Source organism: Paramisgurnus dabryanus, chromosome 3 (assembly GCF_030506205.2).
Source record: "Paramisgurnus dabryanus chromosome 3, PD_genome_1.1, whole genome shotgun sequence".
Lineage (NCBI taxonomy): Eukaryota > Metazoa > Chordata > Actinopteri > Cypriniformes > Cobitidae > Paramisgurnus > Paramisgurnus dabryanus.
In genome coordinates this window covers 29,710,239-29,782,327 of record NC_133339.1, presented here as the reverse complement: position 1 = coordinate 29,782,327, position 72,089 = coordinate 29,710,239, and the positions used below count along the sequence as shown (strand labels likewise).

At 37.9% G+C, this 72,089-nt stretch overlaps 2 protein-coding genes, 1 long non-coding RNA gene and 2 gene segments (V, D, J or C); 4 read left to right on the top strand and 1 right to left on the bottom strand.

Moving 5' to 3' along the window:
- The first annotated feature begins 20,095 nt into the window (after positions 1-20,095).
- Positions 20,096-25,297, top strand: LOC135766993 (uncharacterized). Of its 8 annotated transcripts, XR_010541864.2 has the most exons (9): positions 20,096-20,876; positions 20,966-21,114; positions 21,325-21,515; positions 22,055-22,131; positions 22,208-22,323; positions 22,448-22,535; positions 22,641-22,755; positions 24,695-24,733; positions 24,828-25,297. It is a non-coding gene; the product is annotated as an uncharacterized lncRNA (long non-coding RNA). The 8 variants fall into 8 exon arrangements; XR_010541865.2 differs by lacking the exon at positions 22,208-22,323 and having other exon boundaries at positions 21,325-21,511; XR_010541861.2 differs by having other exon boundaries at positions 21,325-21,511; positions 22,055-22,323.
- Positions 25,298-30,088: 4,791 nt separating this feature from the next.
- Positions 30,089-32,987, top strand: LOC135766867 (ATP-dependent DNA helicase RecQ-like). The gene is made up of 3 exons (XM_065276367.2): positions 30,089-30,754; positions 31,356-31,435; positions 31,732-32,987. The coding sequence occupies exons 1-3, from the start codon at positions 30,276-30,278 to the stop codon at positions 32,937-32,939; spliced, it is 1,767 nt and encodes a 588-aa protein (XP_065132439.1). The 5' UTR covers positions 30,089-30,275; the 3' UTR covers positions 32,940-32,987.
- A 160-nt stretch (positions 32,988-33,147) lies between these two features.
- Positions 33,148-38,486, bottom strand: LOC135766853 (uncharacterized). 2 transcript variants are annotated; one of them, XM_073813993.1, is made up of 9 exons: positions 37,847-38,486; positions 36,683-37,367; positions 36,072-36,580; positions 35,911-35,987; positions 35,643-35,820; positions 35,115-35,191; positions 34,862-34,981; positions 34,499-34,623; positions 33,148-34,394 (listed from the first exon to the last, which is right to left on the bottom strand). In XM_073813993.1, exons 1-7 carry the CDS (start codon positions 38,006-38,008, stop codon positions 34,927-34,929), a joined length of 1,743 nt encoding a protein of 580 aa, XP_073670094.1. In that variant the 5' UTR covers positions 38,009-38,486; the 3' UTR covers positions 33,148-34,394; positions 34,499-34,623; positions 34,862-34,926. The 2 variants fall into 2 exon arrangements, with proteins under 2 accessions (XP_073670094.1, XP_065132424.1); XM_065276352.2 differs by having other exon boundaries at positions 34,499-34,981.
- A 2,281-nt stretch (positions 38,487-40,767) lies between these two features.
- Positions 40,768-41,226, top strand: LOC141281964 (immunoglobulin heavy variable 1-24-like). The segment is given in 2 exon segments: positions 40,768-40,822; positions 40,907-41,226. Coding segments are annotated over 2 exon segments (375 nt in total).
- Positions 41,227-44,355: 3,129 nt separating this feature from the next.
- LOC141281963 (immunoglobulin heavy variable 3-66-like) lies at positions 44,356-47,408 on the top strand. The segment is given in 2 exon segments: positions 44,356-44,482; positions 47,101-47,408. Coding segments are annotated over 2 exon segments (435 nt in total).
- The last annotated feature ends 24,681 nt before the right edge of the window (positions 47,409-72,089 follow it).

Genomic DNA, 72,089 nt, shown 5'->3' with positions numbered 1-72,089 from the left:
CAGGGTTAATGTGATTTATGTCTTTAATTTCACAGGTATCAGTGGGGATGAGATCAGATTAGATCAGTCACCTGCTGTAATAAAGAGACCGCAGGAAAAAGTGAAGATCTCCTGTAAAATATCTGGCTTTACAATGACAAGCTTCTTCATGCACTGGATTAGACAGAAACCAGGGAAAGCTCTGGAGTGGATTGGGGAGGTTAACTCTGGCAGTGGTAGTGCTGTATATGCAGACTCAATGAAAGATCACTTCACTTTGAGTGAGGACGTGTCTGCAAGCACACAGTATATTGAAGCCAAGAGTCTGAGAGAAGAGGACACTGCTGTTTATTACTGTGCTAGAAGACACACAGTGACTAAATGTGATGAAGCAGCTCTAAAATAACTATGAACAGTGGGGAGAAGACCACTTACTGTAGTTAAACTACAAATAACATTATTTACATTATGATTAAAGAATATTAGTATTATTATTATTATAGATTTTGCTGTTGTTCATTTAGCCCATCATCCCTATCACATCTGCTCATCATGGTGGGAGCTACTGTTATAAGACCTCCTAAAATAACATATTTTAAAACATGTACAAAACACACTTTTACGGACAGATATCATGGGTCTTCACACATGTCCATGTCACGACTGGAATTAACAAAAGACAGAACCCAAACGCAGACACGACTTAAGTAATAAATAAACTAAAAGTTTATTTAAAGCATAAACACAAAAACCCACGTGGGGGTAAAACAGGTAAATAAACACGGATGATAACACGGAACAAATCACTGGAACTAAATAAACACAGAATCATAAGTCAGAACACGGATGACATGAAAACCTGACTGTGGACAACTGTAGACAATGAACGTGCACACGACAGACAACCAAAGGGCATTATAAAGACACGACATCAATGGGGAACAGGTGAACATAATTAATTACGTAAGACACGAGTACATAAGGGAATAGGGTGAAAGTGACAAGACACTGGGAACACGTGTCACACACACATGATGTGAAAACACACGTGTTCCCACATAAACACAATGCTGCCCTGACCTTGCCCTCAGAACCTAGACCTGAATCTATACTAAGGTCTGGCAAGATCACGACAGCAACAAGACACCGGGAACATGTGGAAGCCACACACACAATGTGATTCCACATGTCCCCCCACAGAACATAATACTGTCACGGTCCTGTCAGATGCACACAGACCTAGCACAGATGTCTGACAAGACCGTGACAGTCCATTGTAAACTTAACCACATCAACAACTTTAAATCTTTCATAACGAATTCATTTTTTCCACTTTTTAAAATAACAAAAAACACATTTGATCTTTGGGTATTTAGGGGAAAACTAAATATGTTTATTTAGTTTTAGTTTTGTTTATTTATTAAGACACTAATAAATATCTTAATAATCAAAACCTCTGTATGTAGTATAAGAGAAGAGTACAAATTAAACTATAAAAAATAATAATTAAACAAAAACAGCAAATACTAGATAGCAGAATTATAATCTCTTCTATTATTTAAGTTGATCTTTAAGTATAAAACACAATGTATGCCTGCAAACCTCTATGCAAATGTTTTTGTAGGGAGGGTCAGTGTCACTCCCAATTCTAAGAGACTGTGTTATAAACTGAACCCTGAGTCAGTATTTATGTCTAGATGTAACATCTGATTGTATTTCTGTATTGCTTGTTATTCCGATTGAGGTGATAATGAAAATGCTACAATTTGGAGTTCTGCTGATGATTATTTCACGTGAGAAAATGATTTAATTCCTGGATTATTATTTCGCAATCATTGTTTTCTAAATTATTGCATATTAATTTTCTCTGTTTTTCAGATGTTAGCGGTCAGTCATTGACATCCTCTGATTCAGTGGTGAAGAAACCTGGAGAATCAGTCACTCTGTCCTGTACTGTGTCTGGGTTCTCTATGAGCAGCCACTACATGCACTGGATCCGTCAGAAACCACAGAAAAGACTGGAATGGATTGGATATATAGACACTGGCACAAGTGCATATTATGCTCAATCTCTACAGGGTCAGTTCTCCATCACCAAAGACAACAGTAAAAACATGCTGCTTTTAGAAATTAAAAAACTGAAGACTGAGGACACCGCTGTTTATTATTGTGCAAGAGATGCACAGTTAGTCAAAAAACTGCAGCGCTACACAAAAACTGTTCATGCATGAAATCACTGAAGGCCTGACAGCTGTTGAACAGAAAAATATTCAAATATTCAATAAACTCTTCTTTGTTGTTAAAACCATCATGATGAATAGTTAAACATGGGGATATTCAAAATCTTGTAAAATGTGTATCAATTGCCATGATCATAACAAAAATCATAATAATCATAAGAACTAAAAATACATTGGCGTTAATAATAATGCCATTTGCTTTTTCTGTTTAATATAGATTGTTGTTTTCAAAGACAAATGAATTAGTAACACTTTACAAGGTTACATTAGTTATCATACTGTTGTGTGTAAACAGCTCTTAAACAAAAGACTAAATTTAATAACAAAAAACACAAAGGGTGCAAACAAAGTGAAACAAATAATAATCTAAATTATAAACATAACATAACATAACATGAGAGGGCAGGGCAGGGTAATGCAGGGCAGGCACAACAGTATCTAAAGATACACAACAATCCAGCACAAGACACCAAACACAAGGACATTAAATAGGAGATGAACTAAACAAGGTAATAAGGGCAGGCAGGTAATAAGGCAAACTATTAATTGGATAATTGTGTCATGATAGGCTTGTTTGAAATGCAGCTTGCCTTGCTAAATCTCGGTGTGTTGACTGAAAACGTCAGCAATGGAAGAGATAGCGTTCGCATATTTTATCGCAGATTAAATAGATGCAACTGAAATACCAACAAATGCATTTACATTAAGATGTTTATAAGGATAATCAACAATGGTGAACTGTTCATTACTGGAAAAGACTACTTAGTAAATGTTAGATTGTAATCTAAGACTTCAAAACCACGACTAAAAACTGGGAGTACACGATCCAGGCAACCTGTAACCCGTGTATTTCCAACCTTCTACCTGTAAAAGCGCACTGGAACGGCAGTCAATCCCGTGACTTCCCACCCGTGAACTTGTACTAGATTGATGCACTACCATTTCAGAGTTGTGAGTTGTAGCAACCCATTCTCACCAAAAAGCGTACAAATGACACGCAGTGTGATTATCGTGCAATAGATACGCCAAATTCCGATTTTGCGTGCATATGATACGCCAGTCCTTCCCATTCACTTATATGGCGAATCGTTTCGTGACGTTTTATTTATTGTTTTCTCATTTGTTTTCTGTTTTTTTTACCATTTTCGCTTGGGTTTAGGGTTAGAACAACTTTTTGTTATATAAAAATGACATCCTAACCCAAACCCCAACTCTAACCCCAACTCCAAGCGACCATGGCTTAAATATAGATAAAAACTTACACTGTAAAAACATTCTGTAGAAATTACAGTATTACTGGGTATTACTGGCAACTAGCTGCCAGTAACTTACTGTAGATTTTACATTTATGTTATTTACCGGCAACAGTTTGTTTAAAGTTAAATGAACATAAAACATTTTCAGTCTTTTTCTTCTACAGTAAGTTACTGGCAACCAGCTGCATAATTACAGCTAATTTTTTTACAGTGTAGAGAAACCTGTATATTAAATAACCTGCTTAAACAAATGTGAAATCTAACCCTAAACCCAAGCGAAAATGGTTTAAAAAACAGAAAACAAATGAGAAAACAATAAATAAAACGTCACGAAACGATTCGCCATATAAGTGAATGGGAAGGACTGGCGTATCATATGCACGCAAAATCGGAATTTGGCGTATGTATTGCACGATAATCACACTGCGTGTCATTTGTACGCATCTTGGTGAGAACGGGTTGGTTGTAGTGATTTACGGGTTGCCTGGAACGCAGCATAAGCCAAGTGTGTGCATTGTCTGTTGTCGGTGATTGTTAACTTTATGTTTGGTGTAATGCTCTGTCTGTGTCTACCTGTTCCTGTTTAAATTTACCATTATATTAAATACTGCACTTGGATGCTCTGCCTTTGTAATGTTGTTGCTTAAGCAAGCAGACAGAGGATTTCTTTATTTTATTTACTGTGTGTTATTAATAATTAATGTGTATATATGTATGTGTTGCAAAAACTGTTTAAGCAAAAAACATCAAAAGCTTTCAGAAATTCTAAAAATGTAGAAATTTTCATGCCACTTTGCACATGCAAATCCCACTTCCTCCTCTCTCATCCAATCAGCATTAGTTATCAACAGATTTATTAAGCCTTTCTCTGTGTTTAACCTGACCTTTTAGTTTAGCTTGTGAGAAATCATGTTCTCCACATATTTTACACTGTTGATGCTGGCAGCTTTACCCTGTAAGAGTTTAACTGTAATATAAATATTATTAGCTGTTAGGACAGTCACTGCAGAAATCTAATATATCATTTATTCAGTCATATTTTTCTGATGAAGGATGCATAAACAACTCTATTTTCTTTTTCAGATATTGTGTTTGGAATCGAGCTCATCCAGCCAGACTCAGTGGTTGTTCAGCCTGATGGATCATTGACTCTTACCTGTAAAGTATCTGGGTATTCTCTAACAGATAACTATGCAACAGGTTGGATTCGGCAGCCTAAAGGAAAACCCCTGGAGTGGATTATTCACATCTGGGGTGGTGGTGCAACTTATCAGAAAGATTCTTTAAAAAGCAAGTTTAGTATATCAAAGGATTCCTCCAGCAGTACAGTTAGACTGAATGGAAAGAGCCTGCAGGTGGACGACACAGCTGTGTATTACTGTGTCAGGTGCACAATGTTACAAACACACAGACCTCAGTACAAAAACATATAAATGTTTTAACCATGTTTGTTAAAATTGAAATCCCTGTAGTAACACTAAAGACTCTTTTAGAAGCACACAGTTTAAAGCTAGAACAAAACCTTAATAAAGACACTGTACACAACACATCATGTAAACATCAACAATATTTAACTTCACCAATTCAAAGCCTGCAGATGGCAGTATGAACACACTTTTATTCTTTACAATAAACTTGTGAAACACTATAAGTATCCGCCAACATATTGGGCTCTATCTTGCACCCAGCGCAATTGACTTTGTCAGTGACGCATGTATCATTCGTATTTTGCGCCGGCGCACAGCGGGGTTTTTCCCTCCACAGATGCACGTCAGCAAACTAGGGAATGAACTTGCGCTCCCTGGGCGGTTCAGCGCAAAAAGGAGGCGTGTTGCGGCGCAAACCATCTCTTATGCTATTTTGCAGTTTCAAAAAACAATTGCGCTAGTAACCAAAAAAAACTAGTCTAAAGTCAGTGGCGTGTTGCGCGTGGTTCATTATGCTATTTTAAGGGCGCATGCTTGACCATAATGTATAGCGTGCACAACGCGCATACACTTTGCTTATCTAATCTACACAGATGCAACAGTTATTTTTGCAAATCATAAATTGTTACACTTAAAAATATTAATACACGAGATAAGGGGAATCATAGTGGTGAGCATTGTGGTGATAGTTTTTATTTATTCTCATGCAAATAACGATTAAAATATTTTCATAACTTTGTTGTGTGGCTGTATTACGTTTATTTTATGTAAATAATAGTTAAAATGTTTTCATAAGAAACCTTAATGTATATGAACTTGATTTGTAAGAGTACTTTGGGGTTGGACCTTGCTTGCGTTTCTTGGGTCCGATTTCAAAGCCCCCAAACCCTTTCAGCGGTGAGGGTGGACGCAGCGATGTCCTCTGCTGGCGTCAAGTCCTGAGGCAGATCCACCTCCCGCTACACGGCGTGCCCGATTTATGCTGGCAAGCGTGGGATTCCCCCGTACAAGGACGTCGGTCTCCTCGGCTGTGAACCGCTCCTGGCGTGCGCCTGGTAAATCCGTCATAATAATAGCAACCCGCCATGGAACTTGCGCCCTTGCGTTTAAAGGGAATGTTGGATAGCGTTCTGATTGGTTTATTTGACGTTACGCCCAAACCACACCTATGAATAATGAACCTACTTCAGACCAACCCCTTATTGATTTGCGCCCGGCGCAAGAGTTTTTTCTCACGCCGGGAAAATAGCAACAGCGCCCAAGATCCGCCCACAAACTCACTTGCGCGTTGCGCTTCGCACTTGCGTTTCAGATCGTTAAAATAGGGCCCATCGTTTTACATGTCTACTAAAATAAAGCCGTTATTAATTATCCTAATGCATGGTTCTTTGATCTTTACCTCAGTTTAAAACGTTATACATTTCGCAAAGGAGGATTTTCAGAACAGCAACTGAGCAACCACCCAACAACCTCCCGGTCCGCTATTTTTTTTTAAAGCTGTTCACCGGTCCGCAGTGTATAAAAGGTTGGGGACCTCTGCTCCAAAGGCTAGACCATCTCATTTCACTTCTCTTCGTTGACTTTGGAAGCTGCAGCCTTCAAAGACCGAGTGCTCGCCGTCAAAGGGTCACTTCCTTACAAGGTCGCAGCCTTCGAATTGGGACACAGCTAATATCTTGTTCCCTATCTCAGAGAACCATGGTTACGGTCTTAACCAAGAAGTTCCATTTCAAGGGAACTCAACGCTGTGTCATAGAAATTATATTTTGAAGAACAAGATAACCACTTTGCCATACGTAATCGTGTCTGTCTAAGTGTGAAGGTATCCAACCACAAATTAAGACATAGGAACCTGTGATCCAGGTAAAAAGGGAAGGTCTAAACTATACCTAAACTATACCACATAAGAGTAAGACCAACCCACAGCATCACAACCATCTGGGATGACAGGTGTGGAATGTAATATTGTCATCATCCAGCAGAATTCTATTGATCTGCAACCAGGATAGTCTTTTGGTCTCACATGTAAGGTGTCTGCATATTCTGTTACTGATGACAGTTATGCCAGAGGCGTCATGCACGTGCCATCTCGGATTTTTGAGCCAAGTGGATTTTGCATGCAACCTCAAAATCAGCGAAGCATCTTTTTATCAGTTAGTTTGTTTTAAAGGCAAAATATGACAAGTTCTTCACTTCACTCTGACATACTTTAAATCATTTGCTGTGAAATATCTGTTCTGTTATCAAAATAAATGTTATTTTACCACCATAAAAAAATATTAATATGACCTGTTTTTGTGATAACTTGGATAACCTCCAGCAGTACCGGTAACTCCTCCTCTTCACATGGTCAGTTGCATTACTCAGAGAGATTATGGTACACATACAAAGAATGCTGCATATGCAAATGCACTTGCTTTAAGTGCTACATAAAGCTCAGGTCACCGTTTCATTTTGAGCAATGAACTAATATTTCATGTCATCAGATAAGTCTATTTTTTAATAATGGGGTCAACAAACATTTGGCATTTCATCTTTATAGTGATTGTAACTCAACAAGGTAATTTTAGCATTTGTGTCTTGTTAAGAACATTGAAAAGAAGATCAGGGTTAATGTGATTTATGTCTTTAATTTCACAGGTATCAGTGGTGATGAGATCAGATTAGATCAGTCACCTGCTGTAATAAAGAGACCGCAGGAAACAGTGAAGATCTCCTGTAAAATATCTGGCTTTACAATGACAAGCTATTACATGCACTGGATAAGACAGAAACCAGGGAAAGCTCTGGAGTGGATTGGGAGAGTTAACTCTGGGAGTTTTTTATATGCAGACTCAATGAAAGATCACTTCACTTTGAGTGAGGATGTGTCTGCAAGTACACAATATCTTGAAGTCAAGAGTCTGAGAGAGGAGGACACTGCTGTTTATTACTGTGCCAGAGAGACACAGTGACTAAATGTTATGAATCAGCTCTACAATAAATGTAGGCAAACTATAAATAGCATTATTCACATTATGATTAAAGAATAATAGTAGTCATTGTGAAAACAGGATTGTCATGATTATAATTTTAATTTCTAAAACATCTTGCATCTGAAATCCACGCAACATAACAGCATAATCTACTGTAAAGAGTGAGCAGATTTACTTACCGGTTTTGTTTCAGTGTAATAACTCATTTAACTACAAGTAATAATGATTAACAACATTTACAACCTATAGGGTTAGTATTGGGGTTTGGTTCAATGTTAGTTGCATGTAATTATGCTTAATTAACTGTTATTAGGCCAACTATAGTACTTACATGTAACGTGTAACAAAGACACCATAAGATTATATGTTACAGATTAAAACACAGACGTTAGACACATGTCATTTGTGCCGTAAAGCACACACCACACCACCACCCACAAATTTTGCTGTTGTTCATTTAGCTCATCCACCCAACATCCACCCATGGGATTCTCCATCCCATACGATTGGTTTGGTTGTTTGTCCACTTCACCAAATACGACCAATATATGCATTTACTAAATTAGCGCCTCTACCGGCAGCAGGTGAAACTTAACATATTAGGGTATAAAATGATATTTTGGGGTATGATTTTGTTGTGTTATCACGAAATTACGTACCTATAGGCACGTATGGACCAACGTGACAATGTCACGTTTTGCCGCGTTTGAGCGTGAGCATGTCACGCTTTTCTGTTTGTGTCACTGTCACGTATTGGTTACTCAACTTTTTTGTCCTATTTTCAAACCATTGTCGCTTCGGTTTAGGGTTAGATTTGTTGCTTGCGTTATATGTCACTTTAAGTATTGGTTTTATAAAAAAAAGATACAAGACTTATTCTTTTATATTTTCTAAACTTTAACCAATTGTCGCCTGACGTTGGGGTTAGAGTTGGGTTTGGGTAGGGATGTCATTTTATGTAAATCTAAGCCTAAACCGAAGCGACAATGGTAAGAAATTAGAACAAAAAAGTTGAATAACCAATACGTGACAGTGACACAAACAGAAAAGCATAACATGCTCATGCTCAAACGTGGCAAAACGTGACATTGGTCCATACGTGCCTATAGGTACGTAATTTTGTGATATTGGGTTGCGTGATGACATGTACAGGGATAACATTTTCAATTTAAACCACCAGGATTAATTGTATTTTATTACACATTACACTATTCAGGCATTTAGGGCAAATAAAGTACCCATTTATTTGTTATATGATATAAACACAGCATACAAAACAGTCAAATCTTTTTAAAAATGCACTTAAAATAAATCAAGCATACCGAGGTCAAACGATCTATTTATTTGAAGAAAAGATGCAAAAGTAATGACAATCCACTGTAAATATCAGATCCGGACGTACACTGATTCAAAAACTGCTGATGCGGTGCTACGTCATCTATGATTGTGAAAAGGCATTGGCTTGCGTGTATCTCGTGACCAATTGCATCATTACATCAGCTAAGAATGTGAAGCGCTATTGGCTCTTGTGACCGACTACGTCATGCTGATTTTTGTTTGAATAAGATCTGACAGGGATTCTTTATATAAAGTAATCGTATGGCTTCATTTCGCAAGGTCTGCAACACAAATGGTTTGTAATACTTTTATATTGTTTTATGCAATAAATACCTGACTGTACTTTTACTTGCGTGTTGTGTTTAATATGGTTAAGAAGTGGTTGGGTTTAGGGTAAGGGTGAGGGTGGGGTTAGATGCTCCAAGATATCTTTAAAACCATAAATGTTTAGAAAACCGTTTCTACATTTAAAAATTCATAAAATTAAATGTGTCTAATCTGATGTATAAGGCAATAAACGTAAAATGTAAGAACAGGTTGTATTTATAAGCTACTGCCGCTAGAGGACACTAATGCCTTAATACGTCACTTTACATCGTAATAAGGTGCTTGCTCAAACGACTAATGAGGTCGTTATTTTTTGGAGGACAGTCTCCATCCACTATATCACATTTGCTCATTATGATGGGAGCAACTGCTATTAGACTTCCTAAAATAACATTGTTTAAAACAACAGTGTACAAAACACACTTTCATGGGCAGATCTCTGTCTTCACACAGGTCCATTGTAAACTCAAACACATAAACAACTTTAAATCTGTCATCTTGGGTTCATTTTTTCCACTGTTTAAAATCACATTTAATCTTTACCGAGCCCCTAAGGTGACATTGGAGTAAAAAACATCTAAAGTTTTGTTTCATGTGCTCATGTGAAACTTTAATGTGCTCACGCGAAACCTTCATGTGCAGAATTTCGCGTGCTCATGTGAAACTTTAGTGCGCGCACGTGAAAGTGAAAGTTTTATTTAATTATTTAAATTAAACTTTATTAAATTTTTGCTCATTGTCCCCTTAGGGGCTCCTTAAATCTTGGGGTATTAAGGGGAAACAATTTTTTTCTTCTAATAAACATCTTAATAATCCGTAGTTTTGTACAGTATAAGAGAAGAGTTCAAACTGAACTAATAATAATTAAACAAACACAGTAAATTCTAGATAGCAGAATTATACTATCTTCTAATCTTGAAGTTGATATTTAAGTATAAAACACAATGCATGCCTGCAAACCTCTATAGATGCAAATGTTTTTGAAGGGAGGGTCAGTGTCAATACAACTCCTAAGAGACTGTGTTATAAACTGAACTGAAGTCAGTGTTTATGTCTAGATGTAACATCTTATTGTATTACTGTATAGCTTGTTGTTCCGTTTTGGGGTGATAATGAAAATGCTACAGTTTGGAGTTCTGCTGATGATTATTTCACGTGAGGAAATGATTTAATTCCTGGATTATTATTTCCCTTTTTTTCTAAATTATCAAACATTATTTCTCTGTTTTTCAGATGTTAGCGGTCAGTCACTGACATCCTCTGATTCAGTGGTGAAGAAACCTGGAGAATCAGTCACTCTGTCCTGTACTGTGTCTGGATTCTCTATGAGCAGCAACTGGATGCACTGGGTCCGTCAGAAACCACAGAAAGGACTGGAATGGATTGGATTTATAGATTTTGGCACAACTGCATATTATGCTCAATCTCTACAGGGTCAGTTCTCCATCACCAAAGATAACAGTAAAAACATGCTGCTTTTAGAAATAAAAAGACTGAAGACTGAGGACACTGCTGTTTATTATTGTGCAAGAGACGCACAGTTAGTCAAAAAACTACAGCGCTAAACAAAAACTGTTCATGCATGAAATCACTGAAGGCCTGACAGCTGTTGAACAGAAAAAATTCAAATATTCAACAAATTCTCCTTTGTTGTTAAAACCATCATTATAAACATATTAGGGATGTTTGAAATCTTGTAAAATATGTATGAATTGCCATGATACTGCATTGCAACCTCAGTTTAATTAACAAGAACTATTAAAAAATCATAACAATCATAAGAACTAAAAATACATTGAGGTTAATAATAATGCCATTTGCTTTCCTGTTTAATATAGATTGTTGTTTTAAATGACAAATGAATAAGTAACACTTTACAAGGTTACATTACTTATGTTGTGTTTATGGAAAACAGAACCCAGTTGCAGACAGCTCTTAAACAAAAGACTTAATTTAATAACAAAAACACCAAGGGTGCAAACAAAGTGAAACAAATAATGGTAGCACTTTATTTTACAGTACGTGTATTTACCTTGTACATATATGGTAAATAAGTTGTACTTACCCGCAAATGTGTGGAACTTACTTTTAGGTATCTACATGGTAATTCATTGGTATCATTACTGTACTTACTAGTGGTACATACTTGGTAGTTATTATGTAACTCTAGATAAGTACTGGGTAATAACAGATACATACATAGTGTATGTATACTGTAACTAACCAGAAACACTACTGTACTTACAAATTGTATATACATGATACGTGTGTGGTACCTGTAGGCCAGTGTAAGCTAATGACCGGCACATATGGTGTATGTATACTGTAACTAACAAGAAACACTACTGTACTTACAAATAAGTGTGTGGTAAGTTATACTTATACCATACTTATACCATACGTATATTATAACTAAGAACAAACATTACTGATATGCCATTTTGGTACTCAGTATATTTGTCCTTTTAACCAGCATTAAATAACCGTATGCATTAACTACTGGTTACATTCAGTAGTATGTCCATGGTTACTTCATGGAAACAGGACTGTAAAATAAAGTGTTGCTTTTTACACAGTTATTACATAGGACCTACCACCTAAGATATAGCATCATATACATGTCACTGTGAGGCAAACCCAACCATTGACTATAATACGCATTAACTACTGGGTACTTTCACTAGTACATCCATGGTACCTGCATGAATACAGGACTGTAAAATAAAGTGTTGCTTTTTACACAGTTATTACATAGGACCTACCACCTAAGATATAGCATCATATACATGTCACTGTGAGGCAAACCCAACTATTGACTATAATACGCATTAACTACTGGGTACATTCACTAGTACATCCATGGTACCTGCATGGATACAGAACTGTAAAATAAAGTGTTGCTTTTTACACAGTTATTACATAGGACCTACCACCTAAGATATAGCATCATATACATGTCACTGTGAGGCAAACCCAACTATTGACTATAATACGCATTAACTACTGGGTACTTTCACTAGTACATCCATGGTACCTGCATGGATACAGGACTGTAAAATAAAGTGTTGCTTTTTACACAGTTATTACATAGGACCTACCACCTAAGATATAGCATCATATACATGTCACTGTGAGGCAAACCCAACTATTGACTATAATACGCATTAACTACTGGGTACTTTCACTAGTACATCCATGGTACCTGCATGGATACAGGACTGTAAAATAAAGTGTTGCTTTTTACACAGTTATTACATAGGACCTACCACCTAAGATATAGCATCATATACATGTCACTGTGAGGCAAACCCAACTATTGACTATAATACGCATTAACTACTGGGTACATTCAGTAGTACATCCATGGTACCTGCATGGATACAGGACTGTAAAATAAAGTGTTGCTTTTTACACAGTTATTACATAGGACCTACCACCTAAGATATAGCATCATATACATGTCACTGTGAGGCAAACCCAACTATTGACTATAATACGCATTAACTACTGGGTACTTTCACTAGTACATCCATGGTACCTGCATGGATACAGGACTGTAAAATAAAGTGTTGCTTTTTACACAGTTATTACATAGGACCTACCACCTAAGATATAGCATCATATACATGTCACTGTGAGGCAAACCCAACTATTGACTATAATACGCATTAACTACTGGGTACATTCAGTAGTACATCCATGGTACCTGCATGGATACAGGACTGTAAAATAAAGTGTTGCTTTTTACACAGTTATTACATAGGACCTACCACCTAAGATATAGCATCATATACATGTCACTGTGAGGCAAACCCAACTATTGACTATAATACGCATTAACTACTGGGTACATTCACTAGTACATCCATGGTACCTGCATGGATACAGGACTGTAAAATAAAGTGTTGCTTTTTACACAGTTATTACATAGGACCTACCACCTAAGATATAGCATCATATACATGTCACTGTGAGGCAAACCCAACTATTGACTATAATACGCATTAACTACTGGGTACATTCACTAGTACATCCATGGTACCTGCATGGATACAGGACTGTAAAATAAAGTGTTGCTTTTTACACAGTTATTACATAGGACCTACCACCTAAGATATAGCATCATATACATGTCACTGTGAGGCAAACCCAACTATTGACTATAATACGCATTAACTACTGGGTACATTCACTAGTACATCCATGGTACCTGCATGGATACAGGACTGTAAAATAAAGTGTTGCTTTTTACACAGTTATTACATAGGACCTACCACCTAAGATATAGCATCATATACATGTCACTGTGAGGCAAACCCAACTATTGACTATAATACGCATTAACTACTGGGTACATTCACTAGTACATCCATGGTACCTGCATGGATACAGAACTGTAAAATAAAGTGTTGCTTTTTACACAGTTATTACATAGGACCTACCACCTAAGATATAGCATCATATACATGTCACTGTGAGGCAAACCCAACTATTGACTATAATACGCATTAACTACTGGGTACTTTCACTAGTACATCCATGGTACCTGCATGGATACAGGACTGTAAAATAAAGTGTTGCTTTTTACACAGTTATTACATAAGACCTACCACCTAAGATATAGCATCATATACATGTCACTGTGAGGCAAACCCAACTATTGACTATAATACGCATTAACTACTGGGTACATTCACTAGTACATCCATGGTACCTGCATGGATACAGAACTGTAAAATAAAGTGTTGCTTTTTACACAGTTATTACATAGGACCTACCACCTAAGATATAGCATCATATACATGTCACTGTGAGGCAAACCCAACTATTGACTATAATACGCATTAACTACTGGGTACTTTCACTAGTACATCCATGGTACCTGCATGGATACAGGACTGTAAAATAAAGTGTTGCTTTTTACACAGTTATTACATAGGACCTACCACCTAAGATATAGCATCATATACATGTCACTGTGAGGCAAACCCAACTATTGACTATAATACGCATTAACTACTGGGTACATTCAGTAGTACATCCATGGTACCTGCATGGATACAGGACTGTAAAATAAAGTGTTGCTTTTTACACAGTTATTACATAGGACCTACCACCTAAGATATAGCATCATATACATGTCACTGTGAGGCAAACCCAACTATTGACTATAATACGCATTAACTACTGGGTACATTCACTAGTACATCCATGGTACCTGCATGGATACAGGACTGTAAAATAAAGTGTTGCTTTTTACACAGTTATTACATAGGACCTACCACCTAAGATATAGCATCATATACATGTCACTGTGAGGCAAACCCAACTATTGACTATAATACGCATTAACTACTGGGTACATTCACTAGTACATCCATGGTACCTGCATGGATACAGGACTGTAAAATAAAGTGTTGCTTTTTACACAGTTATTACATAGGACCTACCACCTAAGATATAGCATCATATACATGTCACTGTGAGGCAAACCCAACTATTGACTATAATACGCATTAACTACTGGGTACATTCACTAGTACATCCATGGTACCTGCATGGATACAGGACTGTAAAATAAAGTGTTGCTTTTTACACAGTTATTACATAGGACCTACCACCTAAGATATAGCATCATATACATGTCACTGTGAGGCAAACCCAACTATTGACTATAATACGCATTAACTACTGGGTACTTTCACTAGTACATCCATGGTACCTGCATGGATACAGGACTGTAAAATAAAGTGTTGCTTTTTACACAGTTATTACATAAGACCTACCACCTAAGATATAGCATCATATACATGTCACTGTGAGGCAAACCCAACTATTGACTATAATACGCATTAACTACTGGGTACATTCACTAGTACATCCATGGTACCTGCATGGATACAGAACTGTAAAATAAAGTGTTGCTTTTTACACAGTTATTACATAGGACCTACCACCTAAGATATAGCATCATATACATGTCACTGTGAGGCAAACCCAACTATTGACTATAATACGCATTAACTACTGGGTACTTTCACTAGTACATCCATGGTACCTGCATGGATACAGGACTGTAAAATAAAGTGTTGCTTTTTACACAGTTATTACATAGGACCTACCACCTAAGATATAGCATCATATACATGTCACTGTGAGGCAAACCCAACTATTGACTATAATACGCATTAACTACTGGGTACATTCACTAGTACATCCATGGTACCTGCATGGATACAGGACTGTAAAATAAAGTGTTGCTTTTTACACAGTTATTACATAGGACCTACCACCTAAGATATAGCATCATATACATGTCACTGTGAGGCAAACCCAACTATTGACTATAATACGCATTAACTACTGGGTACATTCACTAGTACATCCATGGTACCTGCATGGATACAGGACTGTAAAATAAAGTGTTGCTTTTTACACAGTTATTACATAGGACCTACCACCTAAGATATAGCATCATATACATGTCACTGTGAGGCAAACCCAACTATTGACTATAATACGCATTAACTACTGGGTACATTCACTAGTACATCCATGGTACCTGCATGGATACAGGACTGTAAAATAAAGTGTTGCTTTTTACACAGTTATTACATAGGACCTACCACCTAAGATATAGCATCATATACATGTCACTGTGAGGCAAACCCAACTATTGACTATAATACGCATTAACTACTGGGTACTTTCACTAGTACATCCATGGTACCTGCATGGATACAGGACTGTAAAATAAAGTGTTGCTTTTTACACAGTTATTACATAAGACCTACCACCTAAGATATAGCATCATATACATGTCACTGTGAGGCAAACCCAACTATTGACTATAATACGCATTAACTACTGGGTACATTCACTAGTACATCCATGGTACCTGCATGGATACAGAACTGTAAAATAAAGTGTTGCTTTTTACACAGTTATTACATAGGACCTACCACCTAAGATATAGCATCATATACATGTCACTGTGAGGCAAACCCAACTATTGACTATAATACGCATTAACTACTGGGTACTTTCACTAGTACATCCATGGTACCTGCATGGATACAGGACTGTAAAATAAAGTGTTGCTTTTTACACAGTTATTACATAGGACCTACCACCTAAGATATAGCATCATATACATGTCACTGTGAGGCAAACCCAACTATTGACTATAATACGCATTAACTACTGGGTACATTCACTAGTACATCCATGGTACCTGCATGGATACAGGACTGTAAAATAAAGTGTTGCTTTTTACACAGTTATTACATAGGACCTACCACCTAAGATATAGCATCATATACATGTCACTGTGAGGCAAACCCAACTATTGACTATAATACGCATTAACTACTGGGTACTTTCACTAGTACATCCATGGTACCTGCATGGATACAGGACTGTAAAATAAAGTGTTGCTTTTTACACAGTTATTACATAGGACCTACCACCTAAGATATAGCATCATATACATGTCACTGTGAGGCAAACCCAACTATTGACTATAATACGCATTAACTACTGGGTACATTCACTAGTACATCCATGGTACCTGCATGGAAACAGGACTGTAAAATAAAGTGTTGCTTTTTACACAGTTATTACATAGGACCTACCACCTAAGATATAGCATCATATACATGTCACTGTGAGGCAAACCCAACTATTGACTATAATACGCATTAACTACTGGGTACTTTCACTAGTACATCCATGGTACCTGCATGGATACAGGACTGTAAAATAAAGTGTTGCTTTTTACACAGTTATTACATAGGACCTACCACCTAAGATATAGCATCATATACATGTCACTGTGAGGCAAACCCAACTATTGACTATAATACGCATTAACTACTGGGTACTTTCACTAGTACATCCATGGTACCTGCATGGATACAGGACTGTAAAATAAAGTGTTGCTTTTTACACAGTTATTACATAGGACCTACCACCTAAGATATAGCATCATATACATGTCACTGTGAGGCAAACCCAACTATTGACTATAATACGCATTAACTACTGGGTACTTTCACAAGTACATCCATGGTACCTGCATGGAAACAGGACTGTAAAATAAAGTGTTGCTTTTTAAACAGTTATTACATAGGACCTACCACCTAAGATATAGCATCATATACATGTCACTGTGAGGCAAACCCAACCATTGACTATAATACGCATTAACTACTGGGTACTTTCACTAGTACATCCATGGTACCTGCATGGATACAGAACTGTAAAATAAAGTGTTGCTTTTTAAACAGTTATTACATAGGACCTACCACCTAAGATATAGCATCATATACATGTCACTGTGAGGCAAACCCAACCATTGACTATAATACGCATTAACTACTGGGTACATTCACTAGTACATCCATGGTACCTGCATGGATACAGGACTGTAAAATAAAGTGTTGCTTTTTAAACAGTTATTACATAGGACCTACCACCTAAGATATAGCATCATATACATGTCACTGTGAGGCAAACCCAACTATTGACTATCATATGCATTAACTACTGGGTACATTCACTAGTACACACTTATTGTGTATATACAAAAGTACAGTAGTGTTTGATATTAGTTATCATATATGTACACTATAAATACCTGTCATTTACCCTAACTTGCCTGTAAATACTAAATACTTATATTGTACATTTATTTGTAAGTACAGTAATGTTCCTGTTAGTTACAGTTTACCTACACTATAAGTATGTATCTGTTATTACCCAGTACTTATCTAGATTTACATAATAACTACCAAGTATGTACCACTGGTAAGTACAGTAATGATACCAATTAATCACCATGTATATACATAAAAGTAAGTACCACACATTTGTCGGTAAGTACAACTTATTTACCATATATGTTCAAGGTAAGTACACGTACTGTAAAATAAAGTGCTACCCAAATGATAATGTAAATTATAAACATGTATTCTAGAAAACAAAATGTATTCTAAGTCTAGTGGTAATACAAATTAGTTTCTGTGTGAAATATAACCAGCTCACAGTACAAATAATTCAACACCAATACAAAAGTTTAAAGGAATTCATTAAAAATATAAATGTCATAAGTCAAGAACAAGTTGAATAAATATAAAAACTACTACAGGAAGGGGAGTTTTTAGAATTAAGAAGTCATCAGCTGACATCCCCGGGCTAATAAGCGTTAAGCTGTGTCGTCAGTAAGTCTTTTCCCATCGTGCTTTTCGTCAACACAGTCGGTGGAGAGCAACTGGGCCGACTGCAGAATCCGACGAGCCCGCCTCGCCATCGCGAGAGTTTTTTGGCACACCTCAGCGTGACATTAGAGCAAGTCGCACGTAACTCGGACACTTTTCTAACCGGCATGCATCTCACAGTGACAGGGCCGTGCACAGACATTTTGAGGGGCAGTGGCCCAAACCAAAAAGGGGCACTGGGGAGGGCACAATTTATATGGTTTTAACAAAATGATGTGTTATAGATTAGTATCAGAAAAAGAGAAGTGATTATAATGGAAAATATATTTAATAACAAGAATTAAAGTGTGACAAAACTGCTTAATATTCTATATGATTTACGTGCTGAAGCTTTGAATCCATGATTACAATTTTGAAGAGCTTTTGCAGCCTTCCTTAGCAGCATAGGTGTCATTTACACTGGGGACGCTGGGGACATGTCCCCACCACTTTTGAAATTGCTGATTTTGTCCCCACCACTTTTGAAAGCATTTGTTTAAAATGTTCTGAAAAATCAAACAATACCTGTGCGACTTACACTGCAAAAATGACTTTCTTACTTAGTATTTTTGTCTTGTTTTCAAACAAAAATAAATATACAATTTAAGGGATTTTTATTAAAACAAGCAAAAATATCTGCCAATGGGGTAAGAAAAAAATCTAAAAATAAGATTTCTTTTTTCTTAAACACTTAATTTAAGCAAAAATGTCTCACCCCATTGGCAGAAATTCTTAGTATTTTTGTGTTGTTTTCAGTAAAAATATCAAAAAATTCTTCAATTAACATGATTTTTCTTGATGAGAAAAAAATCAAGTTTTTAGACCAAAAATATCAAATTTAAGTGATTTTGTGCATAAAACAAGCAAAAAAATCTGCATGGGGTAAGCATTTTTTTCTTGAAATTTTCTCGAATTTAGTGTTTAAGAAAAATATTCAAGATTTTTTTGCTTTCCCCATTGGTAGATTTTTTTGCCTGTTTTATGCACAAAATCACTTACATTTGGTATTTTTGGTCTAAAAACTAGACTTATTTGTCATTCTGCTCATCAAGAAAAAGCATCTTAATTTAAGAATTTTTTGATATTTTTACTGAAAACAACACAAAAATACTAAGAACATTTTTTCTTGAAAGTAATTTTTTGCAGGTCCAGGGTCACATATGTTGCGTTGTGTGCTTATAGTGTGTTTTCTTTTACATATATAATGAATTTCATTGTAATCATTGACTTAACGTGCTGCTGTATGGTGCTTTGGCACGGTTCGGTTGAGCTGGTGTTGTAGGGACTGTTACATACACTGTAAATAATTTTCGTTGTTTTCACAGTTTTTTACTGTTTTTCTCGACAGTTTCTTACTGTATAAGTTGTTTACAGTTTGTTACTATAGATTTGTTGTTTCCACAGTATTTTAATGTATTTTCAACAGTTTTTTACTGCATAAGCTTTGTACAGTAGGCTACTGTAGTTTTCCAATGCATTATGGGAAATATTACTCTGAATACAGTATTACCAACCAACTGCAAAACACAATGACAAACGTCTATTTATATCTTAAATGCTTAATTTTTTTGTGAGATATTTGGTTTAATGTCTGTTTTCACATCAGATGCTCGGTGTGTTCCTTTAACATAAATCAGGTGCCTTTTCTGAGGCTTTAATGAAATCACCAGCCAATTCAATAGACATACCATCAGTTCTTAATATTGTTGCCTCTGTGTCACAAAATGTATTTTTAAGATTAGTTTAGGCGATAATATATATATGTATAATCTTCAAATAGCAGTCGATTAGTTAAAAAAGCGCTAATTTTAGAATTTGATTAAACAAATGCGGAGGGTTCAGGCGCGAGTCGGTCACGTGATGTGCTCCTCAGTTCTGTCAGTAGGGGGAGTGGGAGAACGCGTGTGTGTCGTCGTATCTGTTCTGCTCATCTAGCGCGTATTTCTTTATTAATATCTGCTGGGTGAATATTAATACGTATATGCTAACATTAATTTTGTGACCACAAAATGACAGCGAGCTATTATACGAGATATTGTGTCGTCGTGTTTGTCTTCACTCACTTCATCATTATCTGGTAAGTGCTATATGCAATATCTGGTATGAGACTTTATTGGCACTAAAGTGTTCTTTCGGCTAAATTTTACTTAATTTCTGTCATAACAGCAAACAACTTCTGCAACTACACAATGATTGTCTGCCTGTGTGCAAAATAAAGCACGTTCACTGTGTAAAACCCCGCGCAGGGCATTTTCAAATTAACGGTCAGGGCGAGTCTGAGCTTATCGTGTTGTGTTGACAGAGACTTTGCTGAGGTAAGTAAGAGAAAGAAATTAATGTGTTAAATAAATAACGTTATAAACTTGAATTATGTTGTGCCAGAATACGTTGTTTAATGAATATCTGTGGAATAGGTTTAAAATAATACATTAATGACTGAACGTGAACTTGACTGAACATTATGGCAGCTAGAAGTATTGAAAAGACGTATAATAGATTTAACAATGTTTTATCTTCTTTATTAGTGTATGTAAATCTGGGCTACAGTCCACGACAAATTTTCTACGGTAGATTTACGCCTGCATGCTGGTCCTTTCGTCTATCGCGGGGATATCATCACTTCAGCGGACATCGCACTGAAGAGATCCTGTGCTTGCGTGGCGGTGTGTTTGTGTGCTCACTTGGATTGAGACCAGCAGTGCTTTTTTAAAAGTGGGTGAGTACTAACTTATTATTGTGTAGTTTCATAAAAGCCTTACTCTTTTCAGTCACATAACTTTTGTTCATCTGCTAATAATAGGACTATCCATACACAAAGATGTATTGTGGATTTAAGTAATATCTGCGAATATTTATGTGAAAATGTATTAGTGTTCTGCTGACATGAGATCTGAAATTGTGTTCTAGGACCTGATATGGATTAATCCAATGATCAACGTTTTCCTTTGTATCCCTGTTTTGTATACGCTGCCATTACATGATGGTCATATGTCCCGGATGATCGGGAGAAGTCACGTGGTTCAATTATTATTTTTTTTTTACGTGGTTCAATTTTTTTTCAATTTTTTTTTACCATGCATTTAGCATCAGGCAAAGCCTGCAATCAATCTATTAAGACAGAAACAATATCTTACTTATTATTATGTTGTTATGACAATATCATGTGATCATCTGAGTTAGAACAAAATCTATTCATTTTCAGGTATTACTGTGCAAGTTCCCTGAATCATTCTGTTGAAATGTTATGTGTTTAAGATTCTTTATGACATCAAGATGTGGTTTGGGAAGGACCTTCATCTAAATCTGAAGACAGGACATACTGGCTCAAAAAGGTACAATATTTTTTATACCCAATTTGAAATGTTGAACAATTACTTTACTTTACTTTACTGTACTGGACTGGTCAAGCGTTTGGTCAGGAACTGCCTATACACTTGAAAAATGCACAGAACTGGAACAGCACATCAGTTGGGAGCACATTAACAAGGATGAAATTTATCCAATAATTATTTTAATATTTATAGGTAAGCAACTACTTGCTGAGTGTATTTAATGAGTGTGTATTAATCTCTTACAGCTCCCATACTTAGTACAGTATATTTTAATCAGTGTGGCAATAACTTGTGTTTTATTTTTATGTTTACACAGGTGTTTCTGATATGGAGAAAAACCCAGCACTGCTCATTTTATTTCTTCATCTTGAGAATACCGCAAGTTTACCTTTTGTCTGGAAAATGTAAGTTTTGAGTTTGGCTAACAATAGAGGTTAGATTTTGATGCAATTTATTACTCATCTCTTTAACTTGTATTTTTAGTTACTCAGTACATGTTATTTTCACAGGATTCAGCAAAGCTAACACCAACAACAATTTTTCATGGCACTTTAAACCACCTTGATGTGAGGAGCCAGCATCAGAATGGATGGTGTCAATATCCTGAAAGTGGAGGTAACAGAGGTACTGTATCTCTTTTTTGTCTCCTTCAGTGTAGCATGTCCAAACCCATCATTGCACACTAAACGTTAAACATTTTTGGTGACTACAAAAGACAGTCTATAACACTTCTAAAATTGTACAAACAACGTATTTCTATAAATTGTTTTGCCATAACAAACCTTACTTAGTGGTAATTGGTTTGTATATAGTTTTGTGTAAATTTGTTCATTTAACGTCTTAAGTTTGGAATGGTCTATACGGAATTAGTTTTGTGTTTATTGATAATAATTATTATAGTTAACACATTTATTTATTTCATACACCAGTTATTATTTATGGGTAGGGGTGTGACGGTCATTATATAACCGTGAGACCGACGGTTATAGTTGAACACCGTCATTAGAACTCTATAACCGGCAAAACCGTGTTATTAAAATATTTTTAAAAACATTTTTTATCAAAGAATTTTAAAATACTAATTAAAAACAATTGTTAACAGTCTGTGTTACACGCCCCCTCATGTTCTCACGCAGTGAAAATACAGAGCGGAGCAACACTGACAACGCGCTGACATACAGGACAAACCAGGTTACTTTTCGGTTACTTTTGAGATTAAACATATTAAACAAAGTCTCACCTTTCAAATCATCTCTTCCGTCAGTACACTCCCCTTTTCAAGTTCAAATCCTCCCATGCTAACCTACTAACTCTCCTGAACACACATTCACTGCTTGCTGTTAATTTTAAAGAAACGTAGAGCAAGTAGCTAATCAGTGTCTAGTTTATTCAAACGACGGGTGAGCACTGTGCAGCGCGTCTGTGGAGAGCGTTTGCTGCGCGTGGCCATTGTGCTTTTACACCGGTTGCGTTTGCAGCGCATAGTGTGCAGTTTAATAACAATCTGAAGTTCACATTACTTTCTTTTACCTGCATTTATGAGCAAAACCTCTTCAATACGCTTTAAATCCACATTGTTTTTGTGCTGTTCTGTACTGACAGATATATATAGACACAATTACAGACATAAAAAGCCCATGGCACAAATTTGTTTCTCTAAAGATTATTAAGATAGATGATAGATAGAGGATTAATTTATGCTGGGCAGAGAGTGACAGCGCAGTCTTCTTGCAATAGTGTGTTTTTTAAATATTTCATTGCTTTCTGTTAAATTGTTCAACATTATTACTGTTTGAAACACACTTGGCATAACATTCATGATTTTATGGTAAAATGACACTTTCCCGTCAATCCACGAGCATTTAAACGAGCAAAACACACCCCATCGACAGTTATGTTACGAACCGTCACATTTGACTCATGTCATAACCGACATCACCAATTCTGAAACCGGCACACCCCTATTTATGGGTAATATTTGTGTCATGTTTTAGTCACTGAAATGTGTAAAATCGTGCAAAAATATTTAATAGTCTACCTGTGGTCTATTAAATATTATTTATTCAAAATGTTATTCTACTTCGCAGTGGTGGCTGGTGACTTCTCTCCTAAGTGGTGCAAATTCAAAATATGTGTTCAGAGTGTAATGTGTGTTGCTCATCATGTCAAAGTATGCGTTCGTTGTGTCATGTTAACCATGTGCATCTTGCCTTATGTGAAAATACGTGCCTGCTGTAAAAGCGTCAGAAGGGTTTATGATTTTATGACACTCACTTTCACAAAATACTCGCAAGACACTAACTTAACACTAAACTCTGATTACACATGAGATTTAGCGAGATCGTTTATAATAAACCCCTTTGAAGCATCTGCAGCAGACACGCATTTTGACATGATGCGTGATACACATAAGTTTACATGACGCGCTTAATACATGTTGTGACAAGCTTTGCATCGTGCACCCTTGAAAAAGAAGTCACCAACCAGCACTGCGACTGGGTTATTTAAGCTTTCAGTAATGTTATTGTAACATTCTCCGTAATATTTTCTCTGTTCTCTCAAGGTGGATCTCGAGACTTGGCCATGTTCTAGATTATAACTGGTGAGCTCAAAGTACATTATTGCTAAAAACAAGCATTTTAGATGATTAGTTAATTTTTTGACTTATTATTAATTTGTTTTATCATTTGTTACAGGATTATCACAAGTGCTGTCGCCCCTGCTGTATATGACGCCCCCACCACCTACACCAGGTGTAGGAAATGTCGGTCCTGGAGTGCCGTTGTCCTGCAGAGTTTTGCTCCAGCTCTAAACAAACACACCTGAACAACTAGATCTGAAGAGTCACCAGAAAACTACAGGTAGGCGAGGTTTTATCAGGGTTGGAAATGAAATCTGCAGGATTTCGGCACTCCAGGACCGACGTTGCCTACTACTGACCTACACCTTCATCCTGCCACCACCACCCATACTACCTACAAAAAACTGTATTGTAATTATGCTTTTCACTGTATTGTATGATGTGGTTTTCTCATTTAGGGTAACTACACTATGGCAACAATTGGATACATTGATTGCTGACTGATTTTGTTATTTTTTCTTTACTTTTTGTTTAAAATCTAATCATTTTTTTGTTATTTTTGTTAATATTGTTACAAATATACAGTTAAAAATTGCACAATAAATTGTCTGCTTTTAAAGATATAGTTGTTGTCTTTATATTTAACATCAACCAATAAAATAACAGTATTTAATTTAATCTTAAAAAATACAGTAGTATATATTTTACACTGTAAAATAAATAACAGTAAAATTGGAAAATACAGTAGTATATATTTTATACTGTAAAATAAATAACAGTAACATTTCCAGTATAACAGTAAAATGCTGTATGTTGGATCTTACAAAAAACAGTATAATACTGTACTTCATTTTGCAGTATCCTTTAAACTACTGTCATTCTTTCTACAGTAATTTTACTGTTGTTTGAAATACAGGAACTACTGGATAATTGTTGCCAGTAAGTTACTGTTAATTTGACAATAAACTTTTTACAGTGTATGCAGTCGACATTGTTGAGGGTTTTATGCTGAGTATTTTTGTGTTGTTGACCAGCCTGCACATTTTTGATGTGCCGTTATTCAACATTTTTAAAACATTCTGCTGTAATGTTTTTTATCTGATCTTTTGTCCCCACCACTTTTCAAGACAAACTGACGCCCCTGCTTTGCAGTCTTCTTTTTAGACAATCACTGTAATTCTAAGAATGTTTACTTGCTAAGTTGTTAGCAGTTTTAGAAGACCAAGAGCAAATCATTACCCACAGAAATCCAAAAACATACGAAAGCCAAGAGAGGTCATCCACATTTTTATTTTTGCTGCCTGTTTTCTCATGATCTCGAGATAACAAAAGTTGTTTTCATGTTATCCTGACATGATAATCCAAATGCCATAATGTAATTTCCTGTCCATAATATTCGTTTATTTTGATGTGGATTGCTGATGCATATATGAGTTGGGTTACCAAGCGTAGCTCATTGTCGATAGACTTAATAAATAAAGTTTGATGTTCGTGAATTTAGGGACCATCTCTAAAGTAACAATGTACACGTTTCTATCTTCAATAGTATTTAACAGTTTATTTGAATAAAATAAAAAAAATCTAAAAAAAGTATGCATAGTTGACAACCACATGAACACTTTACAGATGGTTTTGTGACTGTTTGTTGACTTTAAGTAACTCCATTTTAATGTTGTTTAAGTAGAAACGTATATGGAGATACTTTATAGACAAATCTGTTTCATCTTGAGCGAATCCCTGATCCAAGTAAAATCTAATTTGTTCATTCATGCTAATTTAGCTAAATATGCTTTTGCTGTCTAAAAATTATGTTCTTTTGTAAGCTTTAATCACATCACAAGAATACAACTGTTATCTCGAGATAAGGAGAAAATTAAGTCGTGATCACGAGAAAACAACCAAGCAAAAATAAATATAGTACAAGACTTCTCTCGGCTTCAAACTACCAAATTACTAATTGAGCAGCTTAACAACTGAGGTAATGTAATGAATCTACCTGTTAATACAACACACTGTCGTCTCCACCCATCAAAAAGTGGACACAGATTGTAAGAGATGCTGCGTAGCGGGCGGGAAATCACGAAGTGGATTACCAGAAAAGGTGGATCTTTAGACGAGCGGTAACAGAACACTTTGACCCGGGTTGGCGGTTGGTGAGAGGGGCACCTCAGCTGATTAGGGCAGAGGGGCAGTTGCTCTAGCCACCGGGCCACCCCCCTGTGCACGGCCCTGCACAGTGATCACCGGTGATCAATTCTGCATAGAATTTGCTCATCTCAAACAAGCCTTATCTCTGTTCTGTAATCCCCTGTGTAGACTCTTATTTTGTAGTCTTGTCCATGTCTGCCATGTTTTGTAGTTTTTTTGTAATTCTTTTGTTTCATCGGTCTGCATGATGATTGTTTCCCCAGGTGTTTCCTTGTTATCCCTCATTACCCAGTGTATTTAATGCTGCATTCCAGGCAGATTTTTGAACCCATAAATCACGACTTCAAAACCACGACTCGCGACTCAAAACTGGTAGTATACGTTCCAGGCAACCTTCTACCCGTGAAAGCGCACTATCCGCAGTCAAACCCGTGAATTCCCACCTGTGTACTCGTACTAGATTGATGTACTCCCAGTTCAGAGTTGTGAGTTGTGGTTTTGAAGTTGTTATTTGCGGGTTACGGGTTACCTGGAATATATTAATGCATATATTAAGAAATGTATGTGTTGCAAAAACTGTTTAAGTAAAGAACTTTTATCAAAAGCTTTTAGACATTCTAAAAATGTAAATATTTTTTATGCCACTTTGCACATGTAAATCCCACTTCCTCCTCTCTCACCCAATCAGCATTAGTTATCAACATATTTATTAAGCATTTCTCTGTGTTTAACCTGACCTTTTAGTTTCGCCTGTAAGAAATCATGTTCCTCACATATTTTACACTATTGATGCTTTCAGCTTTACCCTGTAAGAGTTTTACTGTAATATGAATATTAATAGCTGTTAGGACAGTAACTGCAGAAATCTAATGTATCATTTATTCAGTCATATTTTTCTGATAAAGGATGCATAAATAACATTTATTTTGTTTTTCAGATGTTGTGTTTGGAATCGAGCTCATCCAGCCAGACTCAGTGGTTGTTAAGCCTGATGGATCATTGACTCTTACCTGTAAAGTATCTGGGTATTCTCTTACAGATAACAGCTATGCAACAGGTTGGATTCGGCAGCCTAAAGGAAAACCCCTGGAGTGGATTATTCACATCTGGGGTGGTGCTAGCGGCACTTATCAGAAAGATTCTTTGAAAAACAAGTTTAGTATATCAAAGGATTCCTCCAGCAGTACAGTTACACTGAATGGAAAGAGCCTGCAGGTGGATGACACAGCTGTGTATTACTGTGTCAGGAGGTACACAGTGTTACAAACACACAGACGTCAGCACAATAACATATACATGTTATAATAATCATGTTTGTGAGACATATAACCCTGTAGTTTAGCAACAAAAGAGACACAGCAGCCTGCAGAGGGCAGTATGAACACACTTTTATTCTTTACAATAAATAAGTCACATAATTATTAATTATATAAATTATATATTATATAAATTGATAACAACCACTGATGGAAACATAATAGATATTAATAAAAGTTGCACAGTCCAAAGCATTAATGCTTTGGTGGATATTCGTCTGTCATGTTTTTTATCCTTGTATATGTCTGTTTTGGTACTATAGGGCTATTTTTTCTCAGGTCTTGTCTTCTGAAGACTATAGGCTATTATTCTTGATTTAAGTCTTATTTTTCCTATGTTGAAATTCTTATATTCTGACATTTAGTTTACATGGAATAGAAACAAGAATACAGCAATATATTTGGTATAACAATATAAGTTAACAGAGAAATCTAAGACTCAAATCCGCTGTGCGCTTAATTTTTATTAATGTCTTAACCAAGAAATAGATAAGCAAATAAAAAGGTTTCAAAGCCGTAATCAACCCATCTATGATTTGCACACCCAATGGGGAGTGGTTTCATTTGAATAAAGACAGCATTATACAGTCTGATCCCTATATTAACAACACTTAGGTTTTGTTAAGCCTCATTGCACACTTCAAACTTTATTTTGTATGGAGTTGCAGAGATCTAAGAGAAAAATGTATTTAAGTTATTTTACAGTTCTCATATTTCTTTCATGTAAGTACAAATCTGCCAACAATAATTATTAATTTCTTAAATATGTAATTGCTAAATTCTGGGCATGATTATTTAATAGACTCTTTGTCCTAGATGTGCATTGTCAATCATTGACCTCCTCTGGCCCTGAGGTGAAGAAACCTGGAGAATCAGTCACACTGTCCTGTAAGGTTACTGGACTCAGCCTTAGCTACCTCCACTGGATCCGTCAAAAACCACAAAGAGGACTGGAATGGATTGGGCGAATTGACAGTGGCACTGGTACTATTTTTGCTCAGTCTCTTCAGGGTCAATTCTCCATCACTAAAGACACCAACACAAACATGGTCTACCTGCAGATAAAAACCCTGAAGAATGACGACACAGCTGTTTATTACTGTGCAAAAGAGTCACAGTTAGTCAAAAGACTGCAGCGCTCAACAAAAACATGTATTCTGTTTATGAAGTGCGGTCACATAAAGCTTGAATACTCTTGAGATTTTCTCTCATTTTATTTACCACTTCCATTCATTCTGTAGGTTTTGTTAGATTTGATCAAGCAATTATACAAATTAAAATATAACCAGAGTGGATAGCATCAATATCAGGGGTTACTCATTCACTTTTTATTTAAATTTCCCCCACAATGATCATTATAATTATAGAATAACACAAATGAGGAATTATGTTGTAGTTGAATTTACTGTTAAAATGTAGCAAATTAGCCACCCTTTGACTGTAATAAGATGTTTGTTTATTCATAAAATCAATTATTGATATTTTTATAATTTTGTCACCAAAAACAATTTTAAACCTTTTGGAAAACACCTTTAGATTAAAATATATTTTATTTTAAGGATTCTAAGAAACAAACTTCCAAAAATGTCATCTTTTACAGTAAATTAGGTTATCTATTAGAAAATGTTGAAAAGGAAATCTTGATCGTGACTGTCAGTACAGGCAGCAGAACCTTTTCAAGAAGTTTTCCCACTTGGAAATATAATCATTCCTGGCAGTTAAAGTTGCCACAGAGCACAAGAGCCCTAAGCCAACAGGTGAAAGAGCCAAACAATTGCTGAAAGCCGGAGGATAACGTCCCACTCTGCCAAAGTAATTGTGTCTGTCTACTGTAAGTGTGAAGATGTCCACGCACAACTTAAGACGTAAGAACCTGCAATCCAGGTAAAGAAGAGAGGTCTAATAGCCTAGAAATCTAGACGCACCCTAGCGGCCGCAAAATATATTTGCTGCCAGGGTTTAGTCTAGGCACTCACAATACACTTAACAGCTCCAAAAACCAAAATTTGGTCAGGCCAATCACATCGTGTGTAGCGTCTGTGGGGCGGGCTTAACATGATGACGACAGAGCTGCGACGGTTTCTACTTGAAAATCAAGAATGGCTGCTGATGCTGGCGAACAGCTTTCTTTTGAAGCGGCTTTGGCCGCGACTCTGGAGGACTTAAACTTATGTTTTTCTTTGAGAGAAGAGCAAATAACCCTACTGAAGTCATTTTTAACCAAGAAAGATGTGTTTGGAGTTTTGCCGACTGGTTACGGTAAAAGTTTGATATACCAATTAGCTCCACTGGTGGGGAAACGCATGGGACTCAGCCACAATCCGCTTGTGATTGTTGTTTCACCATTGATAGCGCTTATGGAAGACCAGTTAAAGGAGGCTACAAAATTTGGACTTAAGGCCAAACAACTGTGCAAAGGCGACCAGGAGGACATTCGAAGCGGCCAGTGCCAGGTGGTATACGGGAGTCCTGAATCCTGGATTCTTCAGAAGCAATGGCGAGATATGTTGTCCACCAAAGTCTTCCAAGACAACATTTTGGGAATTGTGGTGGATGAAGCTCATCTCACGTACAAATGGTAAATATATTTTAGCCATAAATTAGATATTCAACAATTAATCTATACTGTATGACGGTGGGTGTAACTGTTAGCCTACGCTACAACAAACTAACGCTAACTTACTCTAATGTTATAAAGTTAAACTAACTTACTTTATTGTCCCATTCAAGTGAAATAAGTATTGGACAGTATAACACGCGCAGTACAAACACAGTAGTTACACAGAAAAAATAACGGAATCTTACATCAATGTTGACATCTCCATTTAACTTTTTTTTTGCTACACATCAAGACCCAGAAAAGTTTACCTGATGGTGACAGTTTACAAATCATATGTCAAATGTGTGTAACATCAGAGATTATTATTTGTTATTAATTTTAAAATAAATCAAATGCCTTGTACATCTCTTGTATGGTTTGTTTTTCCGCTCAAACTATACATTTTATAGGTTATGTTGTAACAGTAGCAGTGACATCATATAATTAATAACTAATGTGTGGTTTGATCAGACCTAATCTTTTATTGTTGTTGTAGATTTTTTTGCAATTTCAATAGTCATTGACAATGTGTAAAATGTGTTATATTTAACATGTAAATGTATGTTAATTTGTCTACCAGGGGAAAGAGTGCTAGAGGGCATAAGGCCTTCAGAGAGAGTTTTGCCAGGCTAGGAGAACTGCGATCCATCGTAAAACATGGTGAGTATAGTTGTGAAACACATTTACATGAAGGGCCTATTATAATAAATAAGAAATAAAGACTTATTGGTTGTCAGTATCACATCTCTTATCAAGCAAGACTGTGCTGATGCTGTGCTGAAATTAACTATATTCCTCACTGATAATGGCTAAGGTTGATAAACCAAGGAAAATAATTATCAAAGCACTATCATTAACTAAAAATCTGTTTGTTACATTAATGAACACTATCCTAAATATAAAATTTATAAAGACAACGCATTGCAAGTGTTAATGCATTTGCTTTTGTCCTTCAGGTACACCTATTATGGCCTTGACTGCGACAGCGGACCTGGATTCCCGAGCAATTATCAAAAGACAGTTGCAGTTGGAAAATGCCACTCAAGTCACCATAAGCCCAAACAGAACTAATATTAGACTTGGCCTGACTACAGTGTCTTCAGATAGTATGAACTGTTTGAACTGGGTTGTTAGGAAATTGAAAGAAAACGGCCCAAGAATGTCACCATTAATCATTTACTGCCGTACACTGACGACTTGTGGAAAGGTGTTCTGTCACCTAAAAGATGAACTTGGTAATGACTGCTGGGTTGATAGGGATCCAGAACACAGGGTAGTAAACTTACTTATCGGTATGTTTCATAGCCAAACACTTCCCCATCACAAGAAGAGAGTACTTGCTTCATTAGAAGGTGATGGTGCATGCAGAGTGGTTGTAGCCACGACAGCTCTCGGAATGGGCTTAAACTTTCCAAACATATCCCATGTCATAATGTATGGCTCACCTGAGGATGTGGAGGACATTGTACAGGAGGTTGGCAGGGCTGGGCGAGATGGATCTCCATCACATGCCATTATTTACAATGTTAATCAGCATACAAGATTGGATGAGGGTGTTAAAACACTGTTAAAAAAGGGCACCACTAGCTGCCTTAGGAAGGCGTTATACTCGCACTTTGAGCACCACACTGAAAGTGTTGTACCAGGACATTTGTGCTGCTCATACTGCCACTCAGTTTGTTTGTGTAGCAATGGAGGTTGTGACTCGGCATTACCTGTTTACGAACTGTCTCATGACGTTCAGGTAACAGTTAAAAGCAGGAAAGTTACAGAGGATCACAAAAATTTGATTAAAGATCTTTTGTACAGGTACAAGCTCAGCTTAGTCCAGCACACACATCTGTACACTAACAGCACAAATTGCACTGGTTTTAGTAATGAGCTGATTGACTGTGTTCTTGAGTGTAGCGCAGAAATATTTGACATTACTTTCATAATGGACAACCTACCCGTGTTCAGCAAAAGGCATGCACAAACAATTCTCAAGGTATTTTTTGACACGTTTGGAGATTTTGAATACACTGATGTTGATCTGCCTGCAGAGGATATTGTGGTTCCTGACCAAGATTACACAGGTTACTTTGATGAGGACTCTCAGCCAGACAACCTATCATTATGTAGCAGCTTTGAATCTGGGTTTACACAACTGAGGAGTTCAGATTAATGCATAAAAGAAATATTGAAACATTTGTATATAGTTCTACATATGACCACCAACCTGTAATTGAAAGTACTTTTTGAATGCTCTCAAAAGCTATTTCTTGTGAATGCATCAAAATAAAGTTTGACATTATATATTTTCAATTATTTTCAAAGTCTTTATTTCTCATTTACATTTCAAACAAACAAAAGGGGTGAAAATGTAACAAACAATCTGAAAATGTTAGTGCAATTTGTTTTATATTTAAATATGTAACTTGACAAACAATTTAAGTAGGTTTAATAATTTAAAGGTTATTTATAAGTTCTTTACAAAGGTTCTTTTTTTCAAGCTCAATAAACAAAGTAAAATTTTGTTGACTATTGTCCTATCCATTATTAATCTTATTCATTGTCAATTTTGGACAAAGATTAATGAATTTGAACTCGTACATACAATGCAACTATATATATTTAAAGACCAATCATAATGGGTCTTTAGACAAGATAGAACACCACAAATGCGTGACTTATTTTTTTAGTTTTCTCCACTCCATCATTTTGAGCCTCATCCACTGCCACATATCTTTGAATTTGATTTTGCGTAAAAGATTTTTCTCAAATTTAGGGTAGGCCAGAAATTCCCTGCCAGGTATTTCTGTAAATAGTTGACCCACCTTGAAAACATCGATTAGAGTCATAATGTCCTGTGTTTGCTGCTCAGCACGATGGGAGCCACTTGGCCTGTTGATACTCAAATCGGCATCCACCTTATCCATCATTTCTTTCAAAACACCAATGGACTGACTGACCCGGCGTGCTGAATTTTCGGAAAGGTTTGGACCCAGACCCTTCAGGAAAGACTTTAAGAAATTGTTCAGGTGTTCCAAATGAAGGTCAAGGGGGATGTTGTTTCCATTCCCTCCCTTGCTGCTCCAAAACCGGTTCCATATCATGCTATGCGACATCCGAGGGGTCAGACATGCATTCACCTGCAGTGTCATTAGTAATGTACTATAAGCATAGTGGCTGTGCCCAAATGCTTTGTAATAAATCATGGCAACTTTGTACAGCCTCATTAGTCTCTCACCATCACCCTCTTTTACTGCATCAAGCATGTCCAAAATCATGAAGCTAAAGCTTAATCTTGCCACGGTGTGTTCTTGTTTGTGGTCTCGTTTGCTCAGTGACGTATTCCCAGACAACTTATCTGTGAGATCTAAGTTGTGCTTTTTTAGCTCGTGCTTGTCTCTGGCTCTGAGATATGCGTATACCTGTTGACAGCCCTGTGCTCGACAAGGGTAATGCTTTGTCTCTGTTGATTTCTCAGAAGCTTCACAGAGACCAGTCATGGCCTCTGTGACATCTCCAAGCAGGACGAACTTTTCCACAATCTCAGCAGATTTAGCATGCAACCATGTTCGCCTTATGTCTGTTGATCCAGATGCAATTTCCTCTGGAACAAACGATTCAGGGATTTCTAAGTCACACGTAAGAAAACAAAAAAGCAATAAACTTAATTTGTCCTTATCCCACACACTATTTAAAAACCTTTATTGTCCCATTGAATAACACCCCATTTACCTGCTACATCCTGCAGTCCAAAGTGCTCCATTGCAGCCGTTAGAAGCAACGCGGTTGTGTCTGTGATGAAAAAATGTTTGTATGCGTTGTAGGCACTGTGGGGCCCCTGTTTCGCGTTGCTGCACCTGTGAGAAATAAAATTGTTAGTCACTAGTTGGTACACATTTCTGAATGCATCACTATAACTATCCATTGTAACCTAAGGGGGTGTGGGAATACATGGACATATACACTTGCATGCACGCACACACATGGATTTAAATTTGTCAGTCATCTTTCACCTCACCGTTAGTGTTTCAAACACACAAACATCTCATTCTGGAAAGGTTAGTGACAGTATAATTACAAAACTTATTGCCATACCATACTGATAATTTTACCAAACCACGGCTTTTCCTGAGGCCCATCCCACCATAAAGAACATAAATTCATGGTGTATTCTGAAATATGTACAGGATGACTGGAGATTGTGTACCAGAAAAACTGCAGAGAACATTGTCAACAATTTAGTTAACATTTGGTAGCAAGCAAAAAATATTTTCACTGGCCAAAGTGGCCAATTTTTCAATTGCAGAAAAAAAGTCATGAATTCATAATGCCGATGCAGCAGCTGTACCTCAATTTTGTCATGTTGGCGCACAGTGTACCATGGTCCTTTGCAGATTTTTCATTGAAGAAAACTTTAAAGTGGATCTTAAAGAAAATAGGTTAAGACAACATTACCCAAAACAATGGATAAGGCAGTCTGCAAAGCAGAAAGGTACACTGTAGCATAATACTATTTAAAGGGATAGTTCACCCCAAAATGAAAATTCCATTATCATTTACTCGCTCTCGTGTTGTTCCAAACCTGTATAAATTTTGTTGTTTTGATGAACACAAAGGAAGATATTTTGAGAAATGTTTGTAACTAAAACGTTCGTGGACCCCATTTACTTCCATAGTACTCTTTTTTTCTACTACAGAAGTGAATGGGTCCACAAACGGTTTGGTTACAAAACACTGAGGATACCGAAAATGATAACAGAATTTTACATGTTTTGGGTGAACTATCCCTTTAGCTGCTGTATACAACTTAAATAACTGGATAAATATAACAGTTAAAGCAAACCAGTAACATGTTACATTGTGATAGATTACTTACACCGAAAAGCACCCTAATGGCATGCCAGTCCTCAAACATGAACTCCATGCCATCTAATCGCTCCTCTATGTTGATACCATCAGCATAGGCCCACTGCAGATTTCTACTATTCGCTTCAGAGAGTCTGTCACCTCCCACCAAAATTTTTGACAGTCCATCCGGTGCTTTTGGTACATACCTACATTGAATACAGAGGCACTTGTTTTTGGAACCACTGCTCACAATAATTAGACTTTGAAGTAAATGTATGACCATAATACAAACTTACATCTTCTGAAAGTGTTGAAGTACTTCTGCCAAGTCAGCGGATTTGTTTTCGTCTTTGAAAAGCAGCCCTAATGGGTACTTTAAATGGAAAGTCACAATTAATTTCACTATAATTACATTGGTTGGTACATGCAATAAGAAAGTATTATCTTAAGTTCTTACATCAGTGGAACGCTGTGCCATTTCTGCCGAATACTGATGTGGTATGTGATGCAAGACAACGTTGGAGAATGGCTTGAACACAGTGAGATAAGATGACAGGATTCGGCTGGTAAGGACAATGTATTCCCTTCGCATTTGCATTTGTTCAGCTTCTCCAGGGAGTGACAAATTCAGGTCATAATGCAGAAGATTTCCAATTGGTTTGTCATTAGCCAGGTGATATATTGGTATCCGGTCTTGAACTGCAATGTGGTGAATCCAGTGTATTGACTGGTTGCTGCGTAGGGAAGACTGGTGGTGTGCGTGCATGTAGAAATCCAAATTGTCAAAAATGATGGAATATGTATGTGGTGGAGTTGGACATGTCACCGTCAACTCATCGGATGTAATCCTCTCATCATCATGTCGTGAAACCTGGTCCACGATACTTCTTTCAACTTTCTCTGATGTGATCATCACCTCTTCATCTTGTGTAGCATGGTCCACAGCACTGCTTTCAGCAACCTCATCTGTTTTAGTACATTAAAGACACATAGATATAAGACAACATAACCCCATAAATGTCATGAAATTATCTGTGTGTGTGTGTGTGTGTGTGTGTTATTTCTCACCTGATAATTGAAGATCTTCCATGCTTCTGAAGACATCACGGAGTAACAGCTCAGACTTACTTCTGTGGTCTATGTAGTTTTTGTCCTGTCCTTGATTGACAGACTGACATCCAGCTTCAAGAGTTATGAAATCTTCATTTTGCCTCTTTAGATGCCAAAGACCAGATCCGCATTTGTTAGACAATTCCTTCTGCTTTCCAATTGCATTTTTGTGAACCGTTGAAATGGAAAATTTACTGAGCCTTTCAAACACTGCCTTCTTCGCACCCCCATATTGAAGAATGCAGTTTATGTAGTGGGCGAAAGCTGACAGACGGGGTTCTCTACCTCTCAGTGCAATTGCAGCCGCAGCACAGGTGACAGGACGGGAGTGGTTTGTGATGGTTGAGAAGACAGACAAGAGGAGTGGTGAGAGACGCTGGAGGTCTGACTCAAGGCTGCTAATTGAGAAAGATCTCAAATCTTCTGGTGAAGACCTCCACAGCATGAAATTCTGGCTTGGGTTGCAAAGTGTTTTGCATTCACTTGCAATTACTGTAAGGATAATGACCTTCACTTCCTGTAGAAGCTCTTCATGCTGCATGATTAATTTGGCCGCCGCTTTCCATTTTTTGTTGTTTATGTGTTTTACCATCAAAGCATTATCAGCCTCACACAGCTTTTGTTTAGGGCATTTGATGATCTGCTAAAAGAAATCAAAGAAGTTCTAATGTGAAAATGATTGTGATAATAATCTACAATGTAGAGTAATACAGTTGATGGCTACATTCACAACTATGTTTACAGGTCTGATAACAGGTCTATAAAGTGTAGAGTAAATTTTCAATGTATCATTAAAATTCAAGATCTTAATAAGATTTCAAGGCCATCCAACATCTGTACTTCCAATAGCCTACAAAGTTCAAAAGTTATCACATTTTGCTACACATGGTTTGACGTCTAATTTTTAAAACCAAAGCCCTTGATATTTACATCTGATAGTCACGAGAACATTAAAAGCTTCAGTTACAGCGTTTGAAAACAAAGCTATTATTACAAGTTAACATATCAATAACTGATGTGGGAAACATATCTGTAATGAAAATTAGGTTTTCATCTGTAATGAAAATCTGTAATGCACTATTACTGTATGTTAAAACATATGTAACAATACAACTACCATACCTCAGTGATGCTGCGTCGAATATTAGATCTTCCAGGGCTTGCAGGTTTAGGGCAGAACTTTTTTAGTGCCCTGGGGGTCTTCGAGGGAGTAGGCTCACGTTCTCTTTTATCTGAACGACCTGTAATGGTTTCTACTGCTGAGGCTTTCTCGTTTTTTTTCATTCTCCACCCATTTCCAGTACACCGGCAAGTCACGTTCAAGTCTCGATAAAACACTGAGACAATACCTACAAATCCTGTTCGATTTTAGCGATGTTTTAACTACCGCCACTCCGACATGCAGTAGTCTTTCGACAATACTTAGTTTCTTCTGTTTTTCAAATATGCTTGAAGAATGTACCAGCACACCCGCAATTCTCATATTTTTTTCACAAAAACGGCAGTAGTCATTCAGGTCCATTACTACGATAACATTTGGTAACTTACAGAAATCTCTACATCAAACTTTTCATGAAACACTTCCCCATCGATTCTTTTCCGTCGCTCTAACTACGTCACCTTCTTCGTTGCTCTGATTGGTCATAGCGCTATCCTATTGCGTGCAGAGGCATTTTGAGGGACAACCTTATATCCCGCCCCTTGCATTGAGCCGTTTGTGTGAAGAGTTGCCAGACCTTACATCTTGATGTAGGTCTGGCTAACCAGGCTAGAGGTCTAAACTATAATATCTCATAAAAGTATGAGGGGAAGGCCAACCTGCAGCATTACAAACATTTTGCATAGAGGCCCCTGACAAAAGGGCCCAAGAGGACAGGTGTGGAGTGTTATATTGTGCAGAACTCGATTGATCTGCAACCAAGACAGTCTTTTAGTCTCACATGTAAGGTGTCTGGATATTATGTTACTGATAACAGTTACGCTACAGCCTGGATACGGCAACCTGCAGGGAAAGCTATGGAGTGGATTGTGCACATATGGGGAGTATGTATAACCAACTGCTTTTAAGACTTCCTGAATAAACATCCTTTAAAACACATAATAATAATTTTATAAGCAGATTTTTCACTTCACAGATGCTTTTTGGTCTTTGGGTACTAGGTAATGGAGATGCATGTTGCAATAAAAAACACCATTCACAGTTATGCAAAATTCAGTTTATGAAATTTTTTTTTTTATCAAAATGAGTTTGTGTAAAACAGATACAACAGGCAGTTTAGTTTTTAATAGGTCTTTTCATATTTATAGTCTTGAGGAGCAGACACTGTCAAAAAACACAGAGTTATTTAGATGTATTTATATGCTAGATTTTAATAACATATGAGCAATGTTAAGACCACATCAAGTATGCTATGAGAAATGTTCACTATTATAAATAAAAGAATGGACATGGACAGTATATGAGTGTACTATTTTGTATCATTATACTACAGCTGTGTAAATTCACTGCAGCATTAAACCTTCATTATCAGATCAAATATCTTTTAAATAACTACATAAGTCACTGAATTTCTAGAATAATAGATGTTGCACAAAATACACAGTTGTCTTATTACCATCTTGCATATTAAAGCCATATTATTGTATAGAATGTCAAATCATTTTCATGTTTTCATTCTCATTTCATTGTCAGCTAACTCAAGCTGCACTTTTACATTTTGATCCGACTTGGTCCTTAACTCAGTTCATGATATGCAAATTTCACCACCACCAAGTGAAATAAAACTGGCAGTTTGCTTCAGTACAGAGCCAGTGTACAAACATTTCACTCTGCTAATGTAACAGTGGTGTAGCTGACCTTCCTGAATCTAAAATTAAACATGAATGAAATGCTTTTAACTATATTTGCCACTTTGCCATGTGAGGGGATCTATTTAGTCATATCAAAACAGAAGAGTGTTTTTGTAATTGACTTTAATACTACAACTATTTTTGTAGTTAAGAAATTGATGGGGATATTGATAAAAATAGAGTGACTGTCTTATGTTGTTCCCTTTTTCAGATGTTCATGGCATCACACTGACCTCGTCTCCTGCACAGATGAAAACTCCTGGTGAATCAGTGAGGTTGTCCTGTCAGATCTCTGGTTATGCCCTCAGTGATTACGGCACAGCATGGATCAGACAGCCTCCTGGAAAACCAATGCAGTGGATTGGGATCATATGGGGAGGTGGATCAATAAACTATGGAGATTCCTTCAAGAGTCGGTTCACTATTTGCAGAGACACTAACCGTAATGAGCTGTATTTAGATATCAGCAGTCTGCAGACTGGTGACACAACTGTGTATTACTGTGCAAAAGGGTATCACAGTAGCTCATCTGAGCATGAGACACTAATAAAAACAGATCTGCAGTTCATCCAAGTGTGTAAAACTTGCAAAAATAATAAATACAGTACCCGCCTACCTGTTTTTAATGATATTCATACAGTCAGTAATTTTGCTAAGTGTATTAAAATCTTTTAACAAAACATGCTCGATTAAACTTTAACCCACCCCTCAAATAAGAAGGAAAAGATTGGTTGATATGAATGATGCACAAACCCATAACCCAGCCCAAAGCCTATCTGCATTCCCATAAAATCTAAATGTCAAAAATGATGGTGCCCTGTTCAGACAACAGAGTAAACAGACTTAAATATTATATTTGCTGTGAAATGCCTGTCAAATCAACAAGTGTAATGTTATTAAATTAAATTATAAAATAGTAAACAATGTTATTTTACCACCATAAATAAAATATAATAATATGACCTGTTTTTTATATAACTTGGACAACATCCAGCAGTACCAATAACTCCTCCTCATCATCAGTAGCTCACATGCATTACTCAAAGAGGTCATATTGTACACATACAAATGCTGCTTATGCAAATGTACTTGTTTTTAGTGCTACATAACAATCAAACTCATCTCACCGTTCACTTCATGAGCAATGAACTAATATTTCATGTGCAGAAAGTCTCTAAATATTTTTTTTTACAATGGGGTTGACAAACATTTGGCATTTCATCTTTATAGTGATTGTAACTCAGCAAGGTAATTTTGGCATTTCTGTATTCTTCTTGTTAAGAGCATTTGAATATATCAGAGATAATATGATTTATGTCTTTAATTTCACAGGTATAAGTGGTGATGAGATCAGATTAGATCAGTCACCTGCTGTAATAAAGAGACCGCAGGAAACCGTGAAGATCTCCTGTAAAATATTTGGCTTTGACATGACAGAGCACTTCATGCACTGGATAAGACAGAAACCAGGGAAAGCTCTGGAGTGGATTGGAGGAGTTGACTCTGGCAATGATGATGTTTTATATGCAGACTCAATGAAAGATCACTTCACTTTGAGTGAGGATGTGTCTGCAAGTACACAATATCTTGAAGCCAAGAGTCTGAGACAAGAGGACACTGCTGTTTATTACTGTGCCCGAGAGACACAGTGACTAAATGTGATGAAGTAGCTCTACAATAACTGTGAACTATAATAGGGATATAAGTAGTGGTAATACTGTAGGTGCAGACACTGATGACTAACTGAAACATTGGGAAAAACAAATTAACAAAGACAAGACTGTAACATCGAAGAACCTTTCTGTTTTTTAAAGGTTTTATAAAGTAAAAAAAATGTAATAAAGAAATGTAAATAACTTTTCAAGCACCTTTATTTTTAAGTGTAAATGAGTAATCTCTACAAATCTATACAAATGTTTTCTGCCTTAACTGCTGAAAAGATGCTAAAAAACAGAACAAGAGCTTCCCTTGTTTTAAATGTAGCACCACGCTATTTGCTGGTGCTCAATGATAACACAATCACCTGCTACAACACCATCCTAAAAAACCTCAACACACGCTCCATCTTACATCAACCTGCAGACATCCAGCAACAACAGCTACCAAACCTAAAAACATACAAAACATTAAAGACAGTATAGTACAAAAACAGTTCCAACAACATAACAAGTGACCAAAATCCCCAAAACAGTTGTTGCTGTTGTTCATTCAACCAATAGCACAAATCATCTCTACATCAGTTTTTCTTATCATGGCAGCTATGCTAAAACATTCTGAAATAACATCCTTCACAACATACACAAAACTCATTTATGCACAAATTTCTTCAGCTAAATTAAACTTGCTAAATAATTAGGCTACACAGCAAAATCACAAGTGTTAGATGTACACTGCTGGTGTTTATATGAGTAACACCAGACCTGGTGGTCCCCATATATACACCAGCAGTGTTGATTTAACACTGGTGATTTTGCTGTGTATATTTAAACCAAATAAAACTAGGAAAATATACAACAGTACAGTATTTATAATACAGTGTATGTCTGCAAACCTTTATACTGTAGATGCAAATTGTTTTGTAGGCAGGGTCAGTGTCACTCAAAACCTCAATAAAACCATCAGTCAGGGTTTATAGCTGCAGTTTAACATCTGATTGTTTTACTGTACTGTATACTTTGTTTTGGGGTGATAATGAAAATGTTACAGTTTGGAGTTCTGTTGATAATCATTTCAGGTGAGAAAATGATTTCAGTTCTTTAGATTTTTTTCACATTACTTTTACAAATGATCTAACATTAATTTTCTCTGTTTTTTAGATGTTAGTGGTCAGTCATTGACATCCTCTGATTCAGTGGTGAAGAAACCTGGAGAATCGGTCACTCTGTCCTGTACTGTGTCTGGATTCTCTATGAGCAGCCACTACATGCACTGGATCCGTCAGAAACCACAGAATGGACTGGAATGGATTGGATATATTAACACTGGCACAACTGCATATTATGCTCAATCTCTACAGGGTCAGTTCTCCATCACTAAAGACAACAGTAAAAACATGCTGCTTTTAGAAATAAAAAGGCTGAAGACTGAGGACACCGCTGTTTATTATTGTGCAAGAGACACAGTTAGTCAAAAAACCACAGCATTGCACAAAAACTATTCATACATAAAATCAGTAGAGGCATGACAGCTGTTGAACAGAAAATTCAAAATCATAACATTTATTCTTTGGAATGGTTGTTTTTAACATAGACATAAAATAATCAATAGGAACATCTTAAAGAAATACTTTAAAAATTTGACATCATTCTTTCAGCCTTGACCTGCACTGGAAAAAAGCCCTACTGTACATAACTTTCCAGTGTATTAATTAATCACAGATATTAATTATATTAGACTCATCTATTTTGTGAAGTATGTGTATGCATTACATTTTATAACTATCATAAGTGTACTGTATCATAAGTGTATCATAAATATTTTTATGAGCAGAAAATTATGAGTAATTTTAAATGAGATGATATTACAAACCATGTGCTTTTATGGAATTTTTTGTCACGCTTTTCTTTTTTTTTTAAATACTGTATATCCACAATAGTTTGACCAGTAAATTTAAACACATATACATATATTTTACATATCATCATTAATAAAATATATAGTAAAGTAACTAACTAAATTAAATGTACACAGTTTTGTAGTTGTTACTTAAAAAAATAATAAATAAATAACTACCCAAACAATCTAAACAATGACAATTTTGTTGAAAATAGTTTTACGTTTGTAAAAGTAAAAAATAAAGATGCAATATAAATGAATCCTACAAAATTGTATAAACAAACTCAGACAAAACATTAACATTAACAGTCTCCAATTCAACCTGAGCAGCATGTCTTTGGACTGGAAACAGGTTGCTTATAAAGGAAACCAAAAGCAACACAGGAAGAACCTGTCATGGTTCTGCCCTCCTGTCCTTTATTTAATCTAGTCTTGTGGCAGAATCATGACAGACCCTTGTTTTGTGTGAAAGCACTGGCCTTGTTTATTTAGGCCATGTGCTTTCTGTCTCGTCTCCTGACCCCGCCTACTTGTTTCCCCATTAATCATCCCATTATCATTTGATTCATGTCACCTGTTCCCCCCTTGATTTGCTCCCTTATATAATCCTCTTGTATTCCTTGTCCTGTGCTTGTGCATTTGTTTCCATACCTGTGAGTACTGTGTTCTGCTGTTAAGTCTAGTCTAGTGTTATTCTATATCAAGTGTGAAGTCAAGTTTATTGTTTAGTGTAGTTTTGTATCTTGTCCAGTTTAGTGTACTATCCATCTGTTTATTGTTACCCTGTTTATGTTGTTTTGCCCCCTCGTGGGTTTTGTTTTCTGTTTTTGTAATTAATAAAAGTCTTCAGTGTACATCCCTCTGTCTGCGTTTGGGTTCGTTCTACAAATCCTAACAGAATGCACAAGCCAATTCAGAACCCAGCAGACAACCCGTGTCGTCCCGCCAGGCGGCAGTCGGCTGACCTTGAACTGTGGTGGCAGTCGACTGCCGCCGACATGAAGATGGGCAAGGCCCCATTTCCTCCTCAGCTGTAGAGGTCCCTGAGTGGGTACGCCCAGGCGGTGGAAGCGAGGAGGGTGTTGTTGCCAGAGACCCTCCTCAACTCCTATTTCATCGCGGGGCTCAACGTCCCTCCTCCCTTGCTTGAACGGGAGGAGCTTATCCGCTGCCCGTTCCATGAGGTGGTGGACAAGTTGTGTCGGGAGGAGCTTCAGGTACCCACCATGGCATCACCATCTGCCACGCTGCCATCTATCCCGGAGGGATGTATCTTGGGAGTGGTGGCGTCTGACGACCCGAGTCTTCCTCCTTCGGCCCCTGAGAGCTCCTCCCCACCCATGTCGCTACGTGGTAAGCGAGAGCGGAGAGTATCGTGGGAGTCACCATCCGAGGGGTCCTCTTCAGAACCTGTTGCTCCCACCACAGCTCTCCCCTCGCCCGCCACGACATCTGCGCCACGCCCCAGAAAGAAGAGGAGGAGGAGGGGGTTGATTTCTCCGTCAGTGCAGCCCCTGCCGTCTGCGCAGCCACCGCTGCAGCCCCTGCCGTCTGCGCAGCCACTCGCAGCGCCCCCTGTCTTTTCCCTGTCTCGTCTGCGCTGCCGGACGCAGCGCCCCCTGTCTTGGTCCCTGTCTCGTCTGCGCTGCCGGACGCAGCGCCCCCTGTCTTGGTCCCTGTCTCGTCTGCGCTGCCGGACGCAGCGCCCCCTGTCTTGGTCCCTGTCTCGTCTGCGCTGCCGGACGCAGCGCCCCCTGTCTTGGTCCCTGCCTCGTCTGCGCTGCCGGACGCAGCGCCCCCTGTCTTGGTCCCTGTCTCGTCTGCGCTGCCGGACGCAGCGCCCCCTACCAAGCCTGTTCCCTCCAAGATCCCCACCAAGCCTGTCCGGACTCCTCGTCCTAAGCCCTCCACTACCCCTGCACCCAAGACCCCTTGCCCACCCAGCTCCACCCTACCTGGACTTCCTCCCTTTGTGAACTCTGTTTTGCCTCCGCCCCCCCTCCCTTGTTTGTTGTTTTTATTGTGTCACCCCAACCCCTTTGTAGTGTACTCTTGTCTGCCCCTCTGCATGTTTGTCATGTTTTCTTGGTTTTTGTCTGCCTGTCAGTCTGTCTTGTCTCCTGTCTAGTGTTCCCCTGGGGAGCGTCTGGAAGCCGCTCCTTTAGGGGGTGATTCTGTCATGGTTCTGCCCTCCTGTCCTTTATTTAATCTAGTCTTGTGGCAGAATCATGACAGACCCTTGTTTTGTGTGAAAGCACTGGCCTTGTTTATTTAGGCCATGTGCTTTCTGTCTCGTCTCCTGACCCCGCCTACTTGTTTCCCCATTAATCATCCCATTATCATTTGATTCATGTCACCTGTTCCCCCCTTGATTTGCTCCCTTATATAATCCTCTTGTATTCCTTGTCCTGTGCTTGTGCATTTGTTTCCATACCTGTGAGTACTGTGTTCTGCTGTTAAGTCTAGTCTAGTGTTATTCTATATCAAGTGTGAAGTCAAGTTTATTGTTTAGTGTAGTTTTGTATCTTGTCCAGTTTAGTGTACTATCCATCTGTTTATTGTTACCCTGTTTATGTTGTTTTGCCCCCTCGTGGGTTTTGTTTTCTGTTTTTGTTAATTAATAAAAGTCTTCAGTGTACATCCCTCTGTCTGCGTTTGGGTTCGTTCTACAAATCCTAACAGAACCAGCAAACCCAGGACAGAAAGGCTTCCCAGTAAGGGAGGACTCAAACTGCCACATAGCCTTTGTGCTTCTATAAATAAACATCTAAAAAACAAAACATTGTTTTATATTTACAATATGTATCTGTACGTCTGTTAGCTATTATGCCTGTAATGAACTGATGTTTTCTGCAACTGCTCTGTATTTAACCTCAAAGAGGAAGGCTTATGCAAACCAAAGCAAAGTGTCCTCCCATTACTAGAGTATTTATGCTTCACTGACAGAAGTGTGTACATTTTTTTTCTTCTTCTAAAATGAAAAGCAAATACAATTTAAGAATGGGGCCACGAATCATTCTGTGCCAAGTTGTGACATTTCTGACATTTCATGTTAGGAACGACAAACACAAGGATCCCAGCGCAGAGGTGTTTATTAAATGCAGTGATGTTTAGGAGAAGACACTCAGTGATATGTATAATAGAAGACACTCTGTGAAAGTCAATATGTATATGAGATAACACTCTGTGTTCGTGATGATGTATGCGAGGAGACAACACAGGAGAGACAGGCTCAACGGAATCCTTCTCGGGAAAGGCTCAAAGTGGGAAACACAGCACAGCCGTAGAACGTCCACTCGCACATCCGAAATTCTCTAAGATGAACTCCTGGCAGGGCACAGAGAGAGAGAGAGGCTGTCAGAGTCTTCAGCAGAGTATGTGCTGGACAGCGCACAGCGGTAGTCCGAGTCTTACGCAGAATTACGCGCTGAGCGCACTGCAGCTGGACAGCGCTAGATGTAGACAGGCGCTCAGAGAATCCACAGACAGAGTGTATACAGAGGCTTGGCGGGGAACACACCACTCGGGAGAAACTGACAGCGGGGCGGGGAATCTAAAGGGGTAAAGGCAGCAGAGAGCACGGTGAGTAATCCAAAATATATAATTGGGAACAGATACTGAGACAAGACAGGACTAGAACTAGCCAAGCTAGCGGGCAGGTACATACAAAGACGAACTTGCACAGAACAAAGGAAACGAGGGGAATTTAAATCAAACCGGATTGGGCAATAACAAGGATCAGGTGTGGGACGCCGGTGCGAAGAGTTAGAGACAATGAGATCACCAGATGGAAGGCGCGCACGTGTGGAGCTGTCAAAACAAAAACACAACACAAGTGAAACAAAGACAAAGCAGCCAATAAAACCGAAATCATGACATTTCAGTGTGAGTTAAACTATTTGACAAACAACATTTTTTTTTAATTATCTTAATCTAAACTTTTCTTAATCTAATCTTGTTTTGTTTTACAGATTGTTGGAGTCAGACACTTACTGAGTCAGAACCTGTTGTCATTAAACCTGAAGGATCTCAAAAACTGACCTGTACTGCCTCTGGCTTTGACATTAGTGGCTGGATGGCTTGGATCAGACAGGCTTCAGGAAAAGGACTGGATTTTGTTGGTATGGAGTATGACAGTAATAACAAGTATTACTCCAGTGCTGTTCAAGGCAGATTCACCATCTCCAGAGACAACAGTAAGAATCAGGTGTATCTGCATATGAGCAAACTGAAGAATGAGGACACAGCCGTGTATTACTGTGCCAGAGAGACACAGTGACAAAACAGACTCTGATCCTGATCAAAAACCTGTGTGCTTGACTTAACACAGTTTTTATGAGAAGAGAACATTACTTTTGACCTTAGACTAATTTAGAAATTAGTTCACATTTAGTTCACATTTAGTTGTGAAGTAGGCTACATTTCAATAAAAAAAATAAGGTTTGATCAAATGAAATGACATAGTTAGCGTTGACTCATGGTTCAAATTAAGACTTTAATATTTAACTGTATCTGTAATGGAAACAATCCAAAAGCTATGAATGTTGAGCTGTACACAATATATGTTTCATAAAAACACATTATAAAAAGTTGATGATCATGTTAAAAAAAAAAAACTGCTGACCTTATGTTTGAGCCTCTAGAGGGGCGCCGCAAGCATTTTACAACACACTTTACTGTATCATAATTCCAGCAAAACTAAACCAAAACTAATATAGGACAAATTACTTGCACTATATTAACACATTTACTACTGTAAATAAATATACAAAAGACTGTTTACATTATCAATAGGTATTAGCAAACTTGTTCTCATTGAATCACTAGAGAGTCATTAAGAGACTACTAAAACATATAGATTCATCAACCATCCAAATGCCATACTTTCAATCATTTTATTATTTAACCTAAATTACCTGTCAAAAAAAAAGGTGTTTTTATGTATGGGTCCTATCTCATATATGAATAGCCTGTGCATGTTTAGAATACTCTACACTTTAAGATTAGCTTTACATTAACTACTATATGAATAATGTTAAACCAACAAATGACTCAAGGGTTACTACAGCATTCTAAAATAATTACTAATATTTTGGAACAGTATTCTAAAGTGAAGATCATGGTAACCCACTAGTAATGACCCACTAGTAGAAGTGTTACTACATCATTCTTAAGGAATAACTAGTGGCTTACCATGATCTTCACTTTAGAATACTGATCCAAATCATACATAAAACAGTGATTTTATTATAAAATTATTATCAAAAAATATGTGTTAGGCAGACTGTATAACAGCCTGGCTCCGCCCTCCTACGTGCTTCCGCTTAATTTTCATTTCGCTTCAGTAGTACGTCTGGGTCTGCTCTGTAGAGTTTCGTTTTCTCCTGCAAAAATCTACAGGACCAATCAGTGAACAGATGGGGGTGGCTAAGAAAGATGACGTTGAGGTCGTGCATCAGTTTGAGTTGTAGTTCAGTAATTGCAGCGAAGAAAGACGTGAGAAAAGCTTTTCGGTCCGTTGTTGCAAAACTGCCGAATATACAGAAGTTAAAGCCGGAGCAAGAACCAGGTTTGCTAAGTTTTGTTTGTCTGATTATTCTGACTTGTTGTTTCCGGACGGTTTCGGTGCATGATATACGTCATTGGCTTTGGCGGATCCTGAGTGACTCTGGGCAGATCCAATAGTTTTAAACTTCAACAATGGACCCTCCTTCACGGAAGTAACGCTTTGCAATGGAGCGTGGCCAGGCTCTCTGTACAAATGAAATGAATGCACGAGAGTCTGGTTGGACCAGGCTAACTGTATAATGCACTGCTTAATATTCTGGTAATAATCACCTTAGAGGGCAAATAACCTAATTAATGTCCAGGGACCAGGAGTACAGTAAAGAGCCAGAGTCACAATGCATATTTATCAAGTGTATCAGTGTATGTCAAATATGAATCATTGAGCATAATGAAGCATTCAAATAAATGAACAAAACAAAGTGCAGGCCTGCATAACAGCACACTGGAGATCTGGCAATGAATAATGGAAAACAAGATCATTGATTAATAGCAAAGTCCCAATGTCTACTTAATTGACAGTTGAAGGTGCTGATGAGCTAAATTTCAAGTTTCCTTGCTCCTCTGGAACCAACCGTCAACTGATGGCAGACAGCTGTCTTCGCCTCACCACAAATGGTGGTTGGAATCCTAAGATACACTTGAATGGAGTTATGCCAGTAGGGGGTTTGATTAAAAAGTTCTTTGCATATTCCGCCCACATCAAGAATTTACTCCAATCCAACTAATTTTGCAGGCAGTAGGACAGTAGAAAGCGAGTAATCTCCTGGTTAAGCCTCTCTGTTTGTCCGTTAAATTAAGGATGATACCCTGAAGTCAGACTTGATGTTTAATAATTTGAAGAATGCAGTCTATACCTAAGACGTGAATTGTGATCCCTGATCTGACACAATATCCTCTGGAAGTCCATAGAACCAGAAAACACAGTTGCATAGTGCCTCCGCTGTCTCGAAGGCCGTAAGGAGCTTGGCTAGGGGTATATGAGAGCATGCTGTGGAGAACCTGTCCACTACTGTAAGGATGACGGTGTGGTTATTTGACTTGGGAAGATCTGTGATATAGTCTATAGAGATGTGTGACCAGGGATGTTCCAGGATGGCTAATGGTTGTAACAGACCGGCTGGACATTGGTGTGATGATTTGACCATGTTGCATATAATACAGTTTTGATGAATGTGGTAGTATCTGTAAACAGTCTGTAATGCCTGGGTGACCTGAGCTGAGTAAAGTATGGATGTGTTCAATGAGTTTCTGACGTAGGGGTTCCGGTACAAAGGTTTATTTCCCGTGGACAGTCAGAGGGAGGGGAAGAGAGAGTGTTGGTCTGGTTGATTTCTGTTATGATGTCCCATAGGACGGGGGCGGTGATGAGATAACATTTTCAGGTCTTTTAAGGGTTTCTGCTTCATTATGAATATGAGAGAGAGAGAGAGAATCTGCTTTGATATTCTTAGAACCTGGTCTGTAAGTTATCAAGAAGTTAAATCTTCTGAAAAACATGGCCCATCGAGCTTGCCTGGAGTTCATTCTTTTGGTTTATTGAAGATATTCAAGGTTTTTGTGATCAGCCAATGTTGTCACTCCTCGAATGGTGCTTTCATAGCGAGTAATTCCCAGTTGCTACATCATAGTTTCGCTCTCAGAGAAGTCTCAGAGAGTTTTCGGGAATAAAAAGCACATGAATACATCTTGGTGGTAGAATCCTGTCGTTTAAAGAGTATTGCTCCTATGTCAGTGTTAGATGCGTCGACTTCAACGGTAAAACAATTGGGTGGGATCGGGGGGCCAGAGGATGGGTGCTGATGCAAATCTTTCCTTGAGTTCTTGCAGTGTTCAGTGCATTGGTTGACCATGTGAGGCGGGATGATGTACCTTTTGTCATATTTGTCAGTGGTCCTGCTACTGTATGATGCTGAAGTTCTTGATGAATCGATGATAGAAATTTGCCAACCCCCAAAACGTTGTAGATCCTTTAGCGTCTTGGGTTGTGGCCAATTGATGATGGCTTTGACCTTGATGTTGTCCATGGCCACACCTTCCGGAAAGATAATGTAGCCAGAAAGGATGTCGAGGTCTTGTGGAATTTGCATTTTCCGATCTTGGGTTATAATTGCGACTGAATGAGTCTTTTGAGTACTGCTTTCACCTGTTGGATGTGTTCTTTCATAGTTTTGGAGTATATCAGAATGTCATCAATGTAAATTATTACCCAGTGATCCAGCATGTCTCTTAAAATGTTGTTGATGAAGGACTGGAAAGCAGATGGCCTATTCGAAAGACCTAAGGGCATGACCCGGTATTCATAGTGCCCAGTGTGTATGGAGAATGCTGTTTTCCACATGTAGCTCTCTTTGATCCAAATAAGGTTGTATGTGCTGCGCAGGTCCAGTTTGGTGAAATATTTGGCTTTGGGAGCTGTTCTAGTGCTGAAGGAACAAGCGGCAGTGGGTTTCTGAACTTTACTGTGCTCTCGTTGAGTGAGCGATAGTCGATACATGGACAAAGACTTCTATCTTTCTTTTTAATGAAAAAGAAGAAGCCAGAGGATGCAGGTGAGACAGAGTGACAAATAAATTATTTGGCTTCTTCCTCTTCAATGTATTTCAGTTCTCAGTTCAGTTCTTTTATTTAACCAGGTTAAAACTCACTGAGATTAAAATCTCTTTTACAAGAGTGACCTGGCCAAGATAGCAGCAACAAATAGTTAAAGTTTACAATTATACAATATACAACAAAAACATAAAAACATAAAACATATAATTTGTTAAAAGTAGCTTAAACTCATTAAGTGACGGTAATGTGGTAAGCTTTAAGGTATCCTGTAGATCAGTGGTTCTCAAACTGGGGGCTGTGAGAACGTTTTATGACGTTTTATAAAATACATTCATTTATCATGAATTCTGTGTAATTAAACCTAAAAAAATAAGGATACTAACCAACAGCAATACTTGTATAATTTAATATGTTTTGTTTAATTAAAATGTTGCGTTTTACAACACATTTGTCATACATTTTCTTTGGCAGGGGTCGCAAAGGAATGCACCTTACACAAGGGGGGCCGCACGTTAAAAAAATGTGAGAACTTCTGCTGTAGATAATTCCAAAAGGAGGCGGCATTATATGTACAACCTTTTTCCCTATCTCTGTTCGAACCCTAGGAACTTTAAGATGCATTAAATCATTTGAGCGAAGTTTGTAGCATCCGTTGGGATTTTAGAAGTTAAGAGACAAATAATGTGGATTAAGACTGTAAATCGACTTATAAATAAAACAATACCAATTAAAACTTCTTTGGCTAAAGTTATTTCTTCATAGCCTCTGACTCTGGTTGAGATAAGGGGAAAATACGACCTTTGGGTGGTTTTGCTGCAGGTAATAATTTGATACTGCAATTGCTGGTTCGATGAGGTGGAAGTAAAGATGCTTCCTCCTTGCTTAGGACTTTAGCTAAATCCGAGTATTCTGGAGGGAGGCCTGGCAGAGGAGTTCATTGCTGAGTGACATTGGTGATATTGAGATGAACAAGATTAATAGTAGGAAGTCATTGAGGATGACAGGACGAACCCCACTGAATGATTTGTTTCTCACGCCAAGATATTTATAGAATGTGTTGTTTTAACCAAGGTAAGCCAAGTGTTATGACGTGATGGCGTATGATGTAAAAGGTTAACTTCTCCTGATGTAATGAACCAATCTGTAATTTAATCTCCTCAGTGGTAAACTGAATTTTTCCCTCTTCTAGAGGCCAGCTGTCTAAATCGTAGTCAAACAGGCAGGGTCTAACAACACAAAACACAACGGCAGGGATAAAGCAGTAATCGTAAACGTAAGACAGGCAGAGATCAGGGCAGGCAGCAAACAATCAGAATAAGTACAGTATACAGGCAAGAATCAAACACAGGTAAACAATAACGCAGTAAACGCTCAGTAATGATGGCCAGGGCAAATCAAGACTTTGCAAGGAAGTAGAGTGCAGCAGTATATAAAGTCAGTGCAATGATGATCAGCTGGAAGAGTAATCAGTTCCAGTATGTGGGTAGATGGGAAATGCAGTTCAGTGATGATTCCCTCTGGTGGTGATCAGGAAGCAGAGCAGGTGTCACATTCGTGACATCTATCCAATTTGAATAAATACTTTCAATCCAACCTGAAAATTTCTCTCCACTCATCACTCTATTATTAATTTGACTGGTTATGCCTTTAATCTGTGATATTACAACTTTAAGAAGACATCAGGCGAGAGCAGAGGCGAAAGTACCATTTTCCTGAAAAACTTCCAGAAAACATTTTAAAAGATAATGTTTTAGACAGAGATATATTTAACAAGTGTTATTTATCAGTATCAGGTGGAGTTTTGAACAAACGTAAAACGACTTCAGTATAATTTCACTTTGAACATAAGTAGCAAATTTTTACTTTTGACTCAGCAGGGACGAAAGTAATCCACAGGTGGGTCAAAAGTAACACAACAGAACAAGTTAGATTTTTGTGTTACACTTGTTTTCAGTAAATATACATTACTGTGACCTTGCTTATATGTAACTGCAAACATATTTTATTCTATTTATCTTTGCAAATAAAAATAAAAATAATGAAGTTACATTTTCATTTTACATTTCAGTTTTATCAAATGTTTCAAAAGCAACCCGACAGTACAAAATTGAAGTGTTGAAAATAAAACATAACAAGTTAAACACTATACAATTAAATGAAAAAAAAAAAATAGTAGTTAATAGTGAGCTACCACGTTCATCTGTGCTATTACTTACTTGTTCGTTTATAAGTTTCGTATTAGTTAACAGTAGTTACTAGATTGTTAATAATGCTTTGCTCATTTGTTCCTGTGTAGTTAATCATTAACAGTAGATCAGTATTCTAAAGTGGTACCAAAATCTCTTTTATTATGTTTTTCTTGCTAAAGCTAGAAGCTCCAGCTGGGTTACTGCGAAGCGACTAACTGGGTTACTGTCAGGCGGCATAGTCATATCCGGTGCCCATCCAAGACCCCTGTGGTAATTTTTAACAGATTCGACCCCCTAAGCAGTACCCCAGCTAAGACATCTGTTAAAGGTGCCCTGGTTATTGGAGATTCTATTCTCAGGGACATTAACATTGAGGCACCAGCCACCATAGTCGAGTGTACCGGGAGCCAGAACGTCTGACATTAGATCCAAACTTAAAGTGCTGGCTAATGCTATGCATAAGTTTTCTAAAATTGTTATTCACGCCGGCATGAATGACACCAAACTCCGCCAGTCAGAGATCACCAAAGATACTATTAAAGAGGTGTGTGAAATTTCAAAAACAATGTCAGACAATGTAATATGCTCTGGTCTCCTCCCTGCCTACCGGGCTGATGAAACTTATAGTAGATTAGTGTCACTTCACGGCTGGATGTCAAAGTGGTGTCCTCAGCATAACGTTAGGTTTATAGACAATTGAAAGCCTTTCTGGGGAGACCATTTCTCCTAAAGCGAGATGGCCTTCATCCGTCCTCGGAAGGAAGTGCTATACTCTCTAGAAATCTGAAATAACATCCTTCAAAACAAACAAAACATTCATTTATGAGCAGATTTCTGTCTTTACAGATGTCTTCAGCTAAATTAAATTCAAGAAAATTAACAACTTCAAACCCGCCATAGTGAATTTAAGTTTCTCTGTCGTTTCTCCAAACCAAAAACACATTTCATCTTTGGGTATTTAGGGAAACCATTTGTGTTGAATTCAATTCATAATTTCACATAGGTTATTTAAACCAAATACAACTGTAATAAGACAATATACAACAGAACTGAATGTATAAATTGTGCTATAATATAATGTATTTCTGCAAACCTCTATACTGTAGATGCAAATTGTTTTGTAGGCAGGGTCAGTGTCACTCAAAACCCCAATAAAACCATCAGTCAGGGTTTATAGCTGAATTTTAATCTCTGTTTATTTTACTGTACTGTATACTTTGTTTTGGGGTGATAATGAAAATGTTACAGTTTGTAGTTCTGTTGATAATAATTTCATGTGAGAAAATTATTTCAGTTCTTTTGATTTTTATTTTCACATTACTTTTATAAATTATCTAACATTAATTTTCTCTGTTTTTCAGATGTTAGCGGTCAGTCATTGACATCCTCCGATTCAGTGGTGAAGAAACCTGGAGAATCGGTCACTCTGTCCTGTACTGTGTCTGGATTCTCTATGAGCAGCTACGACATGCACTGGATCCGTCAGAAACCACAGAAAGGACTGGAATGGATTGGATATATAGACACTGGCACAACTGCATATTATGCTCAATCTCTACAGGGTCAGTTCTCCATCACCAAAGACAACAGTAAAAACATGCTGCTTTTAGAAATAAAAAGACTGAAGACTGAGGACACCGCTGTTTATTATTGTGCAAGAGGCTCACAACTTGACAAAAAACTGCAGCACTGCTCAAAAACTATTCATGCATGAAATCAGTAGAGGCATGACAGCTGTTGAACAGAAAATTCAAAATCATACGATTTATTCTTTGGAATGGTTGTTTTTAACATAGACATTAAAAAATCATCAATAGGAACATCTTAAAGAAAAACTTTATAATTTGACATCATTCTTTCAGCCTTGACCTGCACTGGACAAAAGCCAAAGCCTACTGTACATAACTTTTCAGTGTGTTATTTAATCACAGATATTAATTATATTAGACTCATCTATATTGTGAAGTATGTGTATGTATTACATTTTTTAATAAGAAAAAATAATTTTAATAAACAGTAAAATACTGTATATCCACAATGGTTTGACCAGTAAATTTAAACACATATACATATATTTTACATATAGCATCATTAATAAAATATATAGTAAAGTTACTAACTAAATTAAATGTACACAGTTTTGTAGTTGTTACTTAAAAAAAAAAAAAAAATTACTACCCAAACAATCTAAACAATGACAATTTTGTTGAAAATAGTTTTACGTTTGTAAAAATAAAAAATAAAGATGCAATATAAATTAATCATAATAAACAATAATAAACAAACTCAGACAAAACATTAACGTCAACAGTCTCCAATTCAACCTGAGCAGCATGTCTTTGGACTGGAAACAGGTTGCTTATAAAGGAAACCAAAAGCAACACAGGAAGAACCAGCAAACCCAGGACAGAAAGGCTTCCCAGTAAGGGAGGACTCAAACTGCCACATAGCCTCTGTGCTTCTATAAATAAACATCTAAAAAACAAAACAGTTTTTAGTGTACAGTTTTTATATCATTGTTTTATATTTACAATATGTATCTGTACGTCTGTTAGCTATTATGCCTGCAATGAACTGATGTTTTCTGCAACAAGCTGCGCAGTGCTCTGTATTTAACCTCAAAGAGGAAGGGTTATGCAAACCAAAGCAAAGTGTCCTACCATTACTAGAGTATTTATGCCTCACTGACAAAAGTGTGTACATTTTTTCTTCAAAAATGAAAAGCAAATACAATTTAAGAATGGGGCCACGAACCATTCTGAGCCAAGTTGTGACATTTCTGACATTTCAGTGTGAGTTAAACTATTTGACAAACAACTTTTTTTATGTAATCTTAATCTAATTTTTTCTTAATCTAATCTTGTTTTGTTTTACAGATTGTTGGAGTCAGACATTGACTGAGTCAGAACCTGTTGTCATTAAACCTGAAGGATCTCATAAACTGACCTGTACTGCCTCTGGCTTTGACATTAGTGGCTACTGGATGGGTTGGATCAGACAGGCTTCAGGAAAAGGACTGGATTTTGTTGGTATTGAGTATGACAGTAATAACAAGTATTACTCCAGTGCTGTTCAAGGCAGATTCACCATCTCCAGAGACAACAGTAAGAATCAGGTGTATCTGCATATGAGCAAACTGAAGAATGAGGACACAGCCGTGTATTACTGTGCCAGAGAGACACAGTGACAAAACAGACTCTGATCCTGATCAAAAACCTGTGTGCTTGACTTAACACAGTTTTTATGAGAAGAGAACATTACTTTTGACCTTAGACTAATTTAGAAATTAGTTCACATTTAGTTCACATTTAGTTGTGAAGTAGGCTACATTTCAATAAAAAAAGAAAAAAAGGTTTGATCAAATTAAATGACATAGTTAGCGTTAACACCTGGGTAAAATTAAGATTTTAATATTTAACTGTATGTGTAATGGAAACAATTCAAAAGAGTGTTGAGCTGTACAAGATAAAAACATTATAAAAAGTGTAAAGTTGATGATCATGTTTAAAAAACAAACTGCTGGCCTTATGTTTGAGCCTCAAGAGGGCGCCGCAAGCATTTACAACCAACTTTACTGTATGAACTCTATACAAACACCATTGTGCTCCTTTTTGTTACTTTCTGAAATTATTATAAAATAGGCTACTTTTGTTTTTAATGAATAATATAATATACCAGTTTCACATTCACATTCAATTAATGGACATGAATAAACATTGATAACAAGAAAATACATAAACTAATCAAATGTTATTCCACTAGATGTAATGTAAATTGCCAAAAAAAGTGTTTTTCAAATGAATAAAAAAATAGATATAGTACAGCAACTTTAATAAGGAAATATGTATAGGTTTGAGGTTGAACTATAGGAATTTTTTATTTGCTCCTTCAAACCACAATAGCAATTATAAACATATTTGTTTATTTGATTATTTGCTACACTTTATATGACTATTGCTACACAGCTAAATCAGCAGTGTTGCTGATGTTTAAATGAGTAACACCAGACCTGGTGGTCCTGGTAGTCCTGATTTAACACTGGTGATTTTGCTGTGTACAGTATATTTGTGGTGAGAACTGTTTAATCTACATGCAAGTTAATCTACACGTACGTAAACCTGCTTATCTTTGGTTTGTGGGAGTAAACCGGAGTACCTGGAGTAAACCCACTTTGATACGTTAATTATTGCTTTTCCTATAATTAGGTGGTTCATGTTAAAGGATCATTCCGGTATTTAACACTTTGAGTCTCATTTCTGGTTTGTTTTGGATGAAGTACAGTGATGGACACAGAAATTTTGACAATGGGTCGTGTCTTGAGTTTTTTAATCGTTTAGAAGCGTCTCTCAGAGGTGGAAAAAGTACTAAAATACTGTACTCAAGTAAAAGTAAAGTTACTTTAATAATATTTTACTTAAGTAAAAGTAAAGTTAATGGTCTAAAAATCTACTCAAGTAAAAGTAAAAAGTAAGTCATTTTAACTTTACTCAGAGTAAAAGTTACTTTTTTTTCAGCGGGGAGAAGTGGAGGATTTTAGTATAGTTCAAAAACGACAAGGGAATATAAATCTCAAACTAGTTGTTTTTAATTGTAGGAACATCTTTACAATTAAAGTGCAATAACAAAAAGTTAATAAAATAAAAAGCTTTTTTAAACTAAGAAACATTTATGGAATTATTTAATGATTTTACATGTGAGTTATGCACTTTTGAAGGTGGTCAGCAGCTAGTTAATACAATCACTATAGTAAGGATGTAATTCATGTATTGCTGGTAACATACATTATTTTATTAAACTATATATTGACACGTTTATTGTCTTCTAGCTTCCCTGACCTGGGTACCTGATGTCAGACCTGTATTCTTCTTTCTCTCTCTCTCTCTCTCTCTCTCTCTCTCTCTCTCTCTCTCTCTCTCTCTCTCTCTCCCCAATGTCTAATGACCTGCGCATTCTGGAGGACGTTCTGAAGTTGTGTTTGACTTGACGCGAAGCTGCTAGACTGCGGAGGATATAATGCACATTGTATTAAAAACGCGTCGTGCAAATGAGCAGTAAAACCCGGTCTGCAATTTCATACTCGAGAGCTTGAATCCTACCTTTCATAGGAATGAAACACTCGCTTTGCGTCAGTGGAACGTGGTCGCTTAAATATGACCAGGGGCAGTGCTGTAGTCCAGGGTATACGCAGGTATACGGCGTATACCCACTTCTTTTTCAGTCGGATTTGCGTATACCCACTTCTAAACAGTGATTTAGTGAGGCAGGTATACGCCGTATTTCCACTTCTCTTGTAGCTAATCCAATCGCATGATGTAAATAAACGCAAATATACCCTGAAACACTCAGTAAAATAAGTTACTTATGCGAGGAGGGCCGAGGCACCGGATTTAAAAAAATATATGATTCCCTTAAACGCCATTGGGCTAGGTTGTCGTCAATCTGACAATGCCCAACGCAATTGGATTAGAGAACTGTCAATCACTTCCTGGTTCACTGCCTGATATCATTAATAGGAAAGATTAAGCGAACTACTGCAACTTTTATTTCCAGATTTACAAACAACCTCGCAATGCTACATCCCCGTTTTTAGCTAGTAGTTTAAGCTAACAATAGTAATCAACATCAGTGTTGTTAGCCAGCAGCTCAGCTAACGATTGCCAAGCGCCCTCGTCCGCTCCATCCGCCTCCCGCACCCCGAGTCAGCCGACAGAGATGCAGCCCGTTCCGCTACAGTTTACATCGAAGACGTCAAACAAAGTGAGCACTTTTAAAATTACAGGAACTTGTAAATTATGTTAATAACTTATCGCAGATCTCGAATTATGATTTGCCCGGCCATCGCTGTATGTCAAAACTGCACTGACAATGAATCTGTTTAAAATCATTAATCAGTTATTTGTTATGTCATATTTAGATGAGTGTTGCACTACCCAACTACTTGACATTAGGTTCCTTGACTAAAATATATAAGCATCAATTTAGAAACCCTGCATTGGGTTAAGAGTGTCATATGTTGTAAAATGTATTTAAATACAGATTAAATACTGTTATTTTTATGTTTTTATGAAAATATTGAGGCTTTTATCCAAAGTGACTTACAGTGCATTACAAAGTATACAGTATATTAAAGTTTGTTAGAACTATAACTAATAACTATGAACTAATCTCTTAAAACACCATGCTTCCCTCATCTTATATGTTTTAGAATATAGTATTAATATATATTTTATTAATGTATTAGGCCTATCTGTAATATTTGCAAATTGTCCCCCTAAATGATGTTGGCATACTCTGGCCTACACTATCTGTTGCAAATCAGCTGTTCCAAAAGATTGTTCACAAGAGAAACTACTATACCAGACTATGTGCAAGGTGAGAGATTAGTTGTATAATTTTAATGTGTGAACAGACTAAAAAAGTGTACTCACAATTCATAATTAGTTGTCTATTCCTATAGTCCATTTCCTGAAAAATCTGCACCTCTTTGTGGCTTTAATGTCATAATGATCCTTACTCTAAGAAATCAAGCTTCAGAAATTAAGTGACAATGTGAAAATACTACGAGCCCATTTTGTGGTGATCTACTTGCAAGACTATTTACATGCTGTTTATAACAGAGGGTATTTATCTATTGCTGGGACGCTTTAAAAAAAATTGGGGGCAAAATGTAGAGTATACCCACTTCTCCAGGCACCACTACACCACTGACCAGGGGTTTCTTTCATAAGATTTGAACTGAGGCGGGTCTGCATTAGCGCGCGCCTGTCTCGTCCGTCTCCATGGTTCTTTTTGCACGTTCCCTGCCCATCAATCATCCGTTGCGCGTCTTTATCACCTTGCTTTTTTAAAATATTTTTTTACTCAGTAACGGATATGATTTAAAATGTAGCGAAGTACAATACTTTAAACAAAACATACTTAAGTAAAAGTAAAAGTACAGATTTTAAAAACTACTCAAAAAAGTAAAAGTACACAAAAAAACTACTCAATTACAGTAACGTGAGTAAATGTAATTCGTTACTTTCCACCTCTGGCGTCTCTTGACTGCTTCAGAATGGAAGTCAATGACCATGCACAAACATGTCATTAAAACAACACTTAACGTTCATTTTTAAAACTGTCCTACTCACCGAGTGGTTCCTGGTGTTCGTTGATGATTAAAAACAAATATATTGGCGCAATGTATGATTTCAATCCGTGTTATTTGCTATAGTGGAACAATTTTTTCAGATACCTCACAACCGTGTATACTTCTGCCCTATATTTGAGTCTGAAGGGTTAGCACACTCGGCGTGCCTGTCACGCGTCCTGCGAGAACAGCATTAGTGAAACAAAACACAGGAGCAATACTTTTAAGGTAGCCTAACATTTTCTAACAAACAAACATTCCCGTATTAGAAATAAGCAGCACAGTAATTACTGACAACGTAAAGGGTAGGCTATTTAAATAAAACAATGAAAATAAATGAACGAAGTTCAACAAACTGTAATAAAACGGTAGCATACTTTCAAAATCAAGTTTATTTATAACACTTACACCATCCAATATGTTTTTTCATCAGCAGAACAATACAGAAGATATTTTGCAGAAACCCCAGTGCTCCGTCATGCAAGTCAACCAATCCGCACACTTTAAGAGCTAAAGCATATATATACAATACAACAGTAATCCCCCATAACTCCGTGTAACATATTGACGTCGTGTGAAGCAAATCAATCAGTTTTTGCAAGAAACTGAATGTTATTTACAACTAGTGATGTTACATTTGAAGCGAGGCTTCGGAGCTTGCGTCGAGCAAAAGTGGGCGTGTCAGATGAAGCTTTGATTCGAAGCTTGTGTTGTTAACGTTGAAATCACGTGACCAATGACGAACGAAGCTTCACTTTCTGCTCAGTCACGTGCGCGCTTCAGAAGGTTCGAACTCTAGAGGTTTTTTATGAGTTATTTGCCTTATTCACATTTTGGTCCCACATACTATTGTATATATAGTATTGTATTTACTTATACTTGTGTGCGCGTGTGTTATTATGTGCGTGTGAACATTATTCTGTACAATACAGTATTGAATCACGTGAATGTTAACTCAAACTGGAATTTATTGCCACCCTTTAATGAGTAAATACATTTATTATATTGACCATTCACACACATGTTGTCTAAGCTTTATTTGTACACATAATATTAATATTCATCTGAATTTCATCAGCTTGTTGCTTGACGGAGCTTTTTCCAGAAGCAAGTGCTATATGTTTTATTAACCAAAAGATGGCGCTGTTTTCGACACCCTCGTTGAGGCTTCGAATCATGGTTCGAAACAGTAAGGGAAGTATCGGTGCTTGATTCGATGCTTCATTTACCCATCACTATTTACAACACTATTAGCGTGAATGCCAAAGCAGGAAGCCCTCTCCGTTCAAGGCGATCTCTTCTACTGGTGGCATTTGGTGGCTGTTGGCTATGGATGTTGGTCTCTCTGCGCCACCTATAGAGCGGGAGCGTGAAGCGCACTTCCTGCTTGGCAAAAGCTCTGCATTAACACTGTAAAATATTTATATATATATATATTCGAATCTCAAAACTGAAAATCGAATGTCAACCCACGGAACGAATATTCGAATATTCTGGTCCAGCCCTACAAATATGGGAAAATTTTCTTATGAGAGAAACCGAGCGAAAAAACTACAACCACATGTAAACAGACCCTTTTCTGTTTCCCGGCGGCGGAGTAATATATCAGCGAGCAATGAGTCTTCCAAGCAAAGTCAATGGAATTTTACAAAATGCCAAATAAAACACGACAGAAACTGTATTTCGCTACACAACTTGTTTTTAATCATCAACGAACACCACGCACCACTCGGTGAGTAGCACAGTTTTGTGAAAATGAACGTTAAGTGTTGTTTTAATGACATGTTTGTGCATGGCCATTGACTTCCATTCTGAAGCAGTCAAGAGACGCTTCTAAGCGAGTCAAAAACTCAAGACACGACCCATTGTCAAAATTTCTGTGTCCATCACTGTAGTTCATCCAAAACAAACCAGAAATGAGACCCAACGTGTTAAATACTGGAATTATCCTTTAACCACAAAAAGTATCAATTTACATTTTAACAATTCCAAATTGTTTGCATCATTTCAGTAAGTAGGCTAAAGGAGGTAGCAATAAAGTCAATGACATAGGTAGATCTGGGTTATGTATTTTATCTGTGTTTCTGTGTTTTGCATTATCATTATAACAGAGACATCTAGGACCAAAAAATATAAGTAATACAAATAAATAGAAAAATATATAAAAATATAGCAAATATTGCATCCTGGTGGGACATTTGATCATGTGGTTAGTGATCGCTGCAACGTGATTTCACAAAGTTCCGTGGGATAGTCACAGAATTTTTTACTACTTTTTCCGTGAACTTCTCACGGATCTCTGCATTTTTCAGTGGCCCTGCTACGGACTGTATTTTTCTGTGGCATTATCACGGATTGGTTACTCAACTGCTTTTTCCTATTTTCAAACCATTTCGCTTCGGTTCAGGGTTAGATTTGGTGTTTGCGTTAGTATGTCACTTTAACTATTGGTTTATACAATTTTTTCTGATTTCTTCTTTTATATTTTCTAAACTTTAAACAGTTGTCGCCTGGCATTGGGGTTAAAGTTGGGTTTGGGTAAGGATGTCATTTAATGTAAATCTAACCCTAAACCGAAGCGTCAATGGTAAGAAAATAGGACAAAACAGTTGAGTAACCAATCCATGAGAATGCCTCGGAAAAAGACAGTTCGTAGCAGGGCCACGGAAAAATGAGAAGATCCGTGAGAATGCTACGGAAAAATGAGCAAAAAATTCTGTGACTATCCCACAAATATTTGTGAGATCAGGCTGATCAAATACTTTCGACCTTCAGGCCGAAAAAAATCCTCAATGGGATTGAGGATTGCATGAGAATGGTGGAATGCTACATTGTCCCATGCAATCACAAATGTCTTCAAAATCACAAATGTTTCCTCCCATTTGTTACCTTTCTGCTTCTGGCACCAGTTGTGCTATGGTGGTCTATGATGGTCGTTGTTATTTCATCAGTGACAACAGCTCTTACTTTCCTTTGAGCTGCTCCACGCATTTTTTACTCTCTCTCCCTTGTCCTACTAGTCCTTTCCGTTAACTTGTTCTCTCCCTAGTCCAACTCTACCTCTTCCAGGCATTTACTTTATTTTTCTGCTTCTTTGTGTTGTTCTGTTCTGTATTGTTTTGAATTGAGTGCCTTTTTATTGTACATTGCCATGTAATGGAAAGACATTGGATATCAGCTATTATAAAATACAGTAATCTTATCAGCTCTTTTAGGCTACTGTAAGCTGCTGTTGGTGCGGAAGTATAGGCTTTACATTGTAGTTAAAGTTTGGTAGATTAGCTCTTAATTTCTGACATGCTGTGTTTAAGCATTTGTAAAAAAGATAAGAACGATCCATGATTTTGGTATGGGGTAAGCTTGTTTGAAAAGAAAATGTAAGCATTTTAGAAACATGTTAATTGACTGAATATTGTGTGAAAACAACATGAATTGTGTTAATGGTATGGTCACAACTGATGGATGTTGTGCTAATTGTTTTTAAAATGTGGTTTCAGTATTGAACAATGTTGTTAGCAATTTAAGAAAACAGTAATAGTTTAGCTAACTGTGTTAAGAGTTTTGGAAAATTGTTAAAAGTATTGAAAAATCTGTCATAGCAATTGTAAAAAACTGTAAAATATTACTGTAGAAATGTAGCAAATTGCTGTCTTATTCACTTTTGCATTATGTTATTGTTTTAAACATAAGTTTAACAGTTTTGAAAACAGTAAGCAAATTGGCCTAAAGAGTTTTGGAAGTTGTTGTGTCTGAGTGAGAAAAGAATTCATGAAATTTGAGAGATGTAGTCATTGAATGCATTTTGTGTCAAAGCAATGATGATTGATCCTCAGTTTAGCCCACATAGACTTCTGTTGTGCTCACTGTGTGAAGAGTTTGGCAAAAGTGACCTAAATATTGAGAAATGTGTCCTAGCATCTGTAAAATACTGTATGGGTTACTCATAGCCAGACTATATTGGGTCTATAGTTAGCCGTCATTTCAACATCTCAGTTTTTTGCTTGCTGGGGACATTTCTGTCTGTTAGAGAAAATCAAGATTCACCTGGGAGCAATTTACCAATTCAGGACAGATTTAGAAAAAAAAGTCTAATGGCAATGTATAGAAATATGTTTGACCATACCCTGTATTATGACAACTTGTTCAACCATTTTGCATGTAAAGACTTATATGAACTAATGCCTAAATGTTGTGGGGGTTAGACTATTCAACAGAGACCCATTATAATACATTTTGATCAACATGACATAAGCAACTGATAATGTAGGAAAAAGCAGAGAATTGTACATAATAATTTGCATGGATGTACTAAAGCAGTTGCAACTTCTTCAAAGAAATAAGAAACTGCTTTTCTGATGTGCACAAGTGACACAATGATGTGAGAATTGAACAGGTAGTTTTGAGAATTTCAATTCTGATCTGAGAAATGTACCAAAGCCAGGGGCGGACTTACCCATTAGGCAAAGGTCGGCAATTGCCTTGGGGCCCCGTGTTACCAATGGGCCCCAAAATGCAGGGGTGTACTTGGTGAGCTGCCACTTTTTGCCCCTGGTTATCATCAAGATTCCCAGGAGACTATCATAATTTTGTTTAATTATGAATTCTATTTAAACATCTTTTGTGTTTTTCAGGATATTCCCATAAAAGTTTTGAACGTTATTATTACATCTGCACGAATGCGCCCCCATTACAGTTTAGAGTGCATCATTCCATGCAAATAATACAGGTTCTACAGTTTGTATATTAGCTTGTAATCTCAGGTACAGTAGTCTTTAGGTAAGCTTTAGTCCACCGAAATGTCTGCCCAGCACCACTAAAGATTTTAATTCATTCCCCAATCTGCACACAAATTTGTGATCGCTTTAGTCTCATTTAAATCTCATATGAAAACGGTAGCATGCTTTGGCTTTGCCCTCTATTTCACTAGGGAATGTCAAAGAACAAGATGTGTACATTAACTGATAGATCACAAGTGTATAGTTAATTAAAACTTTTTACATAATGTAATGCAGAAGCCAAATTTTAAGTCAAATTTCACCCCTTGTTTATCTTATCTCGAGTTCTTAACACCTATGATTGCATTATTTTAAATTGCGTCATTTGCTGTTGCTATGGGGGAAACTCCTGTTTACTCTACGATTGAAGCCTATTGGTAAACGTCTGTAAAAAATACATACCAATGACGTTTCAGCCCGCGCACGAGATGGCACAAGTCCTTATATAAACGCGGGGTCAAGCGTCAAGAGCTCATTCATTTTCTCCTTCAGCGCGAACCTCTCGCTGCTCCGAAGAAGGAAAAGCCTTACCTCGCCGTCGACACAAGCCCTGCAGCGGAGTCCAGGCTTAGTGTCTTCCCCTGCCGTTTTCTGGCTGAGAACCGAAGATAGCAAAATCCAGGTCTAGCGTCTTCCCCTGTCGCTTTCCGATAGCCTTCGCTTGCCGTGGTACGAGCCCTGTGCAGCGGACACATGCCCTGACGAGGTCTCCCCTGTGGCAGTCCGGTAAGATCAATATTTTTAATATAAAGCTATAAGCTAAAAGAGCAGGCGCTATTGTAATAGGGTCCAGCACAGTGGCTCGAGTGAGCCTCTCTGCTATGAATTTCCTCCAAGCGCGTCACCGGTCTGGCACCTCCCACGCCGGGACCACTCTTATATCCATCGGTTGTCCTATCCATGTTTTGTGCTCCCCCTGCTGTTCCTCTCTCGCTGGGACGAACACACGGCGAGCCATGAGACCCCCCCAGTGGTCTGTCACAACACAACCATTCATGCTTTACACTCACAGAGTCCCTCGCTCCTCTCACAGTCAGTGGCGAGATCTCTGGCACATTCATATGAATCCCCCCGAGTGCATCGGGTGATATCGTTCCTACAATGCATGGCTGTTCTATCTGTGTTGCTGCTCCCCTCTGCTGTTCCTCTTTTGTTGAGATGAACAAGCAGGGGAACCGTAGAACTAAGATAGATGCATAGGACAAGCAAACACGGGCGGGTCTGCCCCTGTTTCCTGTCATAGCACAGCCACTTGTGCTCTACGCTCACAGAGTCCCTCGCTCCTTTCCCCGCAGTGGCGAGGTCTCTTAATGGCTTCTTAGAGTTAGCATGCGGTCTTACAGCCCGTTGCCTCTAAATGCAGCTGTCTAGTGTTCAACGATTACAGAGCTTCATGCCCCTCCACTCCTGGAGCGGCGCGATATCATTCGTCTGCTCGATAGGGCGGACACGCAGCTATTGGAGCACTAAGAACCCTTATTATAAGAGCTTAAAGATGCCGTTTGTAAAATTTTCGCCGCTAGATGGCGCCAGATCAAACAATAACAATGATGTTGTTTACTGACGCTCTGAAGCAGCGTGGAATAATGGGATTTGTAGTCTTTAACTCAACCACTGATGGCCATCAATCAGACGCGAACGAGAAATCACGTAAGGTAATCAAGTCTTATAAATGTTGCGTTTGATGACATCGTTTATTTCATTATGTAAGTTTATATGTGATGTTCAAAACGAAATTGTTAGTCATATTGATATTACAGTATTAGTCCAAATTCGATGGTAAACACAGCACAGAATTAAGTTTTCAACTTACAATCTACAATGATTTTTGACATAATGTATTGACAGTACAAATCTTATTGTGAAGTGTCTTAAAATGACCATTTATATTGCTGTACAATACCTTTGATGTGCATATCGTCCGCGGGAAGACGCGCTGATTACAATCTACACACTAATGTTGTGATCAATATAATAGCATACGTTTTTTGAAGGGTTACGAATCAAAACAACTCACCCATCGCGTAAAACACAAGCAGGATCAGAATCTCGGTCTAGTTAAATGTTGTCGTGAAGCTCTCTCCATCCAGATAATGCAACAAATTGATCCTCCCTTGTTTTGTTCCAAACTCTTCTTGGGTCGTTTGGTTGGCCCGTACGCTTACAGGAGCTGACACAACCAGCAGCAGACGGTACAGAGATATCCATAAGTTCATAAGCAAGCGCGTAGCCCGACAGGCGCTATCGCATAGTTCCGCATTTGTCCACAACACTGGCTCGCTGCGTCCGAAAACTCAAGGCAGTGAGGACTTGTTGCCTCGCTGCCTCTTGAGGAAATGACTTCGGCCTCGGAGGCCTGAAGGCCGCTCAGAGAAAGGCTTTCCGACGCACTTCAAAGGCAGCGTGTTTGAAATATAAACAGAGAGCGCCTTTGTGATAACTAATCACATATTTGAAAACTACAATACAAATTTCTCGCTAGAAATGCAATTAAAATGCTTAAAAAGCGAAAATATACGTTTATTTTCACTAAATTTGTGCTCCAGCTGATTCCTTGGCCGCCATTTTATTTGTTCGAGCTCGACCACTGTTGTCATGTGGTTTACGTCAGTAAAGGCGGTGACAAAGGGTCACATGGATATTAACGTCATTGACAGGAGACTGCACTGCCCCGTGTCAATGTTTTGAATGGAAATTTTCTCATGATTTACAAGTAGTTGAAAACATTACAGATATTGATAGTAATCAGCTGGACAAAATATATAACACTGGCCTAGTGGTTTTTGGACATTTTACTGCAAATATCTTACAAATTGCACCTTTAACCGGCCTGAGTCTGTCTCACTTCGGTAGAGCTCACTATTCGTCTATACAGAGCTTCATGCCCCTCCCCTCCTGGAGCGGCACGATCTCATTCGTCTGCTCCATAAGGCGGACACGCCGCTATTGGAGCACTAAGAACACTGAGTCTGTCTCACTTCGGTAGAGCTCACTATTCGTCTGCCCGGTCATTTCTCTCTGGCTTAGACGGAATCAGAGGCAGAACGAATTCGTTTATAATATGCTGAGGCCCGAATACCTCCCTTTATTCAGTCCCGTCCTATATCAGTGCGCTGAATATTGGTACATTTCTTATATACCCCGGTTTTTCTGCCCTTTTAATAAACTGCAAAACCGCGGGCCTCACGGCAGACTTCCCCTCTGTGATGGGTCCAGTCTGACATTAAACCACCTAGACATACTGCTCTGCTCTGTGAGCCGTTCTGGTCACCATCACTACTGAGGCTCATGCATCTGAACGGCTGAGCTCTGGTCTTCGCAGCATAGCTGCGTCGACAGAGAACAAACTGTCTGGGAGAAAAAGGGTTAAGTCGTGCCTCGGCTGGACTGCCCTGAAATGTTTTCTGTGTGCTGTTTATCCAAAACATACTGTGTAATACTGTCGGTTATGCGACCTCACTATAGGGGTGAACGGTATTGAATTCTTCTAAGAGCAATTTCTGTGCTTACTATACTGTGTATTGACACCCCACGGCTGTACGGTGTCTCTAACACCTTTCTGCCAAATTTGCTCGCAGCCCACCTCAGTTTCTCTGCTACGATACTGACGGCGCAAACGAGTGCGGTCTTACGGCTGTTATTTTCTCTTCCTAGAGAGACGGCAGCCTCAGACTTTTTCATGGCTCTAAGCTTTTGAATCGCGCCCTCTCCGGACGGCCACTCAAAGGCTTACAGCCAAGCAGTTTATGACGTTTTTCGGCCATATAGCTGGTTTATATCAGTGGATCCAAAGACGCTCACACCTCTGCTACGCTCCAACACTCTGAGATATTAAGGGTAATATCAACCTCAAGTGAGCTTGCTACCCGCCACAATAAGTTTCGTTTATGACACTATGATTTTAGCACTGCAGCACTCTCGACCATGTTATTGTGATAAACTGGTTGAGCAAACTACGGTGGTTTCATTATTCACCGAACCAGACTGAGATCTCGCCCCTGTACAAGCTGACGAGTCATCTCCTTTTTAAACTCATTGCATCGCTTTATAACCTATGTTCAATCAGAGTGATAAGCATCTCGTGCTTAAACCACCAAGATGCAGACATATTAACCCGTTACGACGGACGTGTGGAGATTGCACCCCTGGGACACGACCTACATTACGTGCCTTATGACACGTTGACACGAGCTGCTAGGACCCTTTTTGCGAGGCGTCCTTATGCAAAGTCTGATCTATTCTGTTTAGTGACAGCGAAAAGTCTAAACCCCCCGCGAATTGTGGTGTGGAACACTTTTCTCCTCACTACAGTGAACCACGCTTTTACGACCGACCATTCACTTTATTCATAAGCCTGTCATTTCTCAGATGCGGACGGTGCCCGAGGTACAGCGCTCTGGTCCTGTATGACTGATATGTCTGACGTACATCAGACGATCAGCTGTTCATCTGCGTCACAGATCACTCACTAGCGCACCTGTCAATACAAGTTGTTTATGGATTGTTGAAGTTATCACCTGCCGTGACAATGATGCTCACTCGTGGTTAGTCTACTCCATGTATGGATTACCTCTACCTCGGGCATGGTCTTAGAGGTTTCTCATTTGACATTTGTGACACGGCCGGCTGGTCCCCGCCGTCCACGTTGTCAATTTTACAGCTTCGACATCCCTGCTTCGCGCACTACTGAGGTTTGTTGCATTAAAGGTGCACCCGTAAGCTCACCTGTATGCACGATATGGTTTTTAATTATATGCATCCACCGTGCGCTTAGAGAAGCTCACATATGCACGCTATAACATTTCGGTATACACTAAAGATCAGAGGTGGAAAGTAACGAATTACATTTACTCAGGTTACTGTAATTGAGTAGTTTTTTTGTGTACTTTTACTTTTTTGAGTAGTTTTTAAAATCTGTACTTTTACTTTTACTTAAGTATGTTTTGTTTAAAGTATTGTACTTCGCTACATTTTAAACCATATCCGTTACTGAGTAAAAAAATATTTAAAAAAAGCAAGGTGATAAAGACGCGCAACGGATGATTGATGGCCGGGGGAGCGCGCAAAAAGAACCATGGAGACGGACGAGACAGGCGCGCGCTAATGCAGACCCGCCTCAGTTCAAATCTTATGAAACAAACCGCTGGTCATATTTAAGCAACCACTTTCCACTGACACGAAGCGAGTGTTTCATTCCTATGAAAGGTAGGATTCATGCTTTGAGTAAGAAATTGCCGACCGGGTTTCTACCGCTCATTTGCACGACGCGTTTTTAATAACATGCGCATTATCTTCCGAGGTCTAGCAGCTTCGCGTCAAGTCAAACACAACTTCAGAACGTCCTAGAGAATGCGCAGGTCATGAGAGAGAGAGAGAGAGAGAGAGAGAGAGAGAGAGAGAGAGAGAGAGATAGTGAAAGAAGAATAAAGGTCTGACATCAGGTACCCAGGTCAGGGAAGCTAGAAGACAATAAACGTGTCAAAAGTATATAGCCATGGCATTCATCTCATTATATGCTCTTTAAACTATATATAGTTTAATAAAATAATGTATGTTACCAGCAATACATGAATTACATCCTTACTATAGTGATTGTATTAACTTCTCATGGCTTAATCATGCACGCTCACTCTCTGACTCTGAATTTACTTATCTCGCACACCCGCGGTGCGCTCGGTGATCTCGCCGTCTTGTGCTATGTTATGTGCTCCCAGTGCGTTTAAAACCCCACCGTATGCGCGTTAACATTTTTTACAGACGTTTACCAATAGGCTTCAATCGCGGAGTAAACAGGAGTTTCCCCCATAGCGTCAGCAACTGAATGCTTCGTTCCCGTTATTTCAGGGAACCGGGGTTAAGTGAGTAACCTAAGCGTTATCTCATTTTGCAACGAAACTCTTCATATAATCTCAACCTCATTGGGGACTGAAACTTATGTAACCTCGAGAAAAAAGAGATAGAGATAGAAAAATACAGTAAATCTTGCATAAAGGGTGCTTAGTTAGGGCCCCGACACATGGTTTTGCCTTGAGCCCCCAAATCCCTAAATCCGCCCCTGACCAAAGCGACTGAAAAAAAACTGTAATGGACACAAGAACTTGCCATTTTGAGGGGCCTGACGGCAGGGGCGCCGTAAGGGGGGGAAAAGTTAGGACGATTCTAAGGGCCCATGAACTTTTGAGGGCCCCAGCCAAGGACTGTGCCGCACACGCAACCCTCTTAAGCTGAGCCCTCTTAGCTCCGCCCCGTCTTTACTCTGCGTTTTAGTGCCGTCTTCAATCCACGGTCTCACAGTGCGCGTGAACTTCACAAGAGAGCAAGGTGTGTGTATTTACTGCTATTTTCTATGATATCTGCATATGTGCACTTCCTTACTATAAATGCAGTTTACACAATGTGACGCTGGATCAATACGATGCAGTTTTCTTTCCACTGTAAAGTCTTCGCTCTGTTCACCTCAGTTTAAAAAACACAAGGTGATTTACGTTCCCTGTTTTGTTATGATTCTAACGCGAAGTCAGCCCTTATAAGCTGTTTAAATTAACGTAGCCCGTATAAGCTAATTAACATAAACTAGAAATGTGATCGGTTACACACTGTTTTGTTTTGTAACGCAATATGCCAAGGAAGGATTTTTATGCGTAAATCGAGTTGGTTGTGATAAAACTGAAATGCAACTAAGGCTAAACTAGTCAAATTATGTATATTAAAGCTTCTCAACTTGCAACAGGGTTAATAAATCAATGGAA

What these genes read in the sequence shown, in the direction of transcription:
- LOC135766867 (XM_065276367.2), top strand. Translation starts at nt 30,276, where the DNA reads ATGGCTGCTGATGCTGGCGAACAGCTTTCTTTTGAAGCGGCTTTGGCC. An exon ending in GCTCATCTCACGTACAAATG is followed by an intron (nt 30,755 to 31,355) that starts GTAAATATATTT and finishes TTTGTCTACCAG; the next exon opens with GGGAAAGAGTGCTAGAGGGC. An exon ending in GCGATCCATCGTAAAACATG is followed by an intron (nt 31,436 to 31,731) that starts GTGAGTATAGTT and finishes TTTGTCCTTCAG; the next exon opens with GTACACCTATTATGGCCTTG.
- LOC135766853 (XM_065276352.2), bottom strand. Translation starts at nt 38,008, where the DNA reads ATGAAAAAAAACGAGAAAGCCTCAGCAGTAGAAACCATTACAGGTCGT. An exon ending in GGAAGATCTTCAATTATCAG is followed by an intron (nt 36,581 to 36,682) that starts GTGAGAAATAAC and finishes GTACTAAAACAG; the next exon opens with ATGAGGTTGCTGAAAGCAGT. An exon ending in GCCAACATGACAAAATTGAG is followed by an intron (nt 34,982 to 35,114) that starts GTACAGCTGCTG and finishes TGTTCTCTGCAG; the next exon opens with TTTTTCTGGTACACAATCTC.